Here is a 71,604-nt window from a genome sequence, read left to right on the forward strand (position 1 = left end):
CTATTTGAATACGGAGAGGTTTGGATATAAGAAATCTTTCAACTCATCTCATTTAATTATTATAATTTTTTTAAATTCTCACACAAAATACAATAAATAATTCAAAATTTTTAAATTTCGAAACAAAAATAATATTCTAATAGTATTTTATTTAACTTTCATTTCATCTCAACTCACAATCCAAATCTCCTCTTAAATGATTTGTGAATAATATTGAAATAATCTGTAAATAATAATGAATAATAGTAAAATAATCTGAAAATATTTGAAAATAATTATATTCTCAAACAGGCTCCGATAGCATAACATACTCCTCCCCTTCTTCCTTCAAGTAAATCCAAAGCCGGTTCTTCCATTCAATCCTTTTACCATCTGCTTCTTCTGTACTATTACTAGAATATAACTATTATATACATAAAGAGATTATACAAAATAAATTTGTAAACTGATGTGATTTCATGAGATCTGTTAGATATATTTTACAATAAAAATAATTACACAATCTAACATATTATATCAAACTATATTAATTTATAAGTTTATTTTTATATAATCTATTTATATCTATAATATTTTCTCTGCTAGAATACCCACAATTCCTCTCATCACAGCCACACTTTTGAAACAATGCAAGACTTGATACAAGCCAAGCTCCTCCATCAGCAGATCTTGGTCCTCGGCCTCACGGACATGGCCACCGACCTAATCATAAATATCCTTGTGTCAATTTCTTTGAAGCTCTATCATCTAACATTACAACAAAAACTCTAAAAGATCTTAGGTTAGTTTGGAAATATAATTGTTTTTAGATATTTTATTTTTAAATATTTTTGAAATATAAAATATTTTTTAATTTTTAATTTTCATCTTATCGTTACTTAATTATTATAATTTTTTTCAAACTTTTAAACAAAACACAAAATCTTATATAACTTTTCAAAACTTCCAAACAAAAATAATGAATAATGTTAGGTATAAGTCTTAAGTAGATAAACTTTATGCAAGCCCTTTATATTATAAAAAAATAGATTATATTAATAAAAAAGAGGTTTTTTACACTTTTTTTAATGTGATGTCCACTTTTTACAAAAGCTTGCACGAGATTTATCTATTTAAAATTTATACAAATTATTTATCATTCTGAAATATTTTTAATATCCAAACCAGCTCTGAATCTATCCAACAAAGCTCTCATAGTTAATTATTATTCATTGCCAGCAAGACATACAAAAACTGCAATACATGGACCAGATTTTGATAGCCCAAGCTGGGCCATTATAAGAGAAGAAGAGGTCAGCTTTATGTAAGATACTTAATAGTAATTTTATATATAATCATAAAGTGAGTAAGCGTCATGTAATTATTTTGAAAAATAATAAAATTTATTATTAAACTTTTTTTTCGTGTAAATCTCATATTTTATTTATTTTTTCAAAATAATTATACAAAAAACTACATAATTCACGACTATAAATATCATTTATATATATATATATTATATTTTTGAATCAAGTTGCATTTCATTACCACAGAAATTGGTGGATACAAGGAGGGGTTTCCTCTAGAGTGATGCTCTCCTCGGAGAGTTTTACAGCATCCTTTGCTAGGAAATGGGCTACATGATTTGAAGATCTAGATACATGCTTAAATACCCAGGATTTCAGACCTCTTAGAGCATTAGTTATGGCTTCAACAAACTTTAGCCAAAATTTGACTAAGAAATTCACTTTTACAAATTTAGCTAGCCACTTTTCATCATCATCAAATAACAGGCTCAACAAATCTTTCACTATTCTAATAAAATATTGATTTTGAATTTTTCATTTATTTTAGTTATAATTGTAATTTAAATATTTATTCATTATTAAAAAACTACCTATTAATTTTTTAACGTTCATATTATTCCAATGGCTACATTTCTTCAACGGATATATTTTTTTAACTTATATTTCTCCAACAGCTATATTTCTTCAACGGCTATATTATTCCACTATAAAACATAACATTTCCTCAATAATTTTATTCACTTCAACTCAAGTGAATATTTTAGTCTAAAAGAATTATTTGGCTAGTTCCTTTGGCTCAACAAATTTGGCTAGTGATTTAACTTGAAGTTAAAATCACTGTTGATTTGTTGAGCCAATTGTAGCATATTATCTTGCACTTTAGCTATTATTTGGCTATAATTTAGCTTTGTTGAGCCCATAACTGGTGCTCTTAGTTCAACTTTAATGTCTTGAATCACCAGACCAACAATGCTCCAATCTTTCCTTTCTGCGTTAATATCTTGAACCACACTGAGTGCATCGCCTTCCAATATAAGGTTTTGAAGCTATAATTGTTTACATAATAAAACTGCCTTTAAAGCCGCCCTATATATTTAATAGCACAAAACTTGGCTTCCAACTCCAAAGTCCCCAAAAGTTAAATTTTTTGAAATACATTTTGTTACAGTTGATAGCAATTTATTACTATCAATCTATTCGGCTTTGTTACAAATTTCAAGAAATCAAAATTAAATAACTATAGTCTATTCCCATGTTCTATTAACTTTGGGATGCAATACCTTATTCTAGGACCCCTAAAAATCTCAAAAGAAGAGACATTGGGGATGCCATTCTCCTACTAGTACAAAGCTGTAAAAAATAAAAAAATAAAATTATAATAAATTTTGCACTCTACATTTTAAATAGAGTTATTTTATTTTCAAGTTGGTATAAAGAGTACATCATCTGCATTATTTAAATGATAATATTTAATTTGTAAGATTTAAATTTTAAAATCTATCATCTAAATTAAAGTATGCTATGTAAACAATAAATGTTGTATAAATTATAGAATAACAGTAATCTTTCAAATAATCAATTAATATTCTTTTAGTATGATTGTTATTATTTATGTGACATTTTCAAGAGTTGATTAAACAATTAAAAAATGTCTCATTTGGTTACGCATTTTAAATGAGATGTTTTGTTGAAAATTAAATAAAATATTATTTTTATTTTAAAATTTAAAAAAATTAAATTATTTATTATATTTTGTGTGAGAGTTTGAACATGTTATAATAATTATATACTATGAGATGAGATGAGATTAAATAGTTTGATTTTGTGTAACCAAACCAGCCAGCCTCACAACTTATATATAACTTAAATATTTAAATTATTACATTTTCTTTAATTTTCAATTACATTAACTTATAAAATCACCAATTTAAATATTAAATTATTGTTTATTGATAATTTATTTCGTCAATTTGATCTGATCATGAATCTCGATAAAAATAAAATTTACGGTATAATTTTTGCGAAAGTGTTTAAATAAAAGAACGAATATCTTATTTGGACGAATTTCTTCTAATTTACACTATAAATTTGGCAAGTATAAACTTAATATCATAAAAAAATAAGCACTTCTTATATATTTTAGAAGATAAAATTATATTATTAAGTTAGTGTATAGAGTGTGTCTAGTAAAATATGTACATGATATAATTTAATTTAAAAAATAAATTTTAAAATTTAAAGGTCTGTTTGGCAACATAACTATTTTAAAGTATTTTTAGATATTCTAAAATATTTCATTTCTAAATATCATTAAAGTACAAAACAATTTTCGATTCTAAATTTTAAATTTTGTTATTTAATTATTATTTAATCATTATAATTTTTAAATAAAACATAAAAAATAATACAATTTTTTTAAATTTTAAAATAAAAATAATTATTAAAAATATATCTAGACAATTTTTTAATTTTTGTATTTAAATTTTTCTTTCTCATTTTTTAAAATTTAATAAAATATTTTAATTTAAAATATTTTATTATTATTTATAAATATATTAAAATATTCTAAATATCCAAATAAAGGCTAAATTTTACTAATTAAATTTTACTATTTAGATGACATAAATAGTATGCTTTACATATTATTTGAGAATATAATAATTCATTTTAGAAACAAGGTAAGTTTTTAATTAAATTATTTAGAAGGAAAAGACAAAACAAAGACAGGAAAACAAAATAGGGGGGAAAAAAGAGAGAGAGAAGAAACTGTTGGTCCACCACCTCAATTCAGGAGCGCAGTTGCCCCCAAAGCCTACACAGGAAGTGTCGAGAGGAAAAGAAAAGGAAAAGAAAATCGAAACAAAGGTACATACAATAGCAGCCGGCCGGCTACTACCGTCATCAGGTGCTTCCTCCTCCTCTTTTGTTTTTCATATATATTTATTTTTTATTTTTTTTTGTCCTTTCCATTTCTGAACCCAAACATGCTTTTCGACCAAACCCCACGAAAGAATAAGTTACATTACAAAATATCAGATCTTTGTTTCCCTTTGTTTTTTTCGAAGGAATTGCTTTTAGCCTTAGAAACTGTGGTGGGATTGAATTCCGCACTTTGGGAAGCCCTCAAATGTGTAATGGGATTGGGGTTAGGGTTAGAGGTGTGGGAAAAGGAAATGGGATTCGCCGGGATTTCGGATTCCCAATCTTCGGATCCGCGCTATGAATGCTCGATTCTTGGTCGAAGAGCCAGGCCGGCACGGCTTTTTGGCTGATTCTGTAACTTGGGTCTTGTCGTCCTTTAGGTGAAAGAGAGAAAATGAACGTTTTTTGCTCTTTTGGGTATCTCGAGAAATGTAGGGTAGGTGGAAAGAAAAATATGGGATTCTGAATGCCGTCACTGGCTTAACCTTTACGAGGTAAGTTTCGCACGTCATTTTCAAAATTCTTAATTTGACTTTTTTTTTTCAAGGGCTTTGGAATTTTCTTAGCAAAGAATAGTGCAATAAGAAAGTAGCATTTTAATTTTTGTTTATAATGTGGTTTTATTGGTGGGGTTTCTCAGGTATGGTGGATGCTTCTTTCTGAGACCTACTTGTAGGTTTTAGTGGTTAAAAATGGCAGAAACAAACTCAGTTGACGCGATTCTTGAATTTTTGCGAAAAAATCAGTTTACTAGAGCCGAGGCAGCTTTGAGGAGTGAGCTAAACAATCGTCCTGATTTGAATGGTTTCTTTCAGAAGCTTCTGATCGGAGACAAGGATAAGGGCTTGGTAAGTGCAATAGGGGAGAATGGGGACAAATTGGTGGTGGAAAATCAAGGTCCAGTGCCTCTGGATAGCCGTGAAGTTTCGAAGGAATTAATTGTGAAAGAGATAGAGTGTGGGACTGCTAGAAATGGGTCTGACTGCAAATGGAAGAATGCTGCTCCTCCTGGTGAGTGGAATAAAAATAATGAATTGTTTGGAATGAGCGACAAGAGCTTCACTTTTCTGAGAGGTTCTGAGGACACCGTGCTTGATTTGTATTCGTGGGAGTTCAATCCTGGTAATTGTCCTGCTGGAACTTATGGTGGTAGCAGTACTAACTGTAACTTTCAGGAGCTTCAGATCTCAGGACAACCAAAGAATCGTACGAGTGAAGTTGCTGATGCTGGTAAAGCCACTCTCAGGACTGGAGAAGAGATTACTTTATCTGGTGAAAAGAGGACATCATGGCTTGGAAGTACTAGTAAAGCTAATCTGGAACCCAAGTATGAGAAAATCCAAGCAAGTGATCCCAAAAAACTTGATCAGCAACTTAAGACTAGTAGCACATATCTCAAAGAAAACTTTGCAGATAATCCGTGGTCCAGAAGGGAGGAGCCTACAAACTCATCTTCTGATATTTGGAAAGATTGTTCCGTCAAGACTGTGTTTCCCTTTTCAAAGGGGGATGTGTCAACCAGTTATGATAATGCTACAGATTCTGACAAAAATGATGGAAATAGAAAATCAGAAATGATTGATATTAGGGCAGCAATAAAAGAACAGGTGGATGATGTGGGAAGAGCCTTGTACTTTGGTAAGTCACAAGGGGGTTCTGAGCAAAAAACCATTGGCAGTTTGAGTTTTCCTTTGACTTCTGAGAATCAGAAGGAAGAATTACCCAGGTTGCCACCTGTTAAACTGAAGTCAGAGGATAAGTCATTGAATGTTCATTGGGAGGAAAAATTTGAGCGGGATGGACCTGGTGCAAAACTTATCAGTGTGGACAACTCTCTCCTTATAGGGTCATATCTGGATGTTCCCATTGGACAAGAAATCAACTCCACAGGTTGGCTCATATGATGGATATGATCAGATGATTTCTTTGCTTACATTATATTGCTTTTCTTTTGTTTGCAATTGTTCTAGTTAGTTTATTATTCTGGTTTGTAACTTGTACTAACCTACATATTTTTTTACATTTCCTTGGAATTTCCATTTCTATTTCTTTGTAGTTGTCGTGTTCTTTTCTTCATCTCTCTTTGTAGGGTTGATCTATCTGTTTGGTTCCCTTGTGTTTGTGGCTTGTTATTCATGATCAATTGCAGTTCTTGAGCTAGTCAAGATGTATTCAACTCATCATAGTCAGCATTATTATTATTATCATTGAACATATTGCAACTCATTTGTGGCTACTAAAAAGGTTGAGGTGTCATGGAGGTGGTAGCCTTCATTTAATGACCTGTTTACTACGGTTGAAAAAATAGAGGAATTTATTGATGTATTTACCATCAGAAGTAGGTGAATTGTAAATTTGTTATCATTTGATCTAGTGGTGTTAGTCTGACGTCTTATCATTGTGCTCTTAAAAGTGGATGCTTGCTCTATGCCCATTAAAAAAAGGGATGCTTTGGTCTACATCTTACCATTTTCTTCCTCTCTCTTATTTTAGTATTTTCTTGTGTCAATGTATATGTTACATTACAGGAGTCCATCCTGTAATGTTGCATTTGCACATGGTTTTTCTTTTTCTACTTTATATTTCCTAATCCTTCAACTTTTGAACCTCGTAAAAGGAATTATTTTAAACTTTATATATATATATATATAAATACTAGTAGTGGTTTAACGTGCAAAACATGTTTGCCACATTTGCCTAATTGGAAGAAAAAACAAAATTCCTGAAAATAATGTGTCCAAACAGCAAATAAAGTGTGACTCCTTACATGCAACACATAATCTTGAATAATTGAATTAATTGTTAGTTCACAATCATCAAGATTGAAAGAGTACATAAGATTGATTAATAAATAGCCTAATGCATAGGAGCATAAAACCTAATATAAGCAAGCATCTATGGATTTCCGTATTTCTCTACTTTAATAAGAAGAGTTTGTTCCAACCGCAGTATCTCTAAACATTTCCTTTGGGTTGATCATTTGTACGTGAACGATCAATCACGATCACGTGTTAAAGCTTTGTATAGAAGTTTCAGCTTTACAAATTAACTATATTTGACGATAGAGATCAATGCATTCATGTCATGTTACCTCCAACCATGTAGAAGATGTAGTGAGCTCGTATGAAGCAAATCCACCCTCCCTGTTCCTACTCTCACGTTCTTTCATCATTAAAGTAAGCCTCTTATATTTTGGAAGCCCTGAAAATATTATAATTGTAGAAAATAATTTTATCTAAATGATTTTAGTTAATTATGAATATTATGAGATTTAAATTATGTTAAAAACTCTAATTATTTATATGGTTTTATTTTCTTAAATAATATTTAGCAAAACTTCATCATTTATTTAATGATGAAAGATTAGTATTTTATAAATTAAAGTTGATTTTAAATGTATGATATGATATGTATATTTTAATTATCTATTTTAAGTGAGTTTATTTTCTGTATTTTAATCTCCACCGTTGGATCAAATTTGGAGACTCAAGATGAAGAGTTGAGATTTAAAGTCCCAAACCCTAGCTTTTCCCCTCACTTTTTCCTCTTCCCTCTCTCTCCTCCCTCCCTCCAGCTGCATGCCCCTCTTCCTCTCGATCTCTCTTCTCCTCGGTTCCTCCTAGTGCCGCCATTGCCGCGTCACCACCAAGCCCAGTCACCGGCCACCTTCCCCACGCCGATCTCCTCCCCACAGACCTCTCTCTCTCTCTCTCTCTCTCTCTCTCCCTCCCTGCAATAGGCCGAAGCCCGTAGCCCTCTCACTTCCTCCCCCTTTGATTTCCCTCCACCGCGCCGCCGTGAGCAGCTCCTCCCATGAGTTTCGATGGCCACCTCTTCCCCACGACGCAGCTCCCCGATCTGCCTCCCTCTCTCACGAAGCCTTTCTTTATCTCACGGGTTCTTGCTGTTGCACGGCCTAGATCCGCTGCCTACAGCCCATGATACCACCACCAGCCCTCCACAGCACCTCCCCTGCTCCTCCATGCCCAGCCGAGCCTCTACCTCTCCCTTGCTCTGTTGTGTGGTGATTTTGTGATGATTTACGGTGAGGTTGTGCTTAGGTTGCTGTGAGGAAGATAATTGCTATGAGGTTGTACGGATGGACATAAGTGGAAGAAGAAAGGTGTCAAACAAAGACACTGTTCATTCCTGTTTATTTGGTTACAGCGGCCTCTAAGATATAAGGGATATTTTCTAGATGTTATGACTTATAAAAAAAAATATTTCCCAGATGTTATGTCTAAAAATATGTCTTTAGTTGTTCAAACTATGGAAACTTATGTTATCAGTTTGAAGGCTGTATTGCACTTTTGAATTCCACTTATGGTTTATTTCTCCAGTCACATGTTAGTTGCCGGTAAAATCCTTTGAACTGATATTTTGGCATGTTTGTTGTTGAAATTCCACAATGTGATGGATGAATTTCTTGTGCCCCGTGAAACCTTGGAATCTAATGTACTGTTTATGGCTACATTTTTTAAGCAAGCATGCTTCATTACTTAGCTCTGAGAGCTGTTGAATTTATCTAGAACAGGCCTCGATTTTTGGGTTCATCAAGTTCTTTTCAACGACTCAGTTGTTAGTTATTGATCCTTTCTATTTTTCCTTTTTTCTGTTCATTTTTCAAAAATTCTTTCTGATAAATAAGGAATTTTCAATGCCTGGTTTATGATTGGACAGGTGGAAAAAGGATTCCCGGAGGTAGTTGGCTATCTGTAAGTCAGGGTATTGCAGAGGATACATCTGATCTGGTGTCTGGTTTTGCCACCGTTGGTGATGGATTAAGTGAATCTGTTGACTATCCAAATGAGTATTGGGACTCTGATGAGTATGATGATGATGATGATGTTGGATATATGAGACAACCAATTGAGGACGAGGCCTGGTTTCTGGCTCATGAAATTGACTACCCAAGCGATAATGAAAAGGGTACAGGGCATGGCAGTGTCCCAGATCTGCAGGAGAGAGCTCCAACTAAAGATGAGGATGATGATCAATCTTTTGCAGAAGAGGATTCTTACTTCTCTGGCGAGCGGTACTTTCAAGCAAAAAATGTAGAAACGGTTACAGCTACAGATGATCCTATAGGGCTGTCAGCCAGTAACATGCATGGAAGGACTGATGACAATGATTTAATTGCTCGATATGATGGACAGTTGATGGATGAAGAAGAACTGAATCTGATGCGTGCAGAACCTGTCTGGCAGGGCTTTGTGACTCAAACAAATGAACTCATCATGCTAGGAGATGGGAAACTTCTGAATGAGTGTGGGAGGAGGCCGCGGCTAGATGATAATTGTATGGATGATGAACAGCATGGTTCGGTTAGATCAATTGGTGTAGGTATCAGCAGTGATGCTGCAGATATTGGCAGTGAAGTACGGGAAAGTTTGGTTGGAGGCAGTAGTGAAGGGGATCTAGAATATTTCCGTGATCATGACGTTGGGGTTGGAGGGTTTAGATATCCTCAAAAGAAATATATTGACAGATCAAACAGAGAGAAAAAGAAAACTACTAACCAAGAGGCAAACAAATATGTCATTGGGAATGACAAGGGAGCAAGTATACAGACAAAAAATCGTACCGATGGGGGATTTTCGTTTCCCCCAGCACTGAGGGATGGACAGTTGGAGCAGACAGGCTCTAGTAAATCTTTATGGTCAAACAACTGTAATGCCATTATCAGTGATGAAACTGAGGACCATCTTAATGCTTTGGTGGGGTCTGAAGGCATGCTTGCTTCATGGAGGCGGAAAAGCAATGATTCTTCACCGGTCAAAAGTTCCAGGGATGAAAATAATGCTCATGCTGCGAGATCCACAGATTCTACTCCCTCAACAGTCTCTAATTATGGTTATGATGAAAGAGAACATGCAAAGCGAGAACAAGACCAAAAAGCAGGTGCTGTAAGGGAAGAAGATCCAGCAGCATCACTCGAAGATGATGAGGCTGCAGCTGTGCAAGAACAAGTAAGGCAGATAAAGGCTCAGGAGGAGGAATTTGAGACCTTTAACCTCACGATTGTGCACAGAAAAAACAGGCATGTATTTTTCTACATTCCCATCTTTCAGCTGGTACTTTTTCTTCAGTGGGCTTGATATGCTGCCATCTGCATCTAGATCGAATTCTAGAATATTGGTTGTACTTTGCAGACTGTGGTGTCGGTTCTTTTTTGTTTTGATTTTATAGATTTATGTTGATAACCCTTTTCTCCTAACTACCATTGCTACAATTCCAAACCAATGATCCATTTCTGATTTATGCCAGATAGCTCGAACCTGGATTCCGTTCCTACTTTCTATATTAACTTATCCAAAAAAAAGGTATCTTCTATATCACTAGGAAAAAACTAAAAGCATATATGGCATTTTAATATTATCCATATTTTTATTTGGTAAGTAAGATAAATATTATTGATATGAATGGAATAGGCATAGCCCATGTACACAGGAAGTATACAGAAGAACACCTAAATACATTCTAAGAGCAATTTAATATTATCCATATTAGGACTAGTTATTGTCAATTAACTGAGATAGAGTAAATGGTCATTTGTGTGATATCCCCGTGGTTTTGTAAATGAGCTCTAGTTCGAATGGGCTCGTTCTCTTTATTAAGAATGGAACTGAGGGTATAATCATGGGCTCAAGATCCCCTGGGTCCATTTTTAACTTACTGATAATAGAACATGATTCTAGGTGATCCTCTTTTCAAGTATTCATTATTATCATGATGGCATCGACTTTTTATTCTTTTCCAGTTTTTGGTAAGCCTTCAACTTGAAAGTAGTTTTATTTGGTTAATTATATGCAGAATGGATTCTTTCATGGAAGGGTTCTTATGGTATTTATAATGTCATTTTTTTTTCTTGTCTCCCATGTATGGAACATATCAAGGAGTAGTTGAGACATTTTATTTGTTTATTTGTTTTTAAATTCAAGGATGTCGTTGGCAATCTGTTGCAGATTGTGAAAACCTTTTAAAGCATATTTTGTTTTGTTCATCTTTCCTTATTCATGACATCATATAACAACCAGATCATTGGTCCTATTATCTTTGTATGAAGTAAAAGGAATGGTATAAATTTTAAGGATCGTCATTGGATGATTGAGGAGTTCAATTTTTTTTTCCCAATACTCTGTTCCTTTTGGCAGCTTCCAATGGTTTTTAATGGGCTGAGGTTCCATTATTTTATGTCTCCTTTTCTATTTCCAGTTAGGTGTTCCTCTTGAATGCATACTTGGACTATGCCTTCTGCATTCTTTAGTAATAAAGTTTACAATTACTCATAAAAGAAATGATCTTTGTACCTTCTAAATGATTTGTGGTCTGTCCTTGGGGGAAATCATGTATAAAGTTGTTTCTGGTGGATGTAGTCTTAGTTGGCAACTTGGAACAACGATAAGCTTTATGTGGCACATGACATTTTCTAGCAATTTTGTCTCTTCTACTTCCCACAGCATTTGCTGAGAACTTATTTTACCACCACTTATACCGACTCATTGTTTATGCTGCCAAAGTGAGCAGGCCTTCCAGTTTATACTCTCATCTCTTGCCTAACTGATTATCTAACTACGTCTTTTGTTGCTCAGAACTGGCTTTGAAGAGGACAAGAATTTCCATGTTGTTCTTAATTCAGTCATAGCTGGACGTTATCATGTTACTGAGTATCTTGGGTCCGCTGCATTCAGTAAAGCTATACAGGCACATGACCTGCACACCGGTATGGATGTATGTGTAAAAATTATTAAGAACAACAAGGATTTTTTTGATCAGAGCCTTGATGAGATAAAGCTTCTCAAGTATGTGAATAAGCATGATCCTGCTGACAAGTACCACGTTCTCCGATTGTATGATTATTTCTATTATCGAGTAAGTGAAAATATGATTCAACTTGCTATTGATTTTTTACATGCTGTTATGGCTGTTGGTGAATGTCCATGTACTAGGTAAATTAGTGTCAAATTAATTTCTATTTCCTTCATTATGTCTAAAAGAATATTTGCTGAATTCATGTGAGTGACATGCACTTCTAGAACTGGTTGTCAGATCCTATCACATCCTACTTTTTTGGTAGTCATCCTGTTCCACCAGACTTGTTGCCTAGTAGGTCTTCAATCGCTTGGAGATTTTGGTGGGTTCTTGTTTAATTTTGTCAGGTAGTTTATAATTGTACACAGGACAGTGAGCTTTAGTCCTCTAAATTTTGCGCAAGGTTGAAGTTGGACCCCTTACTGGTTGTTCTAGTTTTGTGGAAGTCTTACTTTTAGTTTTTTGTTCAATGGTTAACTGTTTGTTTTGATTTTATTTAATTTTTTTCAAGTTTTGAATCTGGTATTATCTGTAACCAAATTCTTGTCCCATTCTCTGGGAAACCTGAGCTGATGTCTTTGGGAATCTAGATGCGAAGCCTAGAAATAGAATTCTTTTCTTCTTCTTTTTGATTGGTAAACGAGATTTGATTGATTAGGCAGGAGCCCCAAGTACACGGGACATATACAAGAGCAATGCCTATGCTCGATGTTCTAGTGATACAAGAAATTCATGAATGTTCATGCCATTAAAATCATTACAATTGACCAATGGAAAAAAGTGCTAAAAAAGAAAGTTCTAAGCTCATCCATTGACCACTCACGATCTTTAATACTTCTCTCGTTCCTCTCCCTCTGAAGACGCTACCATAGGCAAATCGGAACCATCTTCCAAATTGCTGCAATATGTGAATTGCCCTAGAGTCCTCTCCATGAAGCGATCATCCTTCTTGGCATCACCCAAGCTAAACTCAGCCTAGCAAAGAATTCATTACACAAGGTCCTGACAATCTCACAATGAATTTGTAGATGATCAACATGCGGCACTAGGAAAGCTTATTTTCAAGTCCGCCCTCCTCCCCCAAAAGGAATAGAGTATACTAGGTTATAAAGCTCAGAGAAGGCCGACTTCCGAATCCTGGGCTGCTCTAAAAAATGTAACATTCCATTAGGGAGTGCCATTGGATAGATCTAGGAGGTCTGCAATTGAGGCTTCCTTTATTCTTGCTAAATATAGAATTCTGGATAATAATTCTTTTCTTGTTCTTCTCCTTCAAGCAATTTTTTTTTTCATATCAAAACCAGCCCAAATTTTCTTTAGATTTACCTTCAATAATCATATACCATGCTAGAACCTAGTGTCCTAAATACCAGAGTTAGGAACCTGTCAAACAGTGTTAGGGAAAGCGCTAGGCGCACTTGAGTGCAAATGCCATCTAGAGTCCAGGTGTAAAGTGCAAGCACATGCTTGATTGAAGTAAAGCACACATTTAAAAAAAGGTTGGAAAAGCAAGATAGTAATATGTTTATGGAAGGGGTAGATTCAAATGACTATTGCACAGTTTTAATTGATCGAGTATTCTGTGTCATTTTTTTTATGGAGGGGGTACGTTATAATTTTTGTGTGGTTTGGGGGGTGATCGCCAAAATTGATAGTTTGGGTGATTTCAAATCGGTGGTAGTTTTAGGGGCCTTTGTGTATTTTCCCCTTTGTTTATTGATGTCCTGCGTATGATTTCTCTAATGATGCTATATTGATGGGTAGCTACCTTTCCCATTATTTTGCAGGAGCATTTGTTAATAGTATGCGAACTTCTCAAGGCAAACTTATACGAGTTTCACAAGTTTAATAGAGAAGCGGGAGGAGAGGTTTACTTCACTATGCCAAGATTGCAGGTTTGTGGCGTATCTTTTTTTTTCTTGGGTGCTCTTTTTTTCCCTTTGTTTTTGTTCTGCCATGCTGGCAGATATGCTTATTTTCATTGGGTTTTGCAGTCAATTACCATTCAGTGTCTCGAGGCACTTCAGTTTCTGCATGGACTTGGCCTAATACATTGTGACTTGAAGCCCGAGAATATACTAGTGAAAAGTTACAGCAGATGTGAGGTGAAGGTTATTGATCTTGGGAGCAGTTGTTTTGAGACAGATCAACTCTGCTCCTATGTACAATCCAGGTCCTATCGTGCCCCAGAAGTTATCTTGGGACTTCCATACGATAAGAAGATAGATGTATGGTCACTTGGCTGCATCTTGGCAGAACTCTGTACTGGCAATGTAAGTTATGCTCCTAAAATATACATATATACCTATGCACCTGTGTATGTATTTCTATTTCATTGCCCTTTTTTCTCCATTGTAAGGAGTCTAAATGATTTAGAATCTATTTGGAAAATTGATTTTGGGCTGAAATGATACTTCTTTATGTTATTGTTGATAATGCATCAAGTTCACTGTTTCAGTTGGCTGAGAACCACGGACACTTTCCTTTGACTTGGATTTTTCTTCCATATCACTTAATGCACTTGATGCATTGATCATTTTCACCATCAATTTAGCTGAGATCTTTTTGCGGTTGATTATTTTGCCATTTCTTTCTTTTCCTAGATGCTGATGCAAATGGTTGAAATGAATTTTGCCCTGATGCAGGTCCTCTTCCAAAATGATTCACCAGCAACATTATTAGCTCGGGTAATTGGAATTATAGATCCCATAAATCAAAGCATGCTTGCCAAAGGAAAGGACACGTACAAATATTTTACCAAAAATCACATGCTGTATGAACGGAATCAGGTGAAAATCTCAATTTTGGATGTCATATTTGTTCGATTAATATAAATAGTATTGTCTGTTGCTTTTGAGACATGAGCTTTGGATGGGAAAACAAAAGGATCTTTAAAAAGTTGGCAGTGGGTTGGCTCTCTACCAGTTAATTGAGTCAGCACAGATATGCAAGATATGTGTGACATGGCTGGCTTTATTTTCGTTGTTTCTATACGTGGTGGAACTCTACTGTCCTTTAAAGAGTTATCTGCATGTCCAGTTTAGATATTAGGTATTTTTATTCTTGGGTGACAGATGCTATGCTAGTAGAGCTTCCATCAAATAGTTTTCGTCTTCTTTTTGACACTTCATAATATCTGTCTCAAGAATTCGGTACATTGTAGGACTGGTAGATGAGGTGCCCATACTGGTTACAAATCAGTTGAAATACATTTATATCTTATCATTCGATACAGTCAAACTTGCACCTTTATTTCTTAAACCTTCAGTGATCAAATGTATCCAACTAGAAGCGCAGTTCTCTCAAGTGATAGTGTTGATTTACCATTCAACTGTGTTTGTATAAATTTCAATTCATAGCATGTATGTGCTGAAACAAAATTAAAATTCTGGTTCCTACCCTGTTAAATTTTGTGTACAAAATCCTTTGGTCTTTTTATTTATATGATAATTAATAGATTGCTATTTTACCATTCCTCAGGAAACGAACAGGTTGGAATACCTGATACCCAAAAAGACATCCTTAAGGCACCGATTACCAATGGGGGACCAAGGCTTCATTGATTTTGTTGCTCATCTACTTGAGATAAACCCAAAAAAGCGCCCTTCTGCCTTGGAGGCTTTGAAGCACCCATGGCTATCATATCCATATGAACCCATATCATCTTGAAGCATTTGAAGATTCTGTTGGTGGAGATGACATGCTACAGGTGCCCTCTTGTTTGGTTTTGGGTGTCTTATTAAAGAGGGGAAGGAGCCACTTTTGATTTCTGGCTGAAACATGTCATCTATTTAAGGTGATAGTTTTTGAAGATATTGCACCTTACACCCATGCACAATGCATTGAAAGGTGTGTTTGGTTTTGTTGGTGATACCAGTCTTTCCTTCCCCCCTTACCAAGTTGTACAATTAATCATTATTATCAAGAATGTAATTTTGCACGTAGGTGGTTCTTGCTTTACTTTTTGTGTTTGAAATGGTGGAAGAAGATTTAAAATCCTGTTGTACATGATGTGTGATAATTCTTTAGGTTATTTAGTAGTATTTTTTTGTGAAAATAGCTTCTTATCCAATTTTGATATGGTTCATCACGCAAAAATTGCTTGCATTTTATGGTTTATGAACCCAACAACAGTGTGGCCTGGAACCATTAGTACATTGTTTTTGTGCAGCACAATCTTTCTTTCTTTCTTTGTTCATTTTCCCCATCTTTTTTTTTTAAAGCTCGCCATGTTTGCAAAATAATGGTGTTTGAGGAAATTGGGGCTTGTTTTAAATAACACTATTGTCCCTGTTATGAAAGGCTGTGCTTAAAAGATGCCTTGATACTAACTTGGATATGGGAGCTCAAAAGCTTTTTAAGGGTTGGTTTGATAACACAAAGTTAAACTATTACAAGTTTTTTAAACTCTTACACAAAATACAATAAAAATAATATTATAATAATATTTTATTCAACTTTCAGTAAAATTTATCGGAAATAGCCTTCAAAGGGCCCACAGGGTGGTAACTAAGATCAAAAGAGAAATTAATTGCAATACATGGCAAATGGTGAATCTCCTTACTAAGTTATAAAACATTCAAGACAGACACTCTATTTTTTGGAAACCTTATCACTGGGGGAAAAAAGAGTATGATTGGAAACAACGCATTGAATTCCCAGAGTCGGTTTCTGCCAAATACAGGCAGTCTAATAAAATGGTATGAGAAATTTGGAAAAAAGGAGTAGACAATCTGGGAGGTACAGGCCCGGCCTGGCGCACGAAGTGTAACATCTCATCTCGTCTCATCTCATTTGAACTGTATAATCAAACGAGGTAGATGAAACAACTTGTACTATATATACTTGAGCAAAAGTCTGATTCATGACCCTAAATAAAGAATTGTTACTGTATTGTTATCTCTTACATTTTGAACAATCACTGACTATTTTTAAGGACACTCAAGAATATTGAAGAGTAATGATATTCTCACAACTCGAACTCGTGTCATTGCCCGTTTAAATTTGAATGTACATTCAAATTATTCTGAGTTTTTTTATTTTTTATTTAGGAGTTCAAATATAAAAACTGGTGTTAAGGTATACATACCTTTCAAAATCAACAATTGACACATAATATTGATCAAATCCCGATGCTTAATATAGATAAAAAAAAGATTAGAAGTGCTAGGTCAGGTTTGGGAGTGAGATGAGAATTTTGTGTTTTTTTTTTTTTTTTTGAAAGCTTAAGAGCTTGTTCCATTAAATCAGATCTGAAATACATAGAGGAATATCCTCCATAGTAACAATTACATCAGAAATGACTAAAGCATCTTGTGCCAAAACATGAGCCATCACATTTCCACTTCTTTTGATATGAGTAACATTCCAAGATTCGAAATTACTAAGTTTCATCTTAGCTTCAGAGACGTACATGCCAAAGCTAGACAGTTGATCTTCCTCTTGCTTCAAAGCTTGGACTGTTTGAAGAGAATCTCCTTCGAAGATAGTCTTTGTTAAACCGAGATCCAGTGCAAAATTCACTGCTAAGAGAGCCCCAAAAGCTTCAGCCAGAGCAGGGAGGGGAAGGAGGCTTTGTTTTCTTCTCATAGTTGCTATTATTCTTCCTTCACAATCTCTAACTACTATGCCAATACCAACTTTAGCTCGGATTTTGTCCACAGCTGCATCCCAATTAAGCTTGTAAAAAAGAAAAGGAGGTGGTTGCCAAATAACTGAATTGCTGTTAATAGAAGTTGATGACTCATTTTTCTGCATTTCCAAGTCCTTCATCATTCTAATGTTTTCATTTGCAACCATGGTAACTTGATTAGGGTGTCTAAATCTTTGATTAAAAATAAAATCATTTCTCCTCCACCAAATCTGCTTAGCAACCATAACAAATTCCTGCATGCACTCAAAAGTCATTCCTTCTGCCATAGCCTCGAAAATCTCCAAAAAATCCATATGAGAGAAATGCCTTTTCTGAATGCTCTTAGTACATTGGCTCCAAACATCTCTTGCTGACTCACACTCCCATAAAGCATGTGCAACTGTCTATTCCTCTAGCTCGCAAATTGGACACTTTGGATTTGCTACAATCTTCCTTTTAAAAAGATTTGATTGAGTTGGAAGTGCATTATGACAAGCTCTCCATAGAAAAACTTTCTCTCCTGGTGTAACTTGTAGCTGCCAAAGAGTTTTCCAGACCTCCTTTGAATTATGACTGCTCGATGGTTGCCCTTTAGTATCTTGGATCAACTCCTGGTGCAGATGGTATGCGCTTTTTACTGTGAAGAAACCTGTAGAGGTTCCTTTCCATATCAGTTGGTCAGGACTATTGGAAGTGCTTAATGGAATTTGAGCAATGATATCCGCCTCTTCTTTGCAAAAAAGGTGCTCCACTAACTCCATATTCCATTCCTTTTCCCCTGGCTTCAACAGCTCTTGAACTTTAGCATTGCCATCAAGATGGGATATAGGGCTTTTAACTGCAGATGGAAAGGTCTTAGGTAACCATTTGTCTCCCCAAATTCTAACCTTATCACCAGAGCCAATTCTCCAATAAGAGCCTGCATCAATCAGGTTTCTTGCTTTCAGCATACTCCTCCATATATATGATGGTTTCTGACCCAACTTTGCATTCATAAAGGAAGTCTCTTGGAAGTACTTGGCTTTTAGAACTTGAGAAACTAGAGAGAAAGGAGTATGAATCACTCTCCAGCCTTGTTTTGCTAGTAGTGCAAGGTTAAAGCCTTCCAAGTCTCGAAAACCCAAACCTCCATCAGCCTTAGATCTTCCCATCTTGCTCCAAGCCACCCAATGGATCTTTCTTATTGCCTCATGCTGTCCCCACCAAAAGTTGTGCATAATGCTGTTTAAATTTCGAAGAAGTTTTGCAGGTAGCATAAAAACAGACATGCTATAAATTGGGAGAGCTTGCACAATAGCCTTGATGAAAATATCCTTTCCTGCTTGAGACAAGAATTTAACCCTTTGGTTGCTTACCCTCATTCTGACTCGATCCAGAATATCTCTGAAAGATTTCTCTCTTGCTTTGCCAACAACAGTTGGCAGACCAAGATACTTCTCATAAGCCATAGAGGACCTCACACCTGCAATGCTAAGGATGAAATCTTGAGTTGCCTTAGCAGTGTTTCTACTGAATTGTATTGAAGTTTTTTCAAGATTCAACCTTTGGCCTGAGGCATCCTCATAAATCTTCAGAATATTGTGCAGCTTACCCCATTCCATAGCATTTGCTTTGCAAAATAACAAACTGTCATCATCAAAAAACAGGTGGGAAATTCTTATTCTGCCCCTTGCAAAAGGCACTCCAGAGATGACTCCCTCTTCGACTCCTTTGCTGATCATAGAACCCAAAGCTTCAGCACACATTATGAAGAGATAAGGTGATAAAGGATCACCTTGTCTAATGCCCCTTGAAGGACTAAAAACACTTTGGGGGATACCATTAACTAAAATGGAGTAGGACACTGATTCCACACATCTCATTACCAACTCTACCCAAGCAAAATCAAACCCCATTTTACATAAAGCAGCTCTTAGAAAAGACCACTCAACCCTATCATATGCTTTGCTCATGTCAAGTTTCATTGCCATATACCCTTCCCTACCTGCCATTTTACAATGCATAGAATGCAAAGCCTCAAAAGCAACTATTACATTATCAGAGATAAGTCTACCAGGAATGAAAGCTGGAATGAAAGCTGATTGGTTCTGAGAAATGATACTAGGCAGGATTTTCTTAAGCCTGTTTGCTATGGTTTTGGAGATAATCTTATATAAAACATTACAAAGAGAAATTGGCCTAAAATCAGAAACTTTTGTACAGTTTTTCTTCTTTGGAATTAAAGTAATGAAGGTATTATTAATATCATCCAAGTTGCCTTTCGAATTAAGCACATATAAAACTAATTCACTGACCTGGCTCCCCACCACATCCCAGTTTTGTTGATAAAAGGCTGCTGGAAAGCCATCAGGTCCAGGTGAGCTCAAGCCATCCATTTGAAACAAAGCTTCTTTAACCTCCAGAGCACAGTAGGGCCTCAACAAAGCTTGGTTCATTTCATTTGTGACCGTGGGGATGGTGGCTGCCAAACACCCATCAATATTCTGAGGGTTAGCAGTGGTGAAAAGCTCCTGGAAAAAAGCTTGAAACTGCTGGCAGATTGCAGATGCATTGGTAACTTCCTGATCTCTGTCATCAATAAGCTTGCAGATCTTATTGACTTTCCTCCTTTGAGAAGCACATTGGTGGAAATACTTTGTGTTCCTGTCACCTTCTTTAAGCCATCTCTGTTTTGCTCTTTGTTTCCATTTTAGATTTTCCTCTTCCAACACTTTTTCAATCTCAATTTTCAAGCCTTTTATGCTGTCATGTTTGTCTCCTTGGTTGCACTGCTGAAGTGAGTTAAGATGCTCCATTTTTTGCTGTATTTCTTTCTTGGTTTTACTCATAACCTGCTTACTCCACTGTTGAAGTTTAAATTGGCACCTCTTCAAAACTTCAGTAGTATAGCTCAGCTTATTTGAAGCTAAACTAGGTCTCTGCCACTCCTCAGCAATTAACTTGTTACACTCTTCTCTTTGACCCCAACTCACCTCATATCTGAAAATTTTGATATGTCTTCCTGCACCTTGTTGATGATTTCTATTGGTGATGAAAATAGGACAATGATCTGAATTGAGTGCAGTTAATGAAAGGGTCACTACTCCAGTGTTCCATACAGCCCATTGAGGGTTGCAGAAGGCTCTGTCTAGCCTTTCTTTAGTGAATTCAGTCCCACCACGATTGTTAGACCATGTAAACTTGTTCCCCACATACCCCATATCACTAAGATCACAATCCTCCAGTGCCTCACGAAAGCATTCCATCTGACCATAGGGTCTAAGAGGCCCTCCAACTTTTTCATTAGTGCTGAGAATTTCATTAAAATCCCCAACACAAAGCCAACCCACACCATTTTCTGGTTTCAACTTCCTAAGCAAATGCCAACTACCTTTCCTGTTAGCAGTAATAGGATTTCCATAAAAGCCAGTTAAGAACCATGTCTTTCCTTTTATTAAATCCTTTACTTCCAAGGAAATATGTTGCCTAGAGTAAGACACCAGAACTGCATCCACATCCTCCTTCCATAAGAAAGCCAGACCACCACTTAAACCTTTACAATCCACCACAAAACTGTATTCCATATTCAGTAACCTCTTGATTTTCTCAACCTTGGATCTTTTACATTTTGTTTCCATCAGGAAAACAAAATTTGGGACCTTAGTCTTCACCAAACAGTGAAGTTCTCTAACTGTCCGAGGGTTCCCAAGCCCTCGGCAGTTCCAACTTAGACAACTCATTGCTGTTGGTGGGGCTGAAAATCAGCCACCACCAAATCTTGGACAAAGGTCTCCATTTCCACCCCATGAACTTCCTTTTGTTTCTTATTCCCACATAACTCAGAAGCCTCAGCCAGTTCACTTCCCTCCCTCTTTTTCCTCTTATCATAGTTTTGTATCTTCTCCTTCCTTTCAGCAGCATGCTCAACAAAAAATTTGTCTCGAGCTCTTCTTTTCCAACTAACTCGTTTTTTTGAATTTTCCAACAATTGAGCCTGTTCAGTCAAAAACTGATCTAGATCATTAATGTGTGATGCCAGAGTGGAATCTGATGAGGTAGCACTAGCTTGGGTCTTTTGCTGATCTCGAGCAGAAACTGAAGCCTTAAAAATAGCCTTATCCTTTTTAACAACTCGATCTAATTTGGAAGGTCTGACTCCATTATCCAAAGGTAACTCCTTCATTTGAAATAAAGTTTCCTTTCCCAGCCCTCCCATTCCCTCCTTAATGACCCCCATATCTTCCTTTCCTTCCTCCACTTGATTCTCCTCTGACAAAATAAAATCACTTTCCTTATGAGTACTATTTTCCTTGTTGACTTCCTGAGTATCCTCCTGCATGTGATCCTTTCCTTTTGAGTCATCATCCTCACCACAGTGCCCATTTTGCCATGGTGTTCCAGTAGTCTGTTCAGCTCTATCATCTCCCCCTCCATACCTCTTTTGATTAAACATATTAAAAGGAGTAGCAGCAGCACGGAGCCAGGGGCCATATTGATGAGAAACACCCTCCTCTCTTCTAACAGTTGGCAGTTTTGGACATAACTTATTAATATGTTTGATGACACCACACTTAAAGCAAAAAGATGGTAGTCTTTCATACTTGAATTGCAGCCATATTTGAAGACCTTCATAATTTAAAAAAGTACCTCTCACCAAAGCTTTGGAGATATCCACTTCCACTTTGAGTCTCATGAATTTCCCCCATCCGATCCCCCATTGATCAGCAATAATATCCACCACCTTCCCTGCACACTCCCCAACTTTCATGCCTACCTCTTTTGTCATACACGCAAGAGGCATGTTATGTATTTGCATCCAGAAAACTTCCTTTTGAAATGGGATGGCATTCAAAGATAAATCACTATCAAAATCTTGAAGGCACACCAACCATCTATCAAAAGACCAAGGCCTTCCTTGGATGATCTTCTGCCTGTCCTCACACTTCTGAAATTTTAACAAAAACTTGTTTTCACCCATGTCAGAGAATTCTATCCAGCCTGATGTATTCCATATCTTCGACATGGTCATCTTGAAAGCTTCTCGGTTGATAACTTTGTCTGCAATGACCATGGCTAGTAAACATGACCTTCCTCTTTCCTTTGCTTTGAGAAGGGTAGATGACTCCACCTTGATTCCTGACTTCTCCTGCTCAGTAAGGCTAAAACCTTCCCAAAGCTTTGTCAAGTCTTCAGCCATCTCCAACTCTTCAGGCAAGGAAGCCCAACCTGAGAGACTCTACTCTAACTCGAGAGAAAAAACCTCAACCCCGTGAGGACCAGCACCAAATTTTATTCAATTCCTTTGACTGCACGAGTCTGTCATCGAAAATTTAATAAATTTATTTACAAATTTGAGAATTTTGTGTTTTGTTTTGAAGTTTAAAATATTATATTTTAATATTATTATTGTTTTGAGATTTGAAAAAGTTGAATTATTTATTATATTTTATATAGAGATTTGAAAAAAATGTAATGATGAGATGAGAATTTTATGTTTTGTCTTGTGCCCCAAACCTGCCCTTAGTATCAAACCGAATATTAAAAAAGGATGCAAATTGTAATCTTTTGACAGTTTAAACATATAATACGTAAATTTTGATTATGTCGGGGTCAATTACAAAATTTGTCATAGTTTGAGGTGGTCAAAATTGTATTTAATGGATGAATTGATTTTGGGGGTGGTTCTGCAAAATTCGTGTTCGAGGCACTCGTATAAACACCTCAAAGTCACTGGAATACAGTCTCAATTTGAATTACAATGGAGGAGAGACCTGCCTCAACAGCACCATCAGCAGCAGCTGCAGCTGCAGCAGATGAAGAACCAAAAGCCCCTCTCTTCCCTCTCTTTCCTGCCTCAGACGCCTCTCGCTCTCAGCGAAGCACAGCAACCGTCTCCACCGTTCCTCAATGGCTCTGCAACTCCAGCTTCACGGCAGACCTCTCCATCATCAACCACGCCGTTTCTAACCTGCCAGAAACACACTCAGAGGAGGAAGAAGAAGAATACGACAAACTACAAGAGAAACAACCCGAATCTAAGCCCTCGCCTTCCTACGAGTATCTCGAATCTTCCCCCGAGTCTGACCGCGACAGAAGAAAGGCAAGCGAGAACAAGGAGAAGAAGAAGAAGAAGAAGCGGAAGAGGAAGAGGTCCAAAGAGAGAGGAGGAGGACTGGACGATTACCGTGCCAGAAAGTCCGATGTTCGAGCCTGGGCGGGATCCGAAACCAATCCTTCCAAAGATTATTACTTCGATTCACGCGGGGATCCCGATAATTTGGCTTTCGGCGGTCTTTACAGGTACTCTTCCCCGAATATTTTGCAGATTTCAGTAGAATTTGCAGGTTTGGTATTTGATTTGTTTTCCCTACTTCAAGACATCAATGCTAATTTATAACCTACCAGAATGCATTGTAAGCAGCATCCAATAGCAAATTATAGATTCTGTGGTCCTAGTAAAAAAATCCACAGGTTCATTTCTTTAATTTCTGCAATGTAAATTCAGAAGCGCCAAAAGAAGTTTCAGTAATAAAGATTTAGTTTTGTCAAATACTCTGGTGGTTTTGAATGGCCCACTGACGATATTATTTTAGAAGGTAAAGTTCACAAACTGGCTGCTTATAATGCAGAATGGATATTGCTCGCTACAAACCTTCGAAGCTATCTGGGCTTGATTTTCAAATTTCGTACCGATGGAAACGGAAGGTTTCAATGTTGGATAGAGACGGTGATGTTGATTCATTGGATAGTAAACTAGTATCTGCTGGTCGTTATTGGTCTGCAAAGTACACAGCTTTGGAGCGCCATAAGAACTTAAAGCGCATTCGTCTTCTTGCACCCCAAAAGTCCACAGCGGATGAGTTCATTCCTTTATCAGACATTCAGACGTATGATGAAGGTCTTGATGGTAGTTCTGTCTCAGGAACTTCAATAATTGAAGAATCTTGGGAAGATGAAGTTCTACGCAAAACGCGGGAATTCAATAAACAGACAAGGGAGCACCCACACAATGAAAAGGTCTGGTTGGCTTTCGCTGAGTTCCAGGACAGGGTTGCAGCTATGCAACCCCAGAAGGGTGCTCGCTTGCAGACACTTGAAAAGAAGATTAGCATATTGGAGAAGGCAGCTGAGCTTAACCCAGACAATGAAGATTTGTTGCTTTGTCTTCTGGAGGCTTATCAGAGTAGAGACAGCACTGATGTCTTGATTGTTAGATGGGAAAAGATACTCATAGAGCATCCAGGGAATTACAAGTTGTGGAGGGAGTTCCTGCATGTCGTTCAAGGGGAGTTCTCCAGATTCAAGGTTTCAGACATAAGAAAAATGTATGCACATGCAATCCAGGCTCTATCTACTGCGCGCAGCAAGCACTTTAGGCAGGTTCTCATTCTAACGTCTCCCGGTTTATCTTTTTCCAGTGGTGCTTCTTGTATATATTCAAGTGCAATTATCTTTAATATCTCGAATTCTACTGTTTTGGAGAATTAGAGCCAGGATACATGGGTTCCTCTTGATGGTTGTGGATAGTTTACATTTTAGACTTGGTGGATGTTTGGTAATGTTTTTCATTTCATCGCATCGTATCTCCTTCCCAAACATCACTTAAACACAAACACTTTCAAACTAATTATTACAACCTTTTCAAATTAATCATTATCACTTTCCCAAACTTCCAAACAAAATACAAAAACCAATTCAACATTTTCAAATCCTAAAACAAATATAATATTAAAAAATTATATTATAACAATATTTTAATTTTATAATATTTTTGTTCAACTTTTGCTCTCTTTTTTCAAAACCCCATAAAACATTATAACTCAAACCATTTTACTACTATTCACAAACCATTTTGGAATAATTGGTTCCTAACATGGTATCAGAGCCTTTTTTGACCTAGTTGTCTTTTATTAAAGTCTTGTGTCCCTCTTCTCTATGAACATGTAAGGGCCCACACATTGATTAGGTTCAATCTTCATTTACGATCATTAGTTGGCCTGTACATGAACTAAAACGTTGTTGTAAGCTTAATATTCTTTATTGGCCCCATTTTCAAAAGCTAGCTACAATGCATCTTTACAATTTTTTTTGCATTTGGATATCAGAAAGTTATCTAAATTTGCAGGTACCAAATAATTTATAAATAAGTTATCCAGATCTGCATGATCCATTCCCTGGTATGAGTTTGGTGCCAGAAAACTCATCTAAATCTGTCATGCCGAACCTAGGTGTGATTGCCGATGAAATAATCTTCTTTGGCTTACGCTCGAATTTTCTTCTGCCTGAGCAATTTTTTTTTTTTCAACCTGTTGGAATAAATTTCCTGCAACCTTTATTTCAGATTTGAGTTGCTCAAATGTCATCAAGATCCCATACTTTTTTATACTGTTCCATTCTTCTGCCCGAGCATTTTTTTTCAACTATGTATCAAACAATCTGTTGCTATAAATTTCCGCAACTTTGATTTCAGATTTTAGTTGCTCAAACATCTTCAAGATCCCATACTTTCTATATATCAAATACCAATCAAGGACCCATCAAGAAAGTTGACTATAATACTGAATTTCTAAGGATTCTGCTTCACAACTTCATAACTATTAGGTGCACCGATACATTGGTAATGAAATAACTTAAAACAGACTTTCATGCGATGCTTGATAAACAGCTTCCTATATGTTTGTGTATTGAAAGACTTTTTTTTATAGGTAATCAAGAAGTTTTATTCATAGAAATTGGCAAACCCAAGTACACAGGGAGTACACATGAGAAGCACCTAGTTAGAGTTTACAATCGAAAGGAGAAAATTATGGACATTTAGCCCATTACAAACAATGGCCCCCACCCATAAGAAAAATGATTTAAAAAATAAAACTTTAAGCTCATCCATTGTTCTCTCGAGATCTTCGTAGCTTCTATCATTTATTTTCCTCCAAATACACCAACACATACATAGAGGAACCATTATCCAGATGGCTGGCACTTGTGAGTTACCTTGAAGGCCTCTCTAGCTTGCAAGGAAGTCCACCATTCTAAGAATGCGTTTGGATGTTAAACTGAGTTGAGTTGAGATGATAAAATATTGTTAGAATATTATTTATTATTATTATTATTATTTTTTTAGAATTTGAAAAAGTTGAATTGTTTATTATATTTTGTATTGGAATTTGAAAAAGTTGTAATAATGAGTTGAGATGAGTTTGCTTTCCAAACGAAGCCTAAGGGTAGGTTTGGGGGGTGAGATGAGAATTTTGTGTTTTATTTTGAAGTTTAAAATATTAAGTTTTAATATTATTATTGTTTTGGGATTTGAAAAATGTGTATTGGGATTTGAAAAAGTTGAATTGTTTATTATATTTTGTATGAGGATTTGAAAAAGGTGTAATGATGTGATGAGATGAGATGAGAATTTTATGTTTTGTTTTATGCCCCAAACCAGCCCTAAGAGTCATGACCCATGACAATCCAATTCTGCGAAAAAATCATCCCACATGGTCTTGGTCACCTTGCATTGTAAAAGCAAATGATCTACTGATTCACCATTCTTCTTATACATACAACACTAGTCCAACACCATTACCCGGCGTTTTCTTAAATTATTTGTGGTGAGGATCTTGTCCATACGAAAAAAAACTGCTTTTGAAGGAGCTTTCATTTGCCATATACTCTTCCATGGGAACATGGTCATTCTAGGGCTCATTAGAATGTGGTAGAACGATCTGACAGTGAATCTACCTTTCTTGGAGTGGCTCCAATTCATCTTATTGATGGTACCCTTAGTCATGCTCACAGAATACGATGCAGCATAAAACTCTATGATAGTCTCCAACTCCCAATATTGGGCTGCCATAATGAAATCAATATTCCATTATGGGGAGCCACTGGAAAAAGATCAAGAGATCGGCTATCGCTACATCATTTCTTCGTGCGAGCTCAAGAATGGCAGGGAAGGTGTCTTGGAGGCTTCGTTCACCACACTGTTTGTCATACCAAAATCTGACACGAGAGCTGTTGTCCACCACAATATGTTCATGTCTTCGGAAGATCTCCCAATGTCTCCTAATGTATTTCTACAAACCCATCTCATATGAGCCGCGTACCTCATTCAAGCAACATTCTCCCCAAGCCTCCCCAAACTGTGAATCTATAACAGACTTCCATAAGGCCCCCTTTTTGTGTTGGTACCTGCACACCCATTTACCCAATAAGGTTTGATTGAATTTCATCAAGTTGTAAATCCCCAATCTACCCCCAGAAATTGGAGTACAGACAGTTAACCAATTAACTAGATGAAATTTGAACTCTTCCCCCAATCCACTCCACAAGAAGTCTTGTTATAGCTTCTCAATACGGATAGCAACCTTTGTTAGGAGCGGAAGCAAGGACAAAAAATAGGTGGGTAGGTTAGAACGAGTACTTTTAATCATAGTGAGCTTACCACCTTTCGAGAAATACAACCTCTTCCAAGAAGCCAATTTGCGCTCCACCTTTTATTTTACCAATCATTTAATAAAAATTTACCTTCTTCAAGTTATAGAGGCATGTAGATTGTTTTCTCAACATGCAGGAGGTTTTGAATTAGATTTCTTGAGACTTTGAAGTATCATTGTTTTTCTTCTCTTTATTTTCATGTCATCGGTTTTAACTTCCTAGGGGCATATTTGGGTCTCCTAATTTTTTTTTTTTTTTTTTTTATGTGTTCTCTTTTTATTGCAGGTTCACCAATCTGCAGAGAAGCTTTCTCCAGATGCTGCAACCGTTCAGATAGAACTTGGTCTTGTTGATATATTCCTCAGTCTTTGCAGGTTTGAGTGGCAGGCTGGCTACCTGGAGTTGTCTACTGCTTTATTTCAGGCTGAAATCGAGTTTAGTTTGTTTTCTCCTTCTTTACTCCTGACTGAGCAGAGTAAAAGGAGACTGTTTGAGCACTTTTGGAATAGTGATGGTGCCAGAGTTGGAGAAGATGGGGCCCTTGGTTGGTCAACATGGTTAGAAAAAGAGGAGGAGAATAGGCAAAAAATTGTCAAAGAGGTCTCATCTGATGATGAAAAAGGTGGTTGGACAGGTTGGTTGGAGCCTCTATCCAAAGATAAGGATAGTTCTGTAAATTTAGGAGATGCAGCCAATAATGGCTTGGCTGATGAGGAGCTTCAAGAGGAATTTGAGAATGAAGATATCGAGCAGGAGGATGAAACTGAAGCTTTGCTCAAGAAACTAGGCATTGATGTTGAAGCTGAGGCTAGTTGTGAGGTTAAAGACACTTCAACTTGGACTAGATGGTCAGAAGAAGAGTCATCAAGGGACTGTGATCAATGGATGCCTGTTCGTGGGAAGTCTGGTCTCTCTCTCTCTCTCTCTCTCTCTCACACACACACACACACACGCACACGCACACACCCCCTTTCTATGTGTGTTTAGTGTTCTGCGAGACTGACCGCAACAGAGCTTCACTAAGATTATTATGCCTCATTTTGAAATTGAATTTGACCATGAAACATCTGCAGGCTATCATAGTGATGGGACACCTGATAGAGAAGTAGATGAGCAACTTTTGAGAGTTATATTGTATGAAGACGTCAGTGAGTACTTGTTTTCATTAAGCTCAGGAGAGGCTCGCTTATCTCTAGTATACCAATTCATTGATTTCTTTGGTGGGAAGATATCTCAATAGTAAGTTCTTCATGTATACCAGACCTATTTTCTTCATCTATTTTTGTTCCTATTCAGGCTTGATTTGTATTTGTTTATTTCCTTGCCATTATTGTTTTTATGTTCTCCCCAGAAAAAAAAATTATTTTTGCATATGAATTTAGTAACTTATATTCTTTCTTGTCCCAGTTCTTAGAACTTTTCTAGCTAATATGTTAGACTAGAATACATGCTTCTGTTATGGGCCAAAATTTTCCACAAGGGCTCCCTAGTTTTGGTAAACAGCTAGAACAGCAAACACTTGGCATAATTAAATGGTTTAAATGGGTTTATCAGGTTTGATTGTTACATTATTTTGCTGTTTGAAAGTTGGATTTGCCGTAAAAGTTTTAAATTATTAGCAAGGTAAAAGAGAAGAAGGTTTAAATTCATTCAAATTCATTTCAAGGGTGATACAAAGGAAGGAGATAAGAAAAAGAATACAGGTAGAACATTTCAAATTCATTCCTTATATCAAGGAAGGAGAAATTTGTATATCCGTGCCCGAAGGCAAGAAATGAAATTAGGGTTAGGGAAAAGATTGGGACTCTAATACCATGTGGCAATCATATCATAAATGCAAAGAGCATATGAAAAGGTCAAGAGAGTCTGAATTTGTTAATTTTGCCTTTTGTATATTGCCTTCGTCTCATATTGTTTGTCCATTATTCTATTTTGGGACACTTAGGGTAGGTTTGGTGAGTGAGATGAGAATTTTGTGTTTTGTTTTGAAGTTTAAAATATTAAGTTTTAATATTATTATTGTTTTGGGATTTGAAAAAGGTGTATTGGGATTTGAAAAAGATGAATTGTTTATTATATTTTGTATGAGAATTTGAAAAAGGTGTAATGATGATATGAGATGAGATGAGAATTTTGTGTTTTGTTTTAGCCCCCAAACCTGCCCTTAAAAACAATTATCCTATTTTGGGATTTCGTAAGATAAGGTCCACTTTATAACATCAATGGATCAATTTTAATAACTTTTCTAACTAGTTTGAAAAGTCTAAACTCCTTTTTTATTTGACTTTAAACTAATACAGGTGCTTTTGGAATGTGCTAACTTTTTTTTTAAGACAACACATTAAATGATGTCCTCTTAAAAAGTTGCATGTTTTGTACTTGTAAAAAAAAAGAAGTTGCATGTTTTAAGGTGGATAAGCAATATGAGACAAATTATTTTACTTTATGGCATACAACGTCCTTTATTGACATTTAATAACTCTCTGATCCATAATTAGAATTTCTTCTAAGAATGAGTTGTAGACCTTCATCAGATATCAATTATTAATTAAGTCTTAATTCTTGTGACTGCATTGCCATGGACAAATGATCTAGATTGGCTATTATTGGAAGAAATATGTTGTGAAATAACCCTCCAAAATCTTGGAAACTCTCGGTGAAATTTAGAAAGCAAGCAGTCACAAGTTCTACTTCTCAAAAGTGGACAAGATAATCAGTTTGGCATGTTGAGCTAATCCTTTTGTTTTGTTTGTCTTTTTGGGGGTGGAGTTGGAAAACTTTTGTCAGGAGTCTTGATAAACATTGTATTCACTTAGGTGGTGTGGTTGGCACATTGGTAGATTGTGGGTGATATTGACAGAGACTCTATAGTGACATTCCTGCTGGTTGCTATATGTCTTCGATAGGTTGATTAGAAAATGAAGAAGAGAGGAGTAGACAGATGGTTTTAATTATATTTTGCGGTGCCTGATCTATTTGTAAGCTATGATAACAGGCACCATGAAGATGGAATTTAGACACATCTTTTGAAATTCTGAAAAGGACACATCTAAATACAACACACTTGTCTTGCACACACTACAGTTATGTTTATATTTGACTAGTGCTTGCTTTGTGTGAAAGTACACAAATGGTAGACAATTAATTAACTTTCAAATTGCATGTCACCCTTGTTAACATGCACTTTTATAATTGTTGGACTAGTCTGTTTGTGTTCAAATGTTTGTCACACCAATTTCTATTTTTTCTTTTGATAAATTGCACTCCAATTTCTAATAGATGTGTCTAGGATATTATAGTTTTTTAATCCTTTTTTTTGTCACTTAATCCATTTCCTGGTAAGCTTGACATTAGACCAACAGGGAGTATTTAGCAGAATTTAAGGGAAATGATTTGCGTTCTGTAGTTTGATTGAGAGCTAGAAATTATTTTCTAGTGTTTGGTTGCATCAAAAGCCATAGGCAGTAGTGGTTAGGGGTGTCAAATCGTGTTAACGGGTCGTGTTCGTGTCGTGTCAAGGTATGTACATTACACTTAACGGGTCAACACGAACACGACCCGTTAAGGATTTCGTGTCAAAATTCTAAACCCGAACACAACACGATAAGATAACGGGTTGACACGACACAACCCGTTAATGAATAAGAAATAAATTGACACGACATAACACGACACGACCCGTTCCGTTTCAACCCGTTTACGTTAATGGGTTGGACATACACGATACGACACGACACGACCCGTTTGACTTAATTGATTTTAAATAAATATTTAAATATAAATAATATCTATAAAAAATAAAAAACTAACTACAAGTCTAAAATTACAATCCAAACAAATATGATCCACACAATTTATAATAATATTCATTATTAAAATTACATCCCAAATGTAATAGACAAAACATACAATGTATATATATTAATATTACAATCTCAAATATAATAAAAAATTAAAAATACAGATCTAAACAAATTTAGAACTTGAAGAAGGAAGTGGAGCGTCCTCCCTATCCTTTAGGTCTAAGGGTATAAAGGTAAATTTAATTTTCTTAACGGGTCATAACGGGTTGACCCGTTAGTGACCCGTTAAGCAATCGTGTCTTAACGGGTCAACCCGTTTTGACCCGAACCCGTTAAGGCTAAACCCTAACCCGCTTTTATCGTGTCGTGTTCGTGTTGGGTTAACGGGTCGTGTCACGGTCGTGTCACATATTGCCACCCCTAGTAGTGGTTGTGGTGGGAAAAGAAGTAGAGTGAAGGGAGGAGGTGAATGAGTCATGGCGGTGGCAGGGAAGTCGGGGATGGGGAGAGAGGTGGTGGTGGCAACAGTGTGCCGGAGGTTGGTGGAGGGGGGTATAGGCTTGGTGCTGAAATTAAAATGTAACCTGTTTTCTGCCTCTTTAGGTATGATTTTCTGTTGAGTATGAGAAGTTTTTCCTTGGATTAGCAATTTCACTTGCACTAGTAGCAGGAAACTACATAAACCATTATCCTGAAAATGTTTAAGGTCAAAACAAACAAAGCCTTACCAGTATTGCTAATACCCTCCAGAACCACTCAATAATAGAACTTTTTTTTTTTTGATAAGTAATAATCTTTATTGATGTGAATGAAATTAGGCAACGCCCAAGTACACAGGAAATATACTAAGAGAGGCACCTAATTACATTCTAGTAGACTAGAAAGAAGATAGAACTTATAGAAGTCCATCTGATGAGCTGTTTCAGATGTGAACTGTACTGTGTTTACAAGAAAATATTCTAGTTGTCTATGAAAACCTCAGTCCTCTAGAACAGCCATTCACTAGGTACCCCCAATTTCATTCATATCATTTCATATTTCAGCCCATTTGCTCATGATTTTGGCGATTCACATCTGTAACAAAAGCAACAATTGACTCTAAAAATAAGAAGAAAAGGCTCTATGGTCTTAGATAAGTCATATGCTGTCTTGAATGATTCCTGTTCTCCTATAAAGTGGCAAACAAAAGTGTTTCGCATGTCACCTTCTCCATGCATAAGAATCAGATGGAGGCTGGGATCGTGAGTTGAAACACCACTAACTGTCTGTAAATTACTAATAAAAAAGGAAATTAGAATTAAATTGAGGACTTCCTAGGTTTCTGTGTTCTTATGCATGCAACTGAAAAGAAGTCAGTATTCTGTTTCCTATATGCTCTTTATCTTTAGATTAACAAATTAGTGACATTCAATTTTCGTTCCCCTGCCAGCATTTGCACAAACAGTTCTAGTTGGACTGACAAAATCCTCAGCTTAGAGGCATTGCCAAATTCGATGTTACAGCCTTTGAGATGGGTTCAGGATGCTTTAACCAAAACAGAGAGCGGTTTGAATAGTTTCAGTTTGGAAGTGCTTTTGGGCAGCTCCAATGAGATCCCTAGGACCGACAAGATGAAATTTCTTCGCAATGCTACTTTACTTTGTTTAAATGTTTTTCCACGTAATTACATCCTGGAAGAAGCTGCATTAGTTGCTGAAGAGCTATCTGTTACAAAAATGAATTCTTGTAGCAGTTCAGATACCCCGTGTCGAACCCTGGCGAAGGGTCTGTTAAAAAGTGATCGACAGGTATTCATCATTATATTCCATCCATCTGCAAAAAGAAAAAAAGTAAATAAAAAACAAAAAATTCAGTTTCTTTTCAGTTTTGACACCCACTATGCTATTATTTCACTGGGATTGCTTTAAAACTCGTAGAAATACCAAAGTACTGAAGGGTTGAAGTACTTTGGTCTGTTTGGTGAGATTTCTGTAGGTATCAATCGCAATAACTGTTTTCTGAAGAAAGGGGTTTGAAGTTTTGTGTCATTGTAAAACTGAGACCTTTATGAAATTTGATTATTTTCTCTTACTAGTAAGAAAAATAGACCCAATAGTGATAGGAATGCAAATCTAATTCTTTGCTTTGCAAATATCTCTCATTTGCTTCGTATCTTTGTAGTCTGTCTTGATTTATTATGGATTTGCCTAGAATATTGATATATAAGTCCAACAGGTGAGCCTTTATACTTAGTTTATGTTTGTAGTCTTGTGCGATATCTTTTTATGTGGTCATCACATATCTTATTGATGTGGTCATCACTCAAATTGCTTTTTAGTTGGCTAGAGTGGTCTCAAAGTGTAATTTTTTTTTTTATCTGTGGTAATATTAATGTATTTTCTATAGTACTTGGCAGCTTTTATCCAAAATGATTGGTTATCTATTGCATGCTTGCTTATTTGATCATGGTTGTACTAAATCCATCAGGAATCAGCGTAAACTTGATTTTCTATTGGATTTATGACTTCCTGTGCAAGTTAGCTTTTGTTTATTGCTAAATACAAAAATTTGAACAGAAGGCATATTAAGCATTCATGAACCAAACAACCTTTCAACTAAAAAAAGAAGTTACTTTCCTTAAATTTACCCTTTTTGATGTCCTTGGAGCTAAGATTAATGTGAATGAAGTGGAAGGCACACTTCGTTCAGTATTGAAATGATCTCTCTTAATATTTCGTGAAGTTGTAGCATCAGGGACTCAGAATAAGAACCTAGTTTTTTTTTTTTTTTTAAATTTTTTTATGATCCAAATAATTCTCATCCCACCCTAGTGTTGTGGTCTAAGCATTGCAATATCAGAGGCATGATTTAATTTGGGTGCTATAATTTCATATGGAAGTGATAGATATGAAATATGGAAGTATGTGGGGAGGTTGGTGTTCTAAAGAATCTAGTGGAGCTTACGGGGTGAGTTTATGGAAATTTATTAGAAAAGGATGGGATTCCTTCTCCAATAATTTCAGATTGAAGGTGGGAGATGGAAAGAGGATACTCTTTTGGCATGATCTATGGTGTGGGGGATACTGCTCTCAAGCTGGAATTTCCTGCCCTTTTCAGAATTGCAAGGGATCAAAATGCAGCTGTTTGTGATTTTTTTTCTGCAGCAGTAATAATAAGGTTGAATGGAATGTTATTTTTAAAAGGGATGTTAATGATTGGGAAGTGTATGAAGTTAAGGCATTGCCGGTTAAACTTTACAGCTCAAAGTTCGTGCTTGAAAGAGAGGATAGCATGGTGTGGATTCCTGCTGGAAATGCTAACTTTTCAGTTTCATCTTATTACAGAATTTTGTCAAGCCATAGTAGTTGTGTATTCCCTTGGAAAAGTATTTGGTTAATAAAAGTTCATACCAAGGTTGCTTTTTTCTGTTGGGTGGCTTCTTTGGGCAAAGTTTTGACAATTGATAATCTTAGGAGAGGATTGTTTATTGCTGATTGGTGTGTGTTATGTGCAAAAGGGATGGAGAATCAGTAAATCATCTTTTTCTTCACTGTGAAGTGACAAGATTCTTGTTGAATGAGGCTTTGAGCTGGACAGGTTTACATTGGGTAATGCCTAGAGAAGTGGTGGATTTATAGGTAGGGTGGAAGGGTTTGAAGGGCTGTAAGAAGGCGGCGAGTGTTTGGAAGATGATTCCTCCTTGTCTTATGTGGTGCATATGGCTTGAAAGAAATGGGAGATGCTTCGAAGATAAAGAACGTTCTTTGGGAGATCTTAGGGATTTTTTCTTGAGTACTTTGGGTTTTTGGGCTAAAGCTTACGTAATGGTGGATAATTTTCTGAATCTGTTTTAGTTTTCTGGTGTTAGTTTTCTTTTTGTTTCTGGAAGTTGTAGGTATTTCCTTTGTATACCTAGACAAGTTAGAGGGGCTTATGGAGTGGGGCTATGGAAGCATATAAAAAGAGGGTGGGAGGTCTTCCATCATCATACTAGGTTCTAGTTGGGTACAAGTTCTAGGATTAGATTTTGGAAGGATGTTTGGTGTGGTAACAGTGCTCTACAAGATTTGTTTCCTTTACTTTTCCAGATTACAAGTGCCAAAGATGCCACAGTGGCTGAGGTCATGGGAATCTCGGGAGGGCGTATTCACTGGAATATCAATTTCTACCGGGCGGCACAGGATTGGGAGATGGGGAGTTTTGTAGATTTTTATAGTCTCTTATATTCCTTTCATCCGAACATCCAGCATGAAGATGGTTTGTGGTGGATTCTTGCAGGGAGAGGGGTGTTCACTGTCTGTTCCTTTTATAAGGCCCTCACACAAGAACCTGATACACAGTTTCCTTGGAGAAGGCTTTGGCGGCACAAGGCACCCCCCATAGCTTAATTTTTTGTGTGGACAGCCTCCTTAGGCAATATTCTTACCACGGATAATCTGAGAAAGAGGAGGGTAATCATTGCAGATTAGTGTTGCATGTGTAAAGAGGGGGTGAGTCGGTGAATCATCTTCTTTTACATTGTAAGGTAGCTAGGACTCTTTGGAATGAGGTGTTCAAAAGAACGGACTTAGTGTGGGCTATGCCGGAGACCGTGGTGGAAACATAGGCGTGCTGGACTTCTATTCGAGGCATGCAACAGATCAAAGCAGTTTGGAAGATGATCCATATCTGTATTATGTGGTGCTTGTGGCAGGAGCGCAATGAGCGGACGTTTGAGGACAAAGAGAGATCGATGGCGGAGCTAAAAGTTTTCTTTTTTAGAACTCTTTGTACTTGGGCCATTGCTGTGGACTTTAATGGCATGGACCTTCATGATTTCTTAGTTTCTAATGTGCCTACTTAGATAGGGCATATGACTTTTGTAATTGGCAGTTTTTGCCCATTCTTTGATCAATAATACTTGTTTACGCATAATTTTTTTTTTCCTTTGTATACGTCCTGTGTACTTGGGCTTATGCCTCTTTCTTTGAATAAAAATTATTACTTATAATAAAAAAAAAAATTCATATCCTAATTTATGTACAAGACAAATTATATAAGTTTGGATCATAGAGTGGGATGGCTGCATACAATTATCCTTTTTTCTGTTTGTATTTTGTTAAAAATTCAAACTGAGGTGGCTATGTCTAATTGAAACTGATTGCTGTATGATGCTCTTTCAGTTTCAGTATGATTCTCTAAAGAGAGAATCATGTTGCTCTTTAATGCCACGTGGAATTTGGTTTTACTTGGTCTGCTTGAGTATTTTGGTTATCTGTGAGTGACAATATTTATTAATTTGTCAATTTTTGGTCTTTGTTGGGTTAGGATGTATTGCTATGTGGAGTTTACGCACGAAGAGAGGCTGTTTATGGGAATATTGATCATGCGAGAAGAGTGTTTGACATGGCACTGTCATTAATTGAAGGGCTTCCAGTGGTATGGTCTCTTTGTGGCAGAAAGCAAATTCTAGTCTACTGTGCTACTCCAAAAGCTGAATTTTTGTTTTGCCAAAAAATGATTTTTCTTTTTTGGGTTTGTAGAATAATTAGATTATTTTTCTGATCTTTGTAGCATGCATTTATCGATAGTAAACTAAGTCTGGTTTTGGACAGGTTGTACTTGCCAGTCTTGCCTACTAGTTTTCCCACTAGGCTACATACATCGTGGAACAGAACTTTTATCCTTATGTTTTTTCTAGGTTCCTACTAATTTGCATGTCAGTATTCTGAGTAAATAGAGTTGATGATTATATCAGACTGAAGCCTATTGTTTATATGCATTTGGCTGACAATTTGCCATGCGCCTACAAGATAGCATGTTGTGCTAGGCCAAAAATTGTGCACAATGCTGCCAATAAGACTTGAAGTAACTAATATGTTATCTAAGGGGGACACCATGTTGGTTAATGGTCTGTTTCTAAAACATCTCTGCCCTATTTGGTGCTTTGGTATATTTTTTCTGCCCTTAACCAAGTGTATTCATAATTATGACTCAAATATTGCTTTTTCATTTTGTTTCTATCTGGATATTCTTTTCATTTTATGATGTCACATTAAGATAGTGCAAGTCGTTCATTGCAAAATTGGAAATTACACATTAAAGTTGATATCCGAATTTCTTTCATGGATTTTCATTTTGTAAGTTATTTTATTCGTAAGTTATGACTCAGTTTTTGGTGTGTAAGCTATCAGGATAAGATTTTGTATTAACTTTATTTATTTAATGGAACAGGAACTACGGTCTAGTGCTCCTCTTCTTTATCTTTGGTATGCTGAGGCAGAGCTTGCCAATAGTGGTGACTCATCATTTCGTGCGCTGCACATTTTGTCTTGCTTAGGAAGTGGTGCAACATACAGTCCCTTTAAAGGACAACCATCAAGTTTGCAACTTCTGAAAGCACGCCAAGGGTTTAAAGATAAAATAAGAATGATAAGATCTGCTTGGGCACGTGGTCTTGTAGATGATCCGTCCATTGCTCTCATATGTTCAGCAGCTTCATTTGAGGAGTTGACCTCTGGATGGGCTGTTGGTATTGAAGTGTTAGACCAAGCTTTTGCAATCGTGCTTCCAGGTTATTTTTGTTTGCCTTGCACTTTATTGCCTCCTTTTCAATCTCTATCATTTTCTCTCATAGTTAAATATATATGTTTTTCTCTGGTGAGAGTTAAAAAGGGGTGTTGCTTCATTTGCTTCTGTCAGTTTCTTGTTCCTCATCATAGTTCCGGCTTCATGTTTAGCAATTAATGCTTTGACACCTCATATTTTGTGGTTAAAAACTTCCCCTCAGGATTTGGCTCCAAGTGATTATTGGTAGGACTTGAAGGAATTTTTTTTTTTTGGCTTAAAATCAAGTGAATGAAAAAGAGGTAATGAGGAAAAGAGAAGGTTTGATTTTTGTTTCAATGATTCAAATGGAAAGAAACTCCTTTTGGGTTGGAGTACGAGGCATGGACAAATACAGCAAATCTTAGTAAGTAGGACTGTGGACATATAGCAAATGCAAAATGAAATAATGCAAAAGTTTTTGTTCTTTTCGTACTATAAGTTTGAAATATGCATGATTAAAACATTGACTTACACTACTACAGAGCACTAGTAATAATTAGTCTTATGTTTAGTTTTATTACAACTTTTCTCACAAGTAAAATGAGATTGATTTTGCTGAACGTTTGGTGTCGTATTTAATTGACTGTCATCATCACTGGTGGAATTAAATTTATTCATATAACGGATCTAGACATTTTGTCCCACTATGATTCAATTTATCAAGTTATACTTGTTGCTTTGTCACGAATATTGCAAATTACAGAAAGAAGAAGCCACAGTTATCAGCTTGAATATTTGTTCAACTTTTATGTGAGGATGCTTCAGAGACATCAAGAGCAATCAAGCTTATCAAAAGTCTGGGAGTCGATCTCTCGGGGGCTGCAAATATATCCTTTCAGCCCAGAACTTTTTGGAGCTTTGGTGGAGATTGGCCTTATTTACACAACATCCAATAAGCTACGGTTGATGTTTGACAACTTCTGTCACAAGTAAGGACTTTCATCCATATGTCTCTATGATTGTTAAGTCATTCTTTAAAATTCACAATTAATGCTATATGTTAGAAAATTTTATGAAAATACATTTATGTAAAGATTTTAGAGCTCTAAGCCTCCCAACTCCTTAGCTTGATTTTTTTTTTTTTTGATCAGTAAAAGATAGATATTATATATATGAATGAAATAAGTATAGCCCTACACAAGAAGTATACAAAAGTGCTCCTAAATACATTCTAAAACCGATAAATTAAAGACAAGAAATCCTGAACATTGTCCCCATGCAATACAATAGTGGAAAACCAACACATTGGAGTGTGGAAAAAAAATTCTTCAACTCGGTCATTGTGCATTCCTTATTTTCGAAGCAATGCGCATTCCTTATCTTCAAAGCAATGCGCATTCCTTTCTGTCTAAATACACCACATTATGTACAACGAAATCATCTTCCACCCTGCTGCCACTTGGTGACAGTCTTGCATCTTTGTCCAACAACCTAACAAATCCACCACCCTCATAGGCATAGCCCAAGCAACATCAACCCTTTGAAAGATCTCATCCCATAATGCCCTTGTTACATCACAGTGTAATAAGAGATGGTCCACAGATTCTCCATTCTTCTTACACATGTAGCACCAATCCAACACTACACAACCTCTCTTCCTCAAATTGTCTGTGGTCAATATCTTCCTAAGAGTAGCATTCCAAATAAGAAAAGTTACTTTAGAAGGCACACGAGACTCTTCAAATATTCTTCCATGGGAACGGAGTATTGTCCAGATGTGTTGTCAAGATGCTATAATACGCCTTAACTGTACATATATTGTAATTATTAGACTTCCACTTCAACCTATCTTGCTATGCCATAGGAGTCTCCGTGGAATATAATAAGCTGAAAAAAAACTGAAATACTAGGTAATTCCCAATCATGGAAATTCCTATTAAAAAGAAAATTCCACTGGTGCGTACCATGAGAAAATAACCGCACGTTTGCCACTAAGGCCTCCCTATTAGCTGCAATACAGTATAGAGCCGGAAAAATCATTTCCAATGCCTGATCTCCACACCATACGTCTCGCTAAAATCTGATTCGATTGTCCTCACAAACTGCAAAACGAATTTGATTTGCAAAGCATGACCACCCCTTCCTTATATACTTTCATAATCCCACACCGTACCCCCTTCTCACTTCATTAGAGCACCAACCACCCAACCCAATACCATATCTAGCGTCAATAATATACTTCCACAATGATCCCCCCTTCATATGATATCTCCAAAACCATTTTCCTAGTAAAGTTTTATTAAAAGTTCTCAAATTACACGCACCCAACCCCCCATTCACAACTGAGCCACATATAGTCTTCCAACTCACCAAATGAAATTTTATCTCCTCCCCTATGCCTCCCCATAAGAACGCCTTAAAGAGTTTCTCCATTCTGTTTACCACCCCTATAGGCATAGGAAACAAAGATAAAAAAATAAGTGAAGAGGTTAGTGAGAATACTCTTGATAAGAGTGAGGTGGCCCCCTTTTGATAAATACACCCATTTCCAGCTAGCAAACTTATTCTCTATCTTCTCCACCACCCCATCTCATATAGCTCTATTCTTGAAAGTTGCTCCCAACGGAAGGCTCAGATATTTCATTGGGAAAAAAGACACCTTACAATCTAGGAGGCTTGCTAAACTGTAAATATTAGAGACTGCACCCACATGAATCATCTTAGATTTGCCTAGATTCACCATTAACCCTGACACTGCTTCAAAGCAGAGTAACAGTGCTCGTTGAGTTTGGATGACTTCTATTTGCTTCGCAAAAAACTAACGTATCATCGGCAAAAAGAAGGTATGAGATGATAGTAGGGCCACCAGAACCATTACCCACCTAAAAGCCAGATAAAAACCCTCCCCCAACAGCAGCCTGCACCATCCTAGTTAAAGCCTCTATAACTATAACAAAAAGAAGAGATAGAGGATCTCCCTGCCACAGACCTTGCAAACTATCGAAAAAACCAGCCGGTGTGCAGTTAACCAGAACTGAGAACCGGGCGGTTGAAATACAATGACGCATCCATGAAATCCACCTATCCCCAAAACCACATCTCTCAAGCGAGTATAAGAGAAATTCCCAGTTCACGTGATCATATGCTTTCTCCATATCAAGCTTGCACAGAACACCTGAACCTCCCTCCCGTAATCTGTGGTCCAAACACTCATTTGCAATGAGTACTGAGTCAAAAATCTGTTCCAACACTAGACTAAGCCAGTTTGCCAGAACCTTCGAGATAATCTTATAAACAATACTAACTAGGCTTATAGGCCAAAAGTTTTCAATAGTCAAAGCCCATTGTTTCTTAGGAATAAGAGCAATAAAGGTCGCATTAAGAGATTTTTCAAACTTTTGAAGAGAGTGAAATTCATTGAAAACCTGCATAACATCACCTTTCACAGTGTCCCAACAAGTTTGAAAAAAACCTATTGAAAAACCATCCGGCCCCTGCGCTTTATCTTTAGCCATTCCAGATATGACCTTGTAAATCTCTTATTCAACAAAAGGTCTTTCCAAAACACTCACACTCTACAAGTCAATTGCCTCAAAATACAAGGCATCAAGCTTCGGCTTCCAAGGGAACGATTATGTGAGGAGTTTCATAATAATGTACTATATGGTTTTCTAGCTCGGGGGGAGAAGAAAACACTTGAGAACTTGATTGAAGTGACTCGATAGCATTATTACGCCGATGTGAATTAGCCACTTTGTGAAAAAACTTCGTACACCTATCACCTTCTTTCAACTAAAGGGCCCTATATTTTTGACGCAATGAAGTTTCCTCTGACAACAAAACCCTCTCCAGGTTTGCCATAACCATGCCCTTCCTCAATAACATCTCCTCTGAATTATCTCCCAATAACTCTTTATCCTCTAGCTCTTGCAGTTCCTCCAACAGTGTAGACTTCTAATTGTCAATGTGACCAAAAATCTCAAAATTTCACTTCTTCAAATCTTGTTTTAGTGCCTTCAACTTGCTTGCAAGGATGTAACTTGGAGTACTAATAAACTGATATGAAGACCACCAAGCATGCACCATCTCTACAAACCCATCCGCTACCTGCGCCCCATGTGAATACCCCCACAATCCAAAAGGATAGGAAAATGATCAAAACTGACTCGAGCTAGTCGTTTCTGACTAACTTCCGGATATTGAGCTTCCCACGCAGGAGATACAAGGAATCTATCCAATCTCGACCATACTTGCCCATTTGACCAAGTGTATTCACCCTCTACCAGGGAGAGATCCATGAGGTCAAGATCAAAGATGAACTTGTGGAATTCTTCCATGGCCAAAGAATTCTGACAGTGTCCTGAATGCTCAATAGGAAAGTGAATAGTATTAAAATCGCCCCCCATACACCACGGCACATCCCATAACGAGTATAGACCCGCCAACTCCTCCCACAACTTTCTCCTGTCCCTATCCACGTTAGGGCCATATGAGCCTGCAATGCCCATTCCCAACCATCAATCACATTTTTAAATCTAATCGCAACCGAGAATTCTCCAATACACTCATCGATCGACTCAACCACTCTTTTGTCCCACATAAGTAACACTCCACCTGAAGCTCCCAAAGAGGCCAAATAAGTCTCGCCCACATATGAGCACCCCCATATGCTTCGCACAGTTTTCCTATCAATCAAACGCATCTTTGTTTCTTGAAAACACACTACATCACCATTCCACATCTGCAATAATCAATTAATACGACCTTTATTGCTCTTATTCCTATTAAACACGAGGTTTCAACTATTGAAGACTTTCTGCCTATAAGTCTGATTAGTAGCATTTATAAGATAATCTCGAAGGTTCTTGCTAACCAGCTTAGTCCGGTGTTAGAACATATTATCTCCAAGTCCCAGAACGCATTTATCCGTGGGAGACAAATTCTTGATTTAGTACTTATTGCAAATGAGTGCTTGGATTACAGATTACGGGAGGGAGGTTTAGGTGTTCTGTGCAAGCTTGACATGGAAAATACCTATAATCATGTGAATTGGGAATTCCTTTTATACGTGCTTGAGAGATGTGGTTTTGGGGATATGTAGATTGCATGGATCCGTCATTGTATTTCAAGTACCCGGTTCTCAGTTTTGGTTAATGGTATACCTGTTGGTTTTTTGCTAGTTCGAGGGGACTGCGACTGGGAGATCCTTTATCTCCTCTTTTATTTGTCATAGTTATGGAGGCTTTGAGTAGGATGGTGCAGGTTGTTGTTGGGGGAGGTTTCTTATTGGGTTTTCAGGTGGACAATGGTGATGGTGGCGCTAATGTCGTATCATATCTTCTTTTTGCAGATGATACGTTATTTTTTTGTGAAGCAAAGAGTAGCCAGATCCAAACTTTAAGAGCATTGCTACTTTGCTTTGAGGCGGTGTCGGGGCTAAAAGTTAATCTGGGCAAGTTTGAGATGGTTTCTATGGGTGTGGTTTCTAATATTCTCAGGCTAGCTAGCCTCCTGGATTGTAAGGTGTCCTAGTTTTCAATGAAATATCTAGGTCTCCTGCTGGAAGCAACTTTCAAGAATAGAGCTATATGTGATGGGGTAGTGGAGAGGATAGAGAAAAGGTTGGCTGGCTAGAAACGGGTGTATTTATCAAAGGGGGGCCGTCTCACTCTTATCAAGAGTACTCTCACTAATCTCCCCACTTATTTTTTTTATCTTTGTTTCCTATGCCTGTAGGGGTGATGAACAGAGTGGAGAAACTCTTTAGGGCTTTCCTCTGGGGAGGAATGTGGGAGGATAAGAAATTCCATTTGGTTAGATGGAAGACTGTATGTGCCTCAGTTGTGAATGAGGGGTTGGGTGTATGTAATTTGAGAATTTTCAATAAAGCTTTATTGGGAAAATGACTATGAAAATATCATTTGGAGGGGGATCATTGTGGAGGGATACTATTGACGCTAGACATGGTGTCGCTTGGGGTGGTTGGTGCTTTAAGGAAGTAAGTGAGGGCTATGGGGTGGGTTTATGGAAGTATATAAGGAAGGGTGGCCATGTTTTGCAAATCAAGTTCGCTTTGCAATTGGTGAGGGCAGTCATATCAGATTTTGGCGGGATGTGTGGTGTGGAGTCCAGGCTTTGGAAAGGGTTTTTCCGGCCTTATACCATATTGCAGCTAATAGGGAAGTTTCAGTGGCTAACGTGCATATATTCTCTCATGGTGCGCACGTGGAATATCCTTTTTAATAGGGATTTCCATGATTGTGAATTACCTATTGTTTCAGAATTTTTCAGCTTATTATATTTTACGGAGATCCCATTGACACAACGAGACAGTTTGAAGTGGAGGTCTAATAACCCCAAGTTATGTACAGTTAAGGCGTATTATAGCATCTTGACAACACAATTTGAGATTACTTCGTTCCCTTAGAAGAATATTTGGAGGTCTCGTGTGCCCTCTAGAGTAGATTTTTTCGTTTGGAGTGCAGCTCTTGGAAATATATTGACCACGGACAACTTGAGGAAGAGAGGATGTGTAGTATTAGATTGGTGCTACTTGTGTAAGAAAAATGGAGAATTTGTGGACCATCTATTACTACATTGTGAGGTAACAAGGGTGTTGTGGGATGAGATCTTTATGAGGGTTGATATTCCTAGGTATGCCTGAGGGTGGTGGATTTGTTAGGATGTTGGTCAAAGTTGCAAGGTTGCAAACAAGTGGCAGCAGTGTGGAAGATGATTTCATTGTGTATTATGTGGTGTATTTGGACGGAAAGGAACGCGTGTTGCTTTGAAGATAAGGAACGCACAAGGACTGAGTTGAAGAATTTTTTCTCCACACTCTAATGTGTTGGTTTTCCACTATTGTATTACATGGGGACAATGTTCAGGATTTACTGTCTTTAATTTATCGCTTTTAGAATGTATTTAGGAGTTTCTTTGTATACGCCCTGTGTACAAGGACTATGCCTAATTCATTCATATATATAATCTCTCTTTTTACTGATAAAAAAGAAACATCCGCAATAATGATTTGATACGGAGGTGTTTATTGTGATTATTAAGCCCCCGTACATTCCATGATAGAATCTTGGGCTTCATAAGAAACTATGTTGCCCCTCCCTTTCGATTTGTCCATTCCGCCACTCCCTTCTTTCACATCATAATTAATGGAACAAGTTAGCCTTTTAAGCTCCCTATCCCGCTTTGTGGTTGACTTCGAATGACTAGTCTCAAGAGCTATAAGGAGAGCCTTAAATTGTTCTTTGTAACCTTCAAACAAAATCCCAATGACATCTTGAATCTCCTCTACCTTCTTAAACACCCAATTTGACGAACAACTCCCATAAGTAGAGCTGGGAGGGAGTGTACACAATGGAGTTAGGATGGCCCCCTCCTCACCAGTGCTAGCGGGAGAAAATAAAGCCAGTTCTGATCCACTCACTGAATCTGACTTCCCACTAGCAGGAACAAAACCCATCGGAGACCCCAATAATGAAGAGCCATGCTCCTACATGACTGACTTCACCGGAATCACCATTGGGCCTCCATCCACCACACACGGCCTTGTTTGTGCATTTTCCAGCGATAGCCCACGAGGCAGCGACGTGAACTCAACCAAATACCCATCCTCTGCCGACGCTAACTGCACAGGAGCAACATCTGCGCCTTCGACCACCACTCGTGGCTGAGTTTGAGCACTCTCCAACAAAAACCCAACTGATGACAACGGGAAAACAACCCTCGAAATCTTCATTACAACCAGATCCTTTGCTACCTCTCCGTCCTCCATATCTTCCCGTCGAAATGACCCTACTGGCACACCGTGGTGGTTGACCGCAATCGGCTGTTCTTTCTGTGCCGGTGTGGAAACCAGCGGGGTGCTTATCGGCACCACCAGAAGCCGACTCGGACCCAGGGCCGATATATCGGGCATCGCCCGTTGCTTAGGTTTCCAACCTTGCTTTGGGCCTAAGGCTTGGCCCAAACCAGAGCCCAGCATCACGGGCCTCCCCTTTCCAGCACCCATCTCCTTCTGGCCTGAAATACAGCCCAAGCCCCTCCCATCTCCTTCACGGTCCAAACCCAACTGTAGCACCTCCGTTCCCTTAACGCTGCATTTCAGCCAGAAGATTTCATCTAATAAAGACCTGACTTTTTCCTCCATATCACTCAGCACCCTTAGTATATTTTCCTTATTTGACCCTAACCATATGTCGCCAACTCCCCATGATTCTACACGATCTCTAAACTGGCCATGGCTGGCACCACTGCACTCACAACTCGCAGCTGTACCTTTTGTGCTTGGAGTACCTCACTGTACGACCGTGAACCACCTGCTATCAATGATGGAGCACCACCTTCTTGCCTAAACAGCTTCAAGTTTCCTGCCTGGAAAGCAGTAGGTGCTCTGTTTCTCACATTCGAAACAGAGGAAGAGGAGTGAGGACTTAGCTGGAATATGTTATTCGCCAAAAGATTACAACCAGGGGCCCCATATCCCTATTAGTATTATATTATTATTTTATCATCATCATTTCGTACTACGAATGAGAAAAAAGATATTTCCCATATTTTAGTGAGAAGTCCTATATGTTTCTAAATTATAGTTTATTTGTCAACTTTTTCATGGTTTTTTAATTGTAAACTATTTTTAAGGAGGAACTAGCCTTTTTTAAATGTGCAATCCATGGGATTCATACAAGTTAATGGCATCGAAATTCTAAAGTTGGTCCAATTATTTTTGGCAAATAAAGAGTGTATAAGAGTATATGTCTGGGACTCTGGCCCAAGTATGGTCATTTTTTCATGAAGCGACTGCTCTCAAGACTCAAGCTCATGCACCTGTGTACTTCGCAAGCCAAGACCTTTACCAATGGATCAGAAAATAAATTATTCATGCATTTAGTTCACAATTTGATCAGTATGCATGTTGCATTGCCGAGATTCAATCTTTTATTGCATGTCATTCCATAATGTTTGTTTAATCTCTCCTTTGGCATCATCGAATGTTCTCAGGAAACCGTCGGTGATTGTTTGGATTTTTGCTCTGTTGTTTGAGATGAGTAGAGGAAGTTCCCAGCATCGGATCCATGGTTTGTTTGAAAGGGCACTGGCAAATGATAACTTGCGTAACTCAGTTGTACTGTGGCGTTGCTATATTGCATATGAGATTGATATTGCCTGCAACCCTTCTGCTGCCAGGCGAATTTTCTTCCGAGCTATCCATGCCTGCCCATGGTAAGGATTACAAGTTAATATGGTCCTTTTCAGCAAAATTCATTTTTCTTCCCTTTTAAGGCAAAAGAGTAAGCTAGAGTTGCAGAGTTCTGCTACATTCAGTCACTTTTACGTATTCTTTGCTCATTCCGTTGATGTGATTGGCCAAAACAGTTATTTTATATTAAAAAAAAAGATGCAGCCAATCACATTAGTAGAGTATATAAGGAGTACGCAAAATTGACTGCACACAGAGTTTTTGAGAGTTGCAAGTCTCATGACACTCTCAAAGACGCTGATACTTTACTCGTGGCTTTGGATTTCCCCTTCCCCTCTTTTCCCACCCTCTTTTCCCGCTTCCAGTATTCGTCTTTCTGTTTCAAAGGCATCTTGAAAAATGATATTTTCTTGCAGCTTAAATTCTGGGCAAACAAGGGTTTACCCTGCTGCATCCTATGATGTAATATGTTTGCCTACAAATGAAAACCTCGATCCCTAGCAAACCCTAGTCCCCATCCACATAAATAAACCCTGTCAACTGTAGGATTACACAGTTTAGCCTTATATATTGGTTTACTTTATAATAATTGCTCACCTGCAAATCCCCGGGATTAGTCAGGACGTTGTTCTTAGACACCCAGTACGAAATAAAAAAATAGTTCACCTGCAAATGAATACTTCGAATTGAAAATCTCCTGTCACGTAAAATAGCATATACTCAACTTCAGAGCAAGTTTAAAGATGCATGTTGCTTGCTTTTCTGTTAATTGTTTTCTTCTATGTAACTGTCAGGTCTAAAAGGCTATGGCTCGATGGTTTTCTCAAGTTGAACAGCATTTTAACTGCAAAAGAGCTATCAGATCTCCAAGAAGTCATGCGGGATAAGGAATTGAATCTGAGGACTGACATTTATGAGATCCTTTTGCAAGATGAGCCCGTACAATGACATGGATCAGCCTTGTAACAGGAGCAAATGAAATGAAATGGAAAAAGAAAATTGTATGGATTCAAGATGTGCAATTATGGATTTTCCATGATCAATTTTCAGAATGCCTTTGAAAATTATGAGTTTGTGTATAATCTCTCCATCAATTGAGTCCAAAAAAGAAATTAAGGCCTCGTTTGGTTACACAAATGAGATAAGATGAGAAATTTGTGAATAGTAGTAAGATAATTTGTTAATAGTAGTGAAATTGTTTAAATTTAGATTTTTATGGGGGTTTTGAGAAAGGAGAGAGGAAAAATTGAATAAAAAAATTATAAAGTTAAAAGAGGATTATAATATTATTTTTGTTTTAGAATTTAAAAAAATTGAATTATTTTTTGTGTTTTATTTAGAAATTTAAAAAAATTGTAATAATTAAATGAAAAAGTTAAAAAGATAAAGATTTGAAATTAAAAAATATTTATATTTGAATAATGTTTGGACGTTGAGATGAGACAGAACTTAGGAGATGTTTGGATTCGAAGATGACTTGAGATGAGTTGAGATGGGCTGAGATGAGTTGAGATAGATTGTGAATAGTAATGAGATGAATTGTGAATAGTAGTGAGATGAATTGAGATGAGCTGAGATAACTTGCGAATCTAAACAAGCCCTAGTGATTCACGTGGTTTCCAAACCAAGGATTACTCCGTAACAAAAGGAAGCACCAAAAGTACATCATACTGTGAACTCTGAAATACCATAACGAATGTGCTTGAGAAGCACTGGAATCAAAACCTTCGGCGAGCTAAGCTGTGGTAGATGACCTTCTGTGGACGTTACTTCCACGATTGACTTGTTGCCAAGATTCCAATGCAAGTATTTGTTACGTTGCTGGAAGTGGTATGTACTGTATGCTATATGAATGAATGTAAATGACGCTGAATAGTGAAGAAGATGACACAGGGCAATAGGAAAATTACCTCAAACATCCATTCGACTTGGGGTATTCGAGGTCCCCAATTCCTCCATAGAGAATAACTACCTTACAGATAAACAATGCTCCAGAATGATCCAAAAACCCTTCTAGCGTGATACTTAATTGATTCCTATTGAAATTACATAAAAAAACCCTTTGTAATAATAATATTGACTGAACTAAAACACACCGTTTCCATAATAGACTCTCCTAATATTTAAGACTAAAACGTTGCCTTTCCTTCTAGTTATTAATGTGACGTCGTTTACTTCAATTCATGCCCCTGCTATGTCATTTGCACTACATCACTTATACGAAACCCTTCAGTCTCCTCTTATCAATTCTTCTTCTTCTTCATCTCAGGTTCCTCTCTCCTCAACAACTCTAAAGCCCCAACCTTTACCTCTTTACCTCCATAGATCACTGAGCTCGAGAGTCTCCTAACATTCCCCCTCCCTTATAGAACCTTGTCCACAAGGTGTGGATACAAAACCCTAATTTTCCACAAGTTTTCCCAACTATTCTTTGCCTCCGAGAGACCCTTCCATTTAATCAACACTTCGGTCACAACCCTTTCTCCTTGCTGTCTCATGCGTCGGTCCTTCACCGCCTCAGGCTCGGATATCACTTCTCCATCACTATTTGTGGGTGGAAGGGTGGCTAATGGTTGGATCCGATCCCCCAGTTTCCTTTTCAAACAAGACACATGGAAAACTGTGTGGATTTGAGATGAAGGGGGTAGCTCAAGCTTGTATGCGACGAATCCTAGCCTCTGAGTTACCTTGAAAGACCCATAAAAATGCAGGGCCAACTTCATGTTTCAGCGCAAAGCTACTGTCTTTTGGCGATATGGTTGAAGACGAAGGTACACCCAATCTCCCACATTAAACTGTCTTTCAGTTCTTTTCTTATCAGCAAAGTGTTTCATTCTAGCTTGTGCTGCTGTGAGATTACTTTTCAAAAGGTTAATGATTTGTGATCTATTATGTAGTAGTCGATCCACTGTCGTGTTGTTTGAAGTCCCTAGAATATAGTCGAGTAACCTTGGGGCCTAATACTCGTAAAGAGCCTCAAATGGGGTCATCTTGGTTGAGCTGTGGTAGGTACTATTATACCACCACTCAGCCAAGGGTAGCCACTAGCTCCATCCCTTGAGCTTAAGTGCTGCATAACACCTTAAGTACCCTTCTACCACTTTATTCATCGCTTCTGTCTACCCATCACTCTGTGGGTGATAAGCAGAGCTGTAGTCTAAGGATGTCCCTTGGAGAACAAATAACTCATTCCAAAAAGAGCTCAAAAACACAAGGTCCCTGTCTGACATTATGGTTTTTGGAAAACCATGCAGCTTAAACACTGACCCAAAAAACACTTGTGCCACTTCCTGAGCTGTATAGGGATGTGATAAGAGCATGAAATGCTCATATTTAGTGAAGCGATCCACTACCACGGAGATTACTGAATGTCCCTTAGACTTTGGCAATCCTTCCACGAAGTCCATTGAAATATCCAACCAAGCTTGCTGGGGTATGGGGAGAGGCTGTAAGAGACCCGCTGGGGGTAGTGTCTCATACTTTGAAGCTTGGCATATTTCACACTCCCTCACCCACCTTTTTATATATTTTTTCATACCTGGCCAATAAAAATCCCTCTTGGCCCTTTGATAGGTCTTTAAATAACCCGAGTGTCCAACCATAGGATCAGTATGAATAAATTGGAGTATCTTCAATTTGAAAGGGGAATCTGGTACTATAAGGATCCTTCCCTTCCTCAAAATGATTCCCTGCTGAAGTGTAGTCCCCTTGATGGTTCAACAAATTTCCCATCAAAACAGAATACGCATCACTTTTCTGGTAACTTTGCCTTAATTCCCCCACCCAATCAGCAGTAGGGAAAGAGATTTGTGCACACAACCCGATGCCTTCCTCCTTTCTTGATAAGGCATCAGTCACTACATTTTCTTTACCCTTTTTGTACTCAATAAAAAAGTTATACCCCATCAATTTCTTAATCCACTTCTGTTGGGTCTCGGTTCCCACCCGCTGTTTCAGCAAGAACTTAAGTGCTTGTTGGTCAGTTTTAATGATAAAAGGTTGCCCCCAAAGATATAGCCTCAACTTTTGCATCACGGTCACGAGAGCTAAAAACTCCTTGCCGTATGTTGATAATGATAGAGCTTTACCCTTAAGGGCCTGACTGAGGAAGTAAATAGGCTGCCCAGACTGCATTAACACTGCCTCAATGCCCTTGCCGCTGGCATTGCACTCAATCACAAATGGCTTACTGAAATCAGGTAGTTTTAGTACCGGAGGATGGGACACAACCAGCTTCAAGGCTGCAAAAGCCTTGCTGGCCTCTTCAGACCAACTAAAAGAATTTTTTTTAAGTAGAGAGGTGAGAGGGGCTGCAATAAGTCCATAATGTCGGATGAACTTCCGGTATTACCCGGTGAGCCCTAAGAATTCTCGTAAGACCTTCACATTCTTAGGCTCCGGCCATTCTAACATAGACTTAATCTTAGAGGGATCCGCCATTACATCCTTAGCATTAATGACATGGCCCAAATAATCAACTTCCTCAACGCCAAACCGACATTTAGGGTTTTTTTTTGCATATAAATAGTGTTGTTTCAGCATACTAAAAACTTTCCTCAAATGATCCACATGCTCCTCCCTGGACTTGCTATACACCAAGATGTCGTAAAAAAAAGAGCACATATCTCCTCAAGAAGGGTTTGAATATGTCATTCGTTAACCATTGGAATGTGGCCGGGGCGTTGGTGAGACCGAAATGCATTACTAAGAACTCATAATGCCCTTCATGGGTACGAAAAGCCGTTTTAGGGATGTCACTAGGCACCACCCTCACTAGATGATAGCCCGATTGTAAATCGAGCTTAGAAAAAATCACCGAGCCAAAGAGTTCGTCCAGTAACTCATCAATAACCGGAATATGAAACTTTGCCTTAACCGTTTCCTTGTTAAGTGCTCTATAGTCCACACAAAGCTGCCAACTACCGTCGGCCTTACGAACCAGCAGCACAGGGGAGGAAAAGGGGATGGAACTAGGCCTAATCACTCCCGACGTCAAAAACTCTGCCATAATCTTTTCAATTTCCGTTTTCTGGTAATAAGGGTAGCGATAAGGCCTATTTGTTAAGGGTTGAGTGCCCTCCTTGAGGACTATTTGATGGTCATGGGCCCTAGGTGGAGGTAACCCTTGTGGCTCATTGAATACCTCTTTAAATTCCTCTAACAGTTCAGAAAACTGTTCTTCCAGCACTTCAGAATTTTGTTCTACCTTCCCCTCACCCACAATCTGCAACAGAATGCCCTTCCCTTTGGCCAACGTTCCCTTCAACAAATTTTGGCCATCTTCAACAACTGAAGGGTTTAACTTCAACCCCTTGAACTCAATTGTTTTACCTTCCAACATAGAGGTCATTAGGAATTTTGAAAAATCCCAAGTTATGGGGCCCAAACTCTCAAGCCATTGGACACCAAGCACAATGTCACACTCAGCCAGGTCTAATAAAGGAAGGGGAGGGTTTAACAAGTTACCTTGCACCTTTAACTGAGCTATCTTGTAGATTCCCTCACTGCTAAGGCCTTGGCCATTTGCCACTCTGACCTTCAAATTCACAGAATAATCCACGGGCAAGTTTAATTTGGTTATCAAGCCTGAATCTATAAAATTATGGGAGCTTCCTGAGTCCACTAAAATCACCACCTACTCACCACCAAGAATTCCCAGTAAACGCATTGTTCTCACCGTGGGGGTGCCTGCTATCGCAGTCAATGAAGTTTCCAGCTCGTCCTTACTGTTGGCTGGTGTTTCCATCACTAGTTTTTCCTCTTTTTCTACAACTGGCAGCTCTTTTTCTTCCTCACACAGCTCCTCATTCACATCCAAGAGATAAATACGAGGAGTTTTACAAGTGTGTAGAGGATTCCACTTCTCATCGCAATTAAAACATAAGCCTTTGAGTCGCTTTTCATTCATTTGCTTGGAAGAAATTGGTTTAGCACCCCCATAGGTTTCTTCCATTTGGTGGAATAGTCACTAGAATAGGAAACATTAGAATAATTTCCCCCTCCCATGGAAGTGGTCCTTTCCCCCGTCGATTTAGTGACTTTTCTTATACTTGGAAGGCATTCTTCTTGCATCTTTGCTAACCCATATGCTGCATTTAAATTCACAGGGTATAACATACGGACTGGGATGCGGATTTCATCTTTTAAGCCTCTAAGGAAGCAGCTCAATTTGTGAACATCAGAAAGACCTCGTAGGCGGTTGGCCAACACCTCAAATTGGTTCATGTAAGAGGCTACGGTACTGGTTTGCTTCAGCCTAGTCAATGCCTCCATTGGATCGTCATAGGCCGTGGGTCCAAAACGCAACATTAATGCTCTGGAAAACGCTTCCCAATCATGGCATAACCCTCCCCCTACAACATTTTGAAACCATACCAAGGCATCTCCTTCCATATGGTAAGAAGCCATCAATAATAGTTGAGGCAGTGGCGGTTTGGTGGAACTCGAAGTAGTGATTGGCTTTAAAAAGCCTTGTTGCTGGATTCACTCCTTGGAAATGAGGGAAGTCAAGCTTGACCCCTCTATTGTTGAATCTTCTCGGGTCATGGTGCTCCATTTCAAGGTTGTTTTCATGGTTAAAAGGTGGATGAGGAGGTGGATGGTGCTGTTAGTTTAGAAGTGTACGTAGCATATCTTTCATTTCCTGTACATCAGTTTTGAGCTCCCTGATATCAGCTTTTACTGTAATAAATTCCTGGTGGTGGTGTTCTACTTGAGCTTGTACGGTCTCTAGGTGTTGGTGTTTGGATCTTGTATTTTCAGCTATGGTAGTGATGGTTCTATGAGATTCTGTTTGGGGCTATTTGGGAGTAATGGGATGGACCTGTTTGGCTAGAGTTAGATTTGGATGGTAGGATCTATTGTCTCTTGATACCAATGTTACGTTGCTGGAAGTGGTATGTACTGTATGCTATATGAATGAATGTAAATGACGTTGAATAGTGAAGAAGATGACACAAGGCAGTAAGAAAATTACCTCAAACATCCATACGACTTGGGGTATTCGAGGTCCCCAATTCCTCCATAGAGAATAACTACCTTACAGATAAACAATGCTCCAAAATGATCCAAAAACCCTTCTGGCGTGATACTTAATTGATCCCTACTGAAATTACATAAAAAACCCTTTGTAACAATAATATTGACTGAACTAAAACACATTGTTTCCATAACAGACTCTCCTAATATTTAAGACTAAAACGTTGCCATTCCTTCTATTTATTAATGTGACATCATTTACTTCAATTCATGCCCTTGCTATGTCGTTCGCACTACATCACTTATACGAAGCCCTTCAGTCTCCTCTTCTCCATTCTTCTTCTTCATCTCAAGTTCCTCTCTCCTCAACAACTCTAAAGTCCCAACCTTTATCTCTTTACCTCCATAAATCACTGAGCTCGAGAGTCTCCTAACAGTATTTCGACACAGGCAAGTCCCTGATGCTTTGTATTATGTGGCAAGGCACGGTGACGAGGCCTAGTATATGTCTCGTGTCACCGAGAAATATGGTGTGGACCAAGCTCAAGGTTATGTCCAGTCTCATATTGAATATCTGCAGAACTCTTGGACAGCCATCGAGTCCATGTCTCCCCCCACAACCAGTGGGGCAAACCAAGAACACCATGCGTTGTAATTTGAGCAACCCCTTTGAATATTTGATCGAGATCTTCTCTCTCAACTCCTCCATAGTAATCCACATCATTCAACATCCTATCATGTGGACAAATAAAAAACTTAAATGAAATTCATCATTTCTCTCACTCAAATTTACAGTTGTTACAACAAACACAAAAAGTTAAAAGCATGAACTATGTAAGGTTAAGTTATATTAACAAAAGAGAAATGATATTTACAGTCGTGGAATGTGCAAGTGTCACGCAATTTCTTTTAAAAAAATAAGTAAATATAAAATCCATATAAAAAAATTAATTTTTTAATAGTGAAACCCACTATTTTTCAAAATAGTTATGCGACACTTGCATACTTTACGACTCTATATAGCATTACTTATTGAGAAATAATGTTATCATCTAGACATAGGTACCATAGTGAATTCCCTGATCTCAACATCATAAACTCTAGTTAATGTTGGGATTCATATAAAAAAAAATATTGAAAATCTCATCATATTATGTATGCAACCCAATTATATATTGTATCAGTCGAGATGATAGAAAAATATTAGAGGTAAGGATATATGTATATCTACCGAAATAATCTTGGGAGAAGCCACTGTTTGAGAGTAGCCACTTTGCACATCCTATGTGACATCATCCTAACCATCCATATGGAGAGAAGAAATTAGTAGATTGTAGTGTGTGCATTGTGTACACCATTACAGTGGATGTTATATAGTACTGCTCATATCTACCTTGGGGTCGGGGAGAGCATGAGAATCTTAGAGAAGAGATCAGGACGTATGATGGAGGCAATGGAGCCTATCATGGCAGAGAATGAATGACCAACAAAGATGCAGGAATCAAGTTGTACCTCTTCTAAAATAGCAAGCAAATCGTACGCAAAACCCTCTAGAGTCGAATACCGTTCAAAGTCAAAGTAATCTGGGTTTGTTGTGCCGGCGCCCATATTATCGTAGAGGATGACACTATATTCATCGACGAGGTGAGGTACAAGATGCTTCCACACAGACTGATCTGTGCCAAACCCATGTCCCAGAACTACTATTTTCTCGCCTCTTCCTAGCACCCTTACATTGTGAGCTTCTTCCACTATCCCCATTTTCCTTTTCTTTTGTTTCTTTCTGAACTTGATCTGCTCGCTCTGTGAATTGTTGAGCTGGTTTTTGCCTTCTGGGTTTTGAGTAAGCTTGCTGACAAAGTCCCATTTAACTAAGGATCGATTTGCATGCATAGATTTTATCTGCAGAATGTTAATTTGACGTGTCATTCTAATGGAATCCCTTTTTTCCTGTCGTGTCATTCTCATGAAATGCGTTCCTGTCCCTTGCCGTTTTTCCACCAGTTGTACTGCTGACACTTGTAAATCAAGATTCGTTACCCGACAAGATAACTATACACACTGCACAAACTTGTGTTTGTATATCAGAAAGTTGACAGAAAAAACGACACGATTTCTTCGAGGAGAGAACCTCTTGCCCTCTTGTGATCAAGTTCTATAGATATTGCTGATCAATATGCAAATCGATTGTTAGTTTGGTTGCTGCACTTTGGTTGTGCAGATTTGAAGAATTTGTTTGCTACACTTTGGTTATTGGATTTTCTTTTCTTGGCAGATATTGGTCTCTGAAAGAGGAATACATACGTCAAAGGCCATAGGGAGTGGACTGACATGTGGGTTGGAGAATGGTTTTTCCTGACTAATAGGTTGGCTGACATGATCTGTTAAAATTAAGGAGAGGAGATGGGGGAGTGGAGATTTTGGCTTTCTGAGCTGGGCTGGGCTGGGCTGGGAAAAGAAATTGGGTTCCTCAGTATGATTTTTCTTTTTTCCTAAGCAAGCAAACATATCATAGATAAATTAAAAGATTACAAGATACAAGATTCAATAGGGTGTGAGTCCCCAATAATCACCCCGAGACTAAATACAGCACAAGTGAAAAAAAAGAGGGATCTGGAGTAAAAAGTTTGACTCCCACCCATTTCCCACAAGGGGAAGCTGCTTGAAGCGGTTTTTACATAGTCTAATAAATAAACTATAAAACTACAGCTCTAAGACGCAGTGGATTGTTGTGTGCTGCATTTTGTTGGCCTGGATTGACTAAAGTAGACTTTCACAACCAATTTATTTTGATCATTGGTTAGGGAAAGCAGGAACATAGGAAAGTAACAATTGAAAAATGAGTCGAATCACCGGCAAAAGATTGCCACTGGCTATGGAGGCACATGTAGCTCACTCGCCACCCTTGATAGTAAAGTATAGGTCGGATCTAAAAGATCCAAAGCGCTGACCCCAATGGTGCTGCACGTGGCAGCGAAAGACCACCCTTGGCGTGGCGGCACGTGAGTGTCACGCGCATTGTGAGCTGTGTGTGAGATGTACGCGCCGCACTTTTGGTCCGTTTTCTTTTGCCGTTTTACAGATCGACGGCTAGAGAGTCTGATGATAGGGTGCGTGGCGGTCATAGAAGGCCAATAAGCAGCAGATCGGAGCATTTTGGTGCTATGGGTGAGAAACTAAAGGAAAACCAAAAAAAAAAAATCTTTCGACTAGTCCGGCGAAGAGCAGGTAGGGTGGGTGGAGAGTAGCTACTCTCCACCCCCTCTGGCTGGAAAAAAGGTGATTATACTGAAAACGATGGTGGGAGGATATATCGCCTGAGAGAGAAGAGGAAAAAAAAAAAGGGATTTTTTGACGAGTCGATCCCTCAGTATGATTTAGTACTGCAGTTTTTGCTGAATAAGACATGAAAAGCATATATCCATGCTAATTTGGCTTCACTGTCTGATTCTAATTATGTGTTAAAAGATACTAGAGCTTTAAATTGTATCCCGCATTCCCATGGAGGACTGTAGTAATGGATTGAGTAATTTAATACCTGATTATAGCCAAGCCCTTAAGCAAACTGGCCCGTCAATCATGGAAATAGCATGCACGCTGGCCTTGATCACTATGAAACAAAACTCTTGATAATAGACATTCGATCGAGGATAGGATTGGGAAACTATTTATTGTGTTTATGCCTTGGATAACAGCTACTAGGATCGGTCACTGAGAATTACAGATCGAAGAACATCAAAGAGGAGAGAGTTTATGAAGAGGAATATGATATGGGTCTTTTATCTTCTGTAGATTTTGTCTCACAAACTGTAGAACTGATTTTACTCTTGCTCGGAAAATTTTGTGCAGTATAACTACTACTGAAAAGAAAAGAATTCATAATATCAATGTCGAGGCAGAACTAGATCAATTCATAATCTTCGTCTTCCAAACATATTGCTACCTTTCAGATTCCTCAACTTATAACTTAACTGAAAAGAACACATGCATTGCATGCACGTAAGAATACAGATATGCATGAAACTTTCTTACAAAGGAAAATCTAGACATCAATGCAAAATACAGAAGCAAACGCACAAGTGAAACACCATAAAGTAACCTCGCCAACTTCCACTTCCTAATATATTTCCTCTATGCATATGGGCCGGGAAAATAGCTATAAAAGTAGCTGATGAGCAGCAGAGACAGACAAGAATATTGGAACTGTAGCTTAGTATGAGTGGGAGCTTATGATCAATATTCTTTTTTCTACCATTGATTGAGGGTGCTTTTTTTAAGAAAGATGATGGTATCCCAATTTGATTAATAATACTCACTTATGACGGATGAATACTATATTACAAACAAACCTAAGGGTTACAAATGTCCCTAACCAAGGTTTCAAAAAATATCTATACTAAGCTAGGAGTGCTACCCGCACCTCCCGGGCGGGTAGCCCTTGGCCCTCACCTCATGGCAAGTGCCCCCGTACAGATGCTGAGAGGCGGATTGGCCTCTAGGATTGTCCGATAGAGAGAGGGGAGAGAGAGACAGAGAGGAGGTTTTAAAACAAAACCTAAGACAAAACTACGTCGTTCTATTATAATATTTTTTAATATATATATTAGGCTGGACAGACGAGTGAACATCCAGGCAGGCTGGGGCCCAGCTCGGGGCCTGTCCCTTGACATCTCATAGCGAGCAGGCAGGGGTCAGACCAAGGGGGACAGGGGCGAGCGGAACAGATGTGAAGGCATGCCGCCCAACCCTATACTAAGCTTTTGTTATGTGAGCAACGAAAACAGTAACTATTTACAAAAATCAAGACTATATAATATCAAAATTGAAACTTCTATTTCCATAAAAAGGTTAGAAAACCAGATTTATCGGTCATAAAGATGCTATAAAGTTTTCGTGGTAGTTGCAAAGTAGAAGAAAAAGACAAAGTAATACTTGTTGTCCAAGGTTAGAAAACCTCTGTCATTCCATTGCCTTCTCTATATATATGTTGAATATCAAAACTCAAAAATTTGCTAAACTCAAAGAATATCTTCCCAAAGATTCACATACATGTAAGGAGGGGCTTTTAAAACCAACTAACTACCAACAAAGCATCTGATTCAACAATGAGAAGGGAAAAAAAAAAAAAAAACTAGTTGGTAATTACATAAAGAGATGACAACTTTTTCAGTAGAAAGTTCTGCAAAAACATTTGTACTAGTCCCCAAGTAAATGGAAAATCCATGTATATATGAAATAAACGTAGTGATCAATATGTTCTTGTGCAAATCACCGCAATTGAAAGCAAACACAATATTGGATGTAAAAAAAAACATATAGTGAATGTATATACATATTTTTTTAAAGAAGAAGACTTTCTTTTGCAAGTTGATCAGCAACAAAATTACCCTCTGTATGAATGCATTTACATTTTCCTTTAACTCACATTGTTTAAGTGTAGTCGTAGAACTGAAATCGAGAAGTGCACCGGACAGGCCACAGTTGCTGAGATTTCTGTGCTTCCCCTTTAATATTGTGATGCATTCCTTGATATATTTATTATAGATTGTGATATATATTAAATATGTGAATTTATTGAATGTGAGTTATTATTTATATTCGTGAACAACTATCTTAAAGAGATACATTGGTTCAATGGTATTATTTTGATTTATTTTGTAGAATAAGTGAAGTGTTGGACTTTGACGGACACAATGCTTTGGCCGGCCAAGCCTTGTACGTGGGCCAAACAGTCACAACATTTGAGTGGTTGCACACGGGCCGAATATGCACTTGGATAGGGTGCAATGCAATCAATTTAATTGAAAATACACTTATATATGAAGATTCGAACCAGTGCCCTCACTTCCTCAAGGGAGGCACCTGACCACTCGGCTAAGCATGTCCTTTGGTCTTTAAGTAAAACATCATGATCTTTAAACCAGTAACTACTAATTGAAAAGTCACAAGTTAAGAGTTGTGATCTTTCACATGGTGCCACTTCATTTTCTATAAATAAAGGATGAGACCCACGAATTTTAATATTCAATTCTCTCATATTTTCAATCACTTACACAATTTTATAGAGAAACTTTGAAGGAAAAAAATTGGAATTGCTATCTGCAGTTGGTGACAAATTTGTTGTATCATGGAGGTGAATTGCTTGTAACCAAGTCGCAAACTCTTTCGAGTGGGAAAATTATCACCTTAAAGATAGTGTTTCACACGCCTCAAAGTCACATTTATTTTTCAGATTAATGTATCTGCACAATTTTCTTCAACATTCCTTAGGCATCATTGGAATGCCTATTCGACTACATCGAAAGCAATATGATTGACACTTTCACATATTTTTGTGACTTTCCAAGATATTACGTTTTTCAACAACCAAAGACTATGTCAACAAAAGGAAAGATTTTCCAGCTCGAGAGGTGTGATTTCATTACTTATCTCAAAAATTAACTTGATTTAATAGAAAGTATTACTCCTAATCTTTTACATTGTGCCACTTCATTCTCTATAAATAGAAGATGAGACCCACGAATTTTAACATTTCATTCTCCCACATTTTCAGTCACTTATACAATTTTGTAGAAAAACTTTAAGGAAAAACTTCAAAATTGCTATCTAGAGTTGGTGACTAATTTGTTGTATCCTGGAGGTGAATTGCTTGTAACCTAGTAGCAAACTCTTTCGAGTGGAGAAATTATCACTTTAAAGATAGTGTTTCACACGCCTCAAAGTCGCATTTATTTTTTAGATTATTGTATCCGCACAATTTTCTTCGACATTCTTTAGATATCATTGGAATGCCTATTCGGCTACATTATAAGCAATATGATTGTCACTTTTACAGATTTTTGCGGTTTTCCAAGATATCACGTTTTTCAACAACCAAAGACTATGTCAACAAAAGGAAAGATTTTTTTAACTCGAGAGGTGTGATATCATCACTTATCTCGAAAGTTAACTTGATTTAATAGAAAGTATTACTCCTGGTCTTTCACATGGTTCCACTTCATTCTCTATAAATAAAGGATGAGACCCACGAATTTTAACATTTCATTTTCTCATATTTTCAGTCACTTATACAATTTTATAGAGAAACTTTGAAGGAAAAACTTCAGAATTGCTATATGCAGTTGGTGACTAATTTGTTGTATCTTGGAGGTGAATTGCTTGTAACCTAGTAGTAAACTCTTTCGAGTGGAGAAATTATTATTTTAAAGATAGTGTTCCACACGCCTCAAAGTCGCATTTATTTTTTAGATTACTGTATCTGCACAATTTTCTTCGACATTCCTTAGGCATCATTGGAATGCCTATTCGGCTACATCATAAGCAATATGATTGACACTTTTACAGATTTTTGCAGCTTTCCAATATATTACGTTTTTCAACAACCAAAGACTATGTCGACAAAAGGAAAGATTTTTAACTCGAGATGTGTGATATCATCACTTATCTCAAAAGTGAACTTGATTTAATAGAAAGTATTACTCCTGATCTTTCACATGGTGTCACTTCATTCTCTAAAATAAAGGATGAGACCCATGAGTTTTTAACATTCCATTCTCTCATATTTTCAGTCACTTCCATAACTTTGCAAAGAAATTCTTAAGAAAAAACTTCAGAATTGCTATCTGCAGTTGGTGACTAATTTGTTGTATCCTGGAAGTGAATTGCTTGTAACTTGGTAGCAAACTCTTTCGAGTGAACAAATTATCACCTTAAAGATAGTATTCCATTCGCCTCAAAATCGTATTTATTTTTTAGATTATTGTATCCGCACAATTTTCTTCAACATTCCTTAGGCATCATTGGAATGCCTATTTGGCTACATCGTAAGCAATATGATGTACACTTTTACAAATTTTTGCGGCTTTCCAAGATATTACGTCTTTCCACAACCAAAGACTATGTCCTTAACAAAAGGAAAGATTTTCTAGCTGGAGAGGTGTGATTTCATCACTTATATCAAAAGTTAACTTGATTTAATAGGAATTATTACTCCTTATCTTCGTAAAATATGATCTTATTAAATCATGGGAATTAATTCATGATTGGCTTAATTAATAGACAATGGTTGAAAATGTATTTCACCACAAACAACTATATATATATATATATTAATAATTATTCATTTTGTTTTCAAAACGAATTAATCGGGGCTAATATTATATATATATATATATATTTATATATATGTATGACCAATACACGACCAGCTTTATGAAATTCATTAACTCACCTACACGCAAGTACATGGCTAAGAATATTTTTTAAAGGATAATTAATAGCTAGCAATATCGTCGAAACATGTCTAGTTGGAATTAATATTTTAGTACTTCACGATAGTTGGCTTAATTAATTAGTACGTACGTATAGAGTACTATATAAGCTAAATTAAAGTACAACAATTAATATTGCTGAAGGTGATCAGTACTACTCTCATGACAGATTAATCAGTTGGCAATATGTCCCCATCTTTATTTATTAGGTTGGTCGAGGCTGCATGTTGTACTCTTGTTTGCAAAATGAAATGAGATAATTTTATATAAAAGTTAAAAATAAAATAAAATAAAATATTATTAGAATAATAATATTTTTTAATATTAATATTATTTTAAAATTAAAAAAATAAATTAAAATTTTAAAAAATTAAATTATTTATTATATTTTATGTAAAAATTTATAATAATTAAATAAAATAAAATGAAATAAATTGAATTGAGATAATTTCTCAATTCAAACTGCCCCAATACCAGACTAATTTCTTAATTAATGATCTACCTACAAACCAAAATTGTAATTAGATCTTTGAGCTAGCTAGCTAGGAGTACGGATTGGAATCATTTATATTAATGATCATAAAACTGTTAATGTATTAATCGAATTAGGTTTGAATCGATATTATATATATATAAATATATATATTTACAAAGAAATATATATCTACTCTATTATAATAAGTGGTTATCTAATTGCTACAATAAATTTTTTTATTTTACTGTTAAATTTTCTTATTTTTCATTAACCTCTATTGTTTTTTCTGTTAACTTCTGACCCAACACATCAGTTCTTTACCTTCAACCCTCCCAAAAGCTTATTTTGATTATTTGTCCCCGTAGGCCTCCACCACCACCGACTTCTTGAAAATGGGGGCCACACCGTCGCACACGACACAATGAAGGTGAAGAAAACCAATGATCTCCTATCATTTTCCCTGTTCACTACTGCCCTGTGCTGGCAACTCTTATACCTTCCATTGGATAATGCCTACGTTAGGGCTGTACAGAAACCGACGCAACCAATCTGCTGCATCAGGAACCGGCCAGAACCAATGGAGAACCGGCCGGCGTGCAGTAGAATATTACAGAAACTGACGTTCAGCGGTTCAGTCCCAATTTGAAGCTAGGTCAAACTGTTGAACCGACAGATATAATAAATTTTTTTTTTTTAATATACCCTAATCAAAACAACGTCGATTTAAATGGAACGACATTGTTCTATACCTATAAATATATGATAGATAATAGAAACGACACCGTTTGGAAACGACATCGTTTTATTAAGGACGTAAGGAAAAAAATATGTCTGAAACAACGCCGTTCCACTTAAACTTGAGTGGAACGGCGTCGTTTCAGTATGGGGTCTTCTTCTTCCCCAACCTTCTTCCATTTCCCGATCTTTTCTGCAACTCACTCACTCTCTCTCACTCACTCACTCACTCACTCGCTCACTCACTCTCTCTCTCTCTCTCTCTATCTCTCTCTCTCTCTCACAGTAGAATCTCACCGTTAGGAGAACTGATGCCGACCGAGAACCACCAGAGAACCGCCTCGATCGGTTTCCTCCTCCCTATCGACTAGTTATGGTCTGTTGCTCCCCCAGTTTTCCAAACATTGGTTGGTGTCAATTTTGCCCAAAAACCGTGCCGAATACGTCAGTTTTCACCCCTAGCCTACGTACGTACATTTATCAAAACAAACAAAAATCAAATCTTTATAATATCTATCTTTTATTGGCCTACTATAGCTTGCTTGGCGACGACACTAGTCGCAACGATGATGGATTCGGCAATGACAATTTTAGAATCGACAAAGATTTTGAAAGGGATGGTGGAGAAATCGACTTTGTTGACGATCTCGATCATAATATGGGTGCCGAAACGGTGGGGCTGACTGCCACTGAGGGCGATGCTATTGGCCATCCAAACCTCGAAGAGGATGGGCTTCAACTCTGCCTGTGGCGCGTATATGGTGATGGTGTAGGCTGTTGGGCCACTTCCGATGATGCAAACTTTTGTTTTCAGAGTCTGTAGATCATCCATCGTGGAGACCATAGTTGAGGCCGGAGTTGAAGAAGATGAGGATCGGGATTTCAGAAGAAATATGAAATCGAAAAAGAAGAAGAAGAAGCAGCGGACGACACATAGAAGGAAAAGAAATAAAGCCTTAAGGGCTATGGCCAAAACGACGTCGTTTAGAGAGAAAGGGAGGACTGGGCTACAAGCTACGGGCTTGGCATCAAATCTGAATGGGCTGGGCCCAAAAGAGAATAAAATACACTAAAACAAGCCTAGCCCGAAAAAGAAGGGTCTAATAAAATAAAATAAAAGCACATTAAAATAAGAAAATAAATTTCACAACTCAGTAATCATAAGTACCAGAATTTTATAAACAGAACCACAATAGTGAAATATCCTCAAAGAGGTTATACAGTTATCCAGCAAAATATAATACAAATCCAAAATACATAGACAAAAGAGGAAATAAATCTCATTTGATCCAAAACACGCCATTAAATACCATTATCTTGATGATGCAAACTCAATCATTTTATTAAAATACTGATCGTAGTAGTTAATTTGTTTGTTAAAATTCCTTTGTAATATTCTATTAATTATATTACTTGTATAAAAGTTGAAACAATATCTTCTAAACTATATATGCCATCAACTATTTTTACAAGTTTTGTAAAAAAACATATTATTTTTGTAAAACAGTTGTTTAATCTAACTAGACAAACGTATTTTGCACGTTACTTTGACCTAGTGTATATATATAAACACACACACCAAGACTCACCCATTTGAAAAAAGTTGACATTCCAGCTGCTTCTTCTAATTTAAGTTTTCCATTTTAATTCTTAATTATTCTAATGAAATTGGCCCCAAAAAATGATTATTTGTGATGATTTATTTGTAACAAATCAAATATATTCATTTTAATAGAAAATAATCATTTTCACAAGCTACACTCATGGAGGTTATATACATCTATATATTGTACTTATCTCCATTAGTAGTTTTGGTTTTATAGGTGATTAATATTCTTTCCACATGCATGATATGGATTGTCATGCTATTTGATTGTATGCTTATTTGCGACCAGTTATTTTCAGCAAAATAATTATTTCCAGCTAAAATGAATTTATTTTTGTCGCAAATGGTCATTTTCATTGCAAAAAAAAAAAGTCACAAATACCCGTTTTTCTTGTAGTTTAAAATAACTAATAATTATATGTATGTATATTTAACTTTTAACCAAAAATAAACAATTACTTGAAATTTGTGGAAGAAAATACATCTTATTTTGCGTTTTTTTTTAAAGAATAATATTGAATCTATTATTATTATTATTATTATTATCTACTACAATATATATATAGGATTTTGGAAGTATATAATATATATTTGTACATGAAGCCACGTCTTTAATTCCTTTCCAAATTCCAAATTTTGGGAGCTTATAAAAAGTTTACATCCTTATTTGTTTTCTTAAATGCATGCTTATGAGAATTGAGAGGACTTTAAAGCCGATGTTTATCTTTGTCATTTTTGTATAATTCTCTGTATATGTTTGGTAAATTAGCATCGATAAAGCTGTGGATCGATGCATGTTAATTAATGATGATTATGTGAAAGTGCTGCAATTTTTTTTTTCTCATCATCATCCGATCTCATCATCTTATGATGTGGTATTAGATGATTTGAGGTTATTTATTATATTTCATTTATGAATTTATCATCTAATTCCACATTATAAAATGCTGAGAGCTAGTTAGATGATGAGAAAAATAATGATGAATAGATCTAATACCACATCATCATGTAGATCTTCAAGTTTTCAGAATTAATGCATTAATCTTCAAATTCTCATAATCAAGAACAAAATTAAGATATCGACCCAATTTATAAGAAAGTGACGCACGTACGTTTAGCTTGTGGGGCTAGCTAGATCAAATGGATTAATAGATAAAGAATTAGAGCTCTTATACTCAGCAGCCGGCCTACGTCATGACCACACATCTGCTGAGGAAAAAAAATAAAAAAATAAAAAAAATATAGTGCTACTGAATAATTTTTTTCAAATAATTATTATCTTGTCATCATGCATTGAGCTTGCTTGCCAATTGTACAGTACTTAATTCATAATTCATTGCCAGTACTATGAAAAGCTAGCTAGCAATCGTTTGTTGGGCTAGTTATATATATGAAATCCTATATATATAGTGTGTATATATATATATATATATGAGAAATATTTTAGTTATAAATGAATTATATAAAAGTAAATTTATAAATTGACGTGATTTGATGTAATAAGTTAGATTATAAAGTTACTTTTAATATAAAATAGATCTAACAGATTACGTAAAATCATGCATGTATGTCAGTTTATAAATTTATTTTTATTTATCTTTTTATATACGTTACAGTTCTGTATATATATATACGTTATTTGATGTTGAAATCGCTGCTATAGACTTCTCGAATTGAAACGTCAATTAACGGCGATTAAAAACTCACCGTGATCTACCATTTGGCAGCGATCTCATGTTCGCTGGTAAAAGGCCAACTCCAATCCCAGCGATAAGAAAATCGCTGGTGTTAATTAACCCCGGCGACTAGTAATCGCTGCCAAATGCACGTACATACTTGAACTTATATTACGGCAATTTTGATTAGTCGCTAGCAAAAATAAATGGCAGCGATATTTTCACTTATAGCGTCAAAAATTAATCGCTGCCATATATCTTTCCCAGCGTATAACAACGGAATCCTAAAATGAATTTGCTGCGATTAAGTAGAATATAGCGGCGAAAAAATATTCGCCGGGAATTAATAATATGGCGGCGAGTTTTGGGTTCCGTTGGACTAGATCTAAAGTGGGGTTTTAATACCGGCGAAATAGCAGCGACTTATAAATCACTGGAATAGGCAGCGATTTGGTGTGTATAGCCGGCGATACATAAACGATGGTAAAAGTGTTTTACCTTGTAGTGATATATATATACCATACGGACGTACATGCAGAAATTACATTTTTTTTTTATCCCACGCATGAAGGCCGGTATGTACTGTCCTGATCAAATTAGGAAAGGTATATATCTAGCACTAATTTAGTAAGCTAGATCTAGTTTAAGCTGGTTTTTTTTCCTGAATTTCTTCTCTAGCTAGCTAGCTGCAGCGCGCAGATGAAGATCATGATATCTGCATGCATCAAGCTGCTTAGCAGCCTTCAGATCGATGCATGGTTAATGTAGTACTTGTAGTACTAGCAGTTGTACTGAATTATTAACTACAACTTGAAACTTTCTTTTGAAATTAACTCGTGCGCGCAGCTAGCTATATTATAGCTAGCATGCAAAGGTACGTACAAATTAATAAATATATATAAAAATAACAATATAAGTTATGCTATCCCCTTATATAATTAATTTATGTTTAGAGTACTCATATCAAATTGATCGATCAACACTAGAATCATCAAATATATATTTATAGAATTATCTGGGGATCAAGCTCATGCAAATATTTTAAGTACTACCATTTTATATGCTTCCTCCAGTTTGTCTTCATGATCTTCAGCCTTATATATAATTAGCTAAGTCATGTATATAAATATATATATATATATATATATATATATGCCTACGTGCTACGTACACGCGCGAGATCATGATCAGATCACGGCCTTTAAATGTAATCTCTCTGAATGCAGTAGCAACATACATGCATCCTGCAGGGTGAGGTACGTAGTAATTAGTTAGGCTCGATACGTACATATATATGTAAGTGATGATTCCTTTACAGTATGTGTCGTTTCCGATTGATCTGATGATGATGAAAATGATCATGATTCAGACACTATAACCATATATATATGCATACTAAGATGATCAGCTACCTAGCTTCCATTAACAGCCAAGAAATCTATGAATGGAACACCTACAGCCTTGCTCTGCTGTTGTTCCTGATCCGCAGCAGCTTCTAGCTGGTTTACCTCCTCATCATCTCTAGTTCTTGCATTGTCTATCACTTCACTTCCATTCGACTCCGTATTTACTTGCAGAAAATCATAAAACTCAATCGTCTGCCTTTTATCTGCATTAATATATAAGAACAATATGCATCAGTACTAAACATGTATGACTACTCATAGTAGCATCCTAAAATATATATATATATAAAAATATAGAGAGAGAGAGAGAGAGAGAGAGGAAGAAGAAGAAGAAGAAGAAGAGCTTTTTACAGTGTTTATCATCTCGATGGATTCTTACCTTCAAGCATAGTGATACAAGGACTTCGATCTTGAGAAAACCACTCTTTGGGATATTGGGGACGTGTGTAATTTGTGAAAGGGTACTCATATCTAATTTCACGGTATTTCTCAAAATTATAGGGCGAAAGGTTTCTTGTGTCACAGCTCTTGATCTGTACGGCTTCTTGCTTTAAAGAAGATTTTTGCTCGATCATTAAAGTCTGAGCGGCCCTTTTTGCATAAAGCTTAGATCTTTCTCTGCATCTTCGTGCCATGATAACATGCCAATGGTTCTTCACTGCATTATCAGTGCGACCAGGGAATAGTCTTGCGATTACAGCCCATCTATTTCCATGGATCCTGTGGGAAGCCAAAAGCCGCTCTTCTTCATCTTCTGTAAAAGGGCTTCTATTGATTCTTGGGTCCAGCTGATTGAACCATCTCAATCTACAGCTCTTCCCTGATTGAATTCATGATTTGTTTATATATGTTAGTTAAATCAGTACAGTACTTATTGGTTATATATAGTACTCTTTTTCCTCGAAAACACTTACATATATCAAACCCTAGCTAGATAAATATATATATATATATAGCAGTATATAGTACTACTTTTGAATAACAAGGATAGTCTATTAATCAAAAAATTAGTTTTCTCAGAGATCGAGATTTGTTAATTATTTGGTATATATAATATCTAACCTGATCTCCCTTGAAGCTTTTCTGCTATGGCGTTCCAGTTGTGGGGTCCATAGCGTTCCACCAACTCCCGGAGTTTCTCATCTTCAGCAGGCCTCCAGTGGCCCCTGGTGCACATGATCTTATGATCTATATCTTCCAATAAAAATGAATAAATACCACCAAAAAGAAACAGCAGGGCGGATCGATGATCAAAACCCTAGCTAGCTAGTAGCTAACTCAAGGATGACGATCGAGATTATTCCTCTAATTTCAAGTACCCTTTTGCTTGTTCTTCTTCTCGAGAAAAACAAGATCACAATACGTAATTAAGCATAGATATATATTAGCTAGCTGAGAAGGCTGGATCATGAGTACTGCAAGAAAGGAATTAAGGAAGGAAAGAACTGAAGACAAATTAAGAGGGAAAGGGCCCCCAAGAGATGAATTTAAGGGAGAGATATGAGATAGTGTTTTCCGTTAGGGAGTTGGAAGGTTTAGACAGACCCAGCACCTGAGATTGATGCAACGTCTCGGCTAACAAACGCCTTATAATTTATAAGTAATCACATATATATAGATAACATAATATAAATACATGACATGATATAAATATATAATATATAATAATATATATATATGAGAGAGAGAGAGAGAGAGTTTTAGAGAGAGAAAGAGACAAATGATCATGGGGGTTGCTTGGTGGTGTGAATTTGGTTCTGCTTTCAACGTCTGTCCAAGTTTCTAACCTAAAACTTCTACTACAACCCACCTCGCTAGCTTACTATATATCCTTTTTTTAATACATATTTTATATATCATGAATTTCTTTAGCTAAAAAAAAAATAATAAAAAGGCAAATAATTTCGTAAAAATTAGTGGTTTTTATAAATCATTACTGCATGTGATCATGATGATGATCATCATCTTAAATATTACTGATCTTAATTTCATGGACGATAAAGCAAATACTGCATGCAAGCTGCTGCTGCATATGCTTGATGCAAACAAAATTAAGCTATCCAAATTATTACCTTATAATCTAAAACCAGATTGAATCCAATGCAATATCGTTCATTTTTTATAGGTTTTTAATTGGGCTATAATAAATAAATATAATAATATAGTAAAATTAATGAATAAAAAATAAAATATATAAGCTGCTAGATATATATATAATTAGGGTTGCAGTACTAGTGCTGTGAGTTTGGTATTCTAGTTAGGAGCGGTGCTATTTTACCGCTCAGAGTAGCCCGCTGCAAGTTACCGCTAGGCCAAATTCACTTTTTCAATTTTTTTTCAATTTTTTTATCATTTTAAAACATTTTTAAAAAATATAAAAAAAATATCAATATATTAATAGTCACTTTCATTAACCATTAAGTAAAGAAAAAAATTTTTTTAAAAAAAATTAAAATATATGAGGTGTCAAAATGAGGAGGCAAGTTGAGTAGGTAAAGTAGTATTTTTCTTCTAGTTAGACTTATAATGATGTAATTAGTACGTATAATATATGGCTGTGTTTTTAGGTTTTGATAACCTTTCAGACCTAACTAACAAGAATTAGCTTAGAAACCTCAAAACTGCACGTGGAGAATCGGACATCTTTCTATCTACAGCTGCTGATCTTTGAGTACTAGTCAAACATGATGATCTGGTCTCCCCCGTAGTTGTGAAGTTGCTAGCTAGCTGCAGTAGTTGCCATGGAATATCATGATAAATCAAGCTCCGATCGAAGACATCGACCGATTGATATTGATGATGATCATCAACCCTAACTAGCTAATCATGATGTATATATATATATGGAATATATATGGTCCATATAATTAATAAT

General features: G+C 37.0%; 6 protein-coding genes across 6 annotated transcripts; 2 read left to right on the forward strand and 4 right to left on the reverse strand.

Moving 5' to 3' along the window:
- The first annotated feature begins 4,045 nt into the window (after window positions 1-4,045).
- LOC109012094 lies at window positions 4,046-16,079 on the forward strand. The gene is made up of 8 exons (XM_018993569.2): window positions 4,046-4,191; window positions 4,849-6,098; window positions 8,889-10,248; window positions 11,801-12,080; window positions 13,808-13,915; window positions 14,015-14,293; window positions 14,666-14,809; window positions 15,501-16,079. The coding sequence occupies exons 2-8, from the start codon at window positions 4,901-4,903 to the stop codon at window positions 15,687-15,689; spliced, it is 3,558 nt and encodes a 1,185-aa protein (XP_018849114.2). The 5' UTR covers window positions 4,046-4,191; window positions 4,849-4,900; the 3' UTR covers window positions 15,690-16,079.
- A 1,182-nt stretch (window positions 16,080-17,261) lies between these two features.
- Window positions 17,262-17,939, reverse strand: LOC118348676. The gene has a single exon (XM_035690772.1). The coding sequence runs from the start codon at window positions 17,937-17,939 to the stop codon at window positions 17,262-17,264; it is 678 nt and encodes a 225-aa protein (XP_035546665.1).
- A 5,386-nt stretch (window positions 17,940-23,325) lies between these two features.
- LOC109012102 (nuclear exosome regulator NRDE2) lies at window positions 23,326-48,650 on the forward strand. The gene is made up of 10 exons (XM_018993592.2): window positions 23,326-23,931; window positions 24,261-25,011; window positions 28,345-28,966; window positions 29,133-29,298; window positions 33,292-33,649; window positions 37,149-37,259; window positions 38,055-38,394; window positions 39,133-39,358; window positions 47,385-47,606; window positions 48,378-48,650. The coding sequence occupies exons 1-10, from the start codon at window positions 23,390-23,392 to the stop codon at window positions 48,529-48,531; spliced, it is 3,492 nt and encodes a 1,163-aa protein (XP_018849137.2). The 5' UTR covers window positions 23,326-23,389; the 3' UTR covers window positions 48,532-48,650.
- Window positions 48,651-51,189: 2,539 nt separating this feature from the next.
- Window positions 51,190-53,991, reverse strand: LOC118348677. The gene is made up of 4 exons (XM_035690773.1): window positions 53,634-53,991; window positions 53,261-53,529; window positions 52,245-53,119; window positions 51,190-51,856 (listed from the first exon to the last, which is right to left on the reverse strand). The coding sequence occupies exons 1-4, from the start codon at window positions 53,989-53,991 to the stop codon at window positions 51,190-51,192; spliced, it is 2,169 nt and encodes a 722-aa protein (XP_035546666.1).
- A 555-nt stretch (window positions 53,992-54,546) lies between these two features.
- Window positions 54,547-56,454, reverse strand: LOC109012092 (probable esterase KAI2). The gene is made up of 3 exons (XM_018993567.2): window positions 55,955-56,454; window positions 55,793-55,858; window positions 54,547-55,293 (listed from the first exon to the last, which is right to left on the reverse strand). Exons 1-3 carry the CDS (start codon window positions 56,452-56,454, stop codon window positions 55,077-55,079), a joined length of 783 nt encoding a protein of 260 aa, XP_018849112.2. The 3' UTR covers window positions 54,547-55,076.
- Window positions 56,455-68,489: 12,035 nt separating this feature from the next.
- LOC109012091 (transcription factor MYB54-like) lies at window positions 68,490-70,286 on the reverse strand. Its single transcript, XM_018993566.2, has 3 exons — window positions 69,792-70,286; window positions 69,109-69,549; window positions 68,490-68,932 (listed from the first exon to the last, which is right to left on the reverse strand). Exons 1-3 carry the CDS (start codon window positions 69,904-69,906, stop codon window positions 68,736-68,738), a joined length of 753 nt encoding a protein of 250 aa, XP_018849111.1. The 5' UTR covers window positions 69,907-70,286; the 3' UTR covers window positions 68,490-68,735.
- Between the last annotated feature and the right edge of the window lie 1,318 nt (window positions 70,287-71,604).

The sequence above is a fragment of the Juglans regia genome, chromosome 6, assembly GCF_001411555.2.
Source record: "Juglans regia cultivar Chandler chromosome 6, Walnut 2.0, whole genome shotgun sequence".
Classification (NCBI taxonomy): domain Eukaryota; kingdom Viridiplantae; phylum Streptophyta; class Magnoliopsida; order Fagales; family Juglandaceae; genus Juglans; species Juglans regia.

Excerpts from the sequence above, each read along its gene's own strand:
- LOC109012092 (XM_018993567.2), bottom strand. The coding sequence starts at position 56,454 with ATGCATGCAAATCGATCCTTAGTTAAATGGGACTTTGTCAGCAAGCTT. Across the intron at positions 55,859-55,954 it reads ATGCTCTCCCCGACCCCAAG|GATGATGTCACATAGGATGT; the intron begins GTAGATATGAGC and ends ATGGATGGTTAG. Across the intron at positions 55,294-55,792 it reads CTTCTCCCAAGATTATTTCG|GATGTTGAATGATGTGGATT; the intron begins GTAGATATACAT and ends TCCACATGATAG.
- LOC109012091 (XM_018993566.2), bottom strand. The coding sequence starts at position 69,906 with ATGTGCACCAGGGGCCACTGGAGGCCTGCTGAAGATGAGAAACTCCGG. Across the intron at positions 69,550-69,791 it reads AAAGCTTCAAGGGAGATCAG|GGAAGAGCTGTAGATTGAGA; the intron begins GTTAGATATTAT and ends GAATTCAATCAG. Across the intron at positions 68,933-69,108 it reads TTGTATCACTATGCTTGAAG|ATAAAAGGCAGACGATTGAG; the intron begins GTAAGAATCCAT and ends ATATTAATGCAG.
- LOC109012102 (XM_018993592.2), top strand. The coding sequence starts at position 23,390 with ATGGAGGAGAGACCTGCCTCAACAGCACCATCAGCAGCAGCTGCAGCT. Across the intron at positions 23,932-24,260 it reads GCTTTCGGCGGTCTTTACAG|AATGGATATTGCTCGCTACA; the intron begins GTACTCTTCCCC and ends CTTATAATGCAG. Across the intron at positions 28,967-29,132 it reads GCCTGTTCGTGGGAAGTCTG|GCTATCATAGTGATGGGACA; the intron begins GTCTCTCTCTCT and ends AAACATCTGCAG.
- LOC109012094 (XM_018993569.2), top strand. The coding sequence starts at position 4,901 with ATGGCAGAAACAAACTCAGTTGACGCGATTCTTGAATTTTTGCGAAAA. Across the intron at positions 6,099-8,888 it reads ACAAGAAATCAACTCCACAG|GTGGAAAAAGGATTCCCGGA; the intron begins GTTGGCTCATAT and ends ATGATTGGACAG. Across the intron at positions 12,081-13,807 it reads ATGATTATTTCTATTATCGA|GAGCATTTGTTAATAGTATG; the intron begins GTAAGTGAAAAT and ends ATTATTTTGCAG.
- LOC118348676 (XM_035690772.1), bottom strand. The coding sequence starts at position 17,939 with ATGGCAGAAGGAATGACTTTTGAGTGCATGCAGGAATTTGTTATGGTT.
- LOC118348677 (XM_035690773.1), bottom strand. The coding sequence starts at position 53,991 with ATGGCTTCTTACCATATGGAAGGAGATGCCTTGGTATGGTTTCAAAAT. Across the intron at positions 53,530-53,633 it reads GCAAGAAGAATGCCTTCCAA|AAACCTATGGGGGTGCTAAA; the intron begins GTATAAGAAAAG and ends ACCAAATGGAAG. Across the intron at positions 51,857-52,244 it reads GCCCCGGCCACATTCCAATG|TTGGTCTGAAGAGGCCAGCA; the intron begins GTTAACGAATGA and ends AAATTCTTTTAG.